At 55.0% G+C, this 66762-nt stretch overlaps 4 protein-coding genes, 1 long non-coding RNA gene and 1 other non-coding gene across 18 annotated transcripts in view; 2 read left to right on the top strand and 4 right to left on the bottom strand.

The window, feature by feature from the left end:
- Window positions 1-5025, bottom strand: part of CAMSAP3 (calmodulin regulated spectrin associated protein family member 3) — a 14281-nt gene extending 9256 nt beyond the window's left edge. For all 5 annotated transcript variants that reach the window (XM_047704057.1, XM_047704066.1, XM_047704063.1 and 2 more), the window contains exon 1: window positions 4779-5025. In XM_047704057.1, the coding sequence (XP_047560013.1) occupies window positions 4779-4926 (148 nt within the window). In that variant the 5' untranslated portion in view covers window positions 4927-5025. The remainder of the gene's footprint in view (window positions 1-4778) is intronic.
- Window positions 5026-32211: 27186 nt separating this feature from the next.
- Window positions 32212-51266, bottom strand: PNPLA6 (patatin like phospholipase domain containing 6). Of its 5 annotated transcripts, XM_047704030.1 has the most exons (35): window positions 50965-51026; window positions 50134-50301; window positions 49972-50040; window positions 49563-49650; window positions 49327-49409; window positions 49060-49157; window positions 47146-47286; window positions 46895-47054; window positions 46262-46342; window positions 45930-46058; window positions 45525-45605; window positions 45258-45420; window positions 44925-45008; window positions 44524-44633; window positions 44229-44396; window positions 44071-44148; window positions 42410-42615; window positions 42039-42170; window positions 41835-41958; window positions 41280-41393; window positions 40969-41044; window positions 39129-39269; window positions 38712-38775; window positions 38273-38441; window positions 37912-38094; window positions 37606-37724; window positions 37249-37405; window positions 36872-36988; window positions 36715-36784; window positions 36160-36276; window positions 34030-34331; window positions 33172-33288; window positions 32850-32946; window positions 32627-32736; window positions 32212-32511 (listed from the first exon to the last, which is right to left on the bottom strand). In XM_047704030.1, exons 3-35 carry the CDS (start codon window positions 49996-49998, stop codon window positions 32437-32439), a joined length of 3981 nt encoding a protein of 1326 aa, XP_047559986.1. In that variant the 5' UTR covers window positions 49999-50040; window positions 50134-50301; window positions 50965-51026; the 3' UTR covers window positions 32212-32436. The 5 variants fall into 5 exon arrangements, with proteins under 5 accessions (XP_047559986.1, XP_047559976.1, XP_047559967.1 ...); XM_047704020.1 differs by lacking the exon at window positions 50965-51026 and adding an exon at window positions 51157-51266 and having other exon boundaries at window positions 49972-50179; XM_047704011.1 differs by having other exon boundaries at window positions 49972-50301.
- Window positions 51267-51358: 92 nt separating this feature from the next.
- On the bottom strand, window positions 51359-60170 carry MCOLN1 (mucolipin TRP cation channel 1). Of its 3 annotated transcripts, XM_047704039.1 has the most exons (15): window positions 60013-60170; window positions 57335-57531; window positions 56505-56672; window positions 56257-56422; window positions 55760-55868; window positions 55411-55507; window positions 55096-55195; window positions 54761-54867; window positions 54479-54628; window positions 54267-54368; window positions 53816-53938; window positions 53337-53552; window positions 52106-52190; window positions 51696-51826; window positions 51359-51594 (listed from the first exon to the last, which is right to left on the bottom strand). In XM_047704039.1, the coding sequence occupies exons 1-15, from the start codon at window positions 60041-60043 to the stop codon at window positions 51490-51492; spliced, it is 1887 nt and encodes a 628-aa protein (XP_047559995.1). In that variant the 5' UTR covers window positions 60044-60170; the 3' UTR covers window positions 51359-51489. The 3 variants fall into 3 exon arrangements, with proteins under 3 accessions (XP_047559995.1, XP_047560000.1, XP_047560005.1); XM_047704044.1 differs by lacking the exon at window positions 52106-52190; XM_047704049.1 differs by lacking the exon at window positions 60013-60170 and having other exon boundaries at window positions 55760-55896; window positions 57335-57473.
- Window positions 59467-61047, top strand: LOC125085574 (uncharacterized). The gene is made up of 3 exons (XR_007122974.1): window positions 59467-59556; window positions 60437-60564; window positions 60708-61047. It is a non-coding gene; the product is annotated as an uncharacterized LOC125085574 (long non-coding RNA).
- A 160-nt stretch (window positions 61048-61207) lies between these two features.
- On the top strand, window positions 61208-61309 carry LOC125090229 (small nucleolar RNA U13). The gene has a single exon (XR_007124252.1). It is a non-coding gene; the product is annotated as a small nucleolar RNA U13 (small nucleolar RNA).
- A 796-nt stretch (window positions 61310-62105) lies between these two features.
- Window positions 62106-66161, bottom strand: ZNF358 (zinc finger protein 358). Of its 3 annotated transcripts, none has more exons than XM_047703962.1 (3): window positions 65957-66161; window positions 64186-64291; window positions 62106-63934 (listed from the first exon to the last, which is right to left on the bottom strand). In XM_047703962.1, exons 1-3 carry the CDS (start codon window positions 66152-66154, stop codon window positions 62184-62186), a joined length of 2055 nt encoding a protein of 684 aa, XP_047559918.1. In that variant the 5' UTR covers window positions 66155-66161; the 3' UTR covers window positions 62106-62183. The 3 variants fall into 3 exon arrangements, with proteins under 3 accessions (XP_047559918.1, XP_047559926.1, XP_047559934.1); XM_047703970.1 differs by lacking the exon at window positions 65957-66161 and adding an exon at window positions 64758-65827; XM_047703978.1 differs by lacking the exon at window positions 64186-64291 and having other exon boundaries at window positions 65957-66011.
- Window positions 66162-66762: the final 601 nt, after the last annotated feature.

Raw genomic sequence — 66762 nt, 5'->3', positions numbered from 1 at the left:
TGGGGGAGGGAGCCAGACTGCAGACGCTGGGGGGTGGGGGTGAGCGGTCTGTACCTGGCGACTGAAGACCAGAGGCAGGGGAGGGAGAGGGAGGTGCCCAGGCCCCATCAGGTGTAACCAGAAAGATGGGGGAAAGGGAGGTGGCCGAGGTGGGGGGACAGGAGGGCCAGCAGGTGAGGCAGCAGAGACTGAGTGTGAGGGACTGGGCCTGAGGACAGAGGTGAGATCATCTAGCAGAGGCGGCCACAACCCCCCTTCCTCCACAACACCGAATGACAGAGAATGACACCAGCAGGGGAGGAGGCTGGAGGAAGCCCATGGGGGTGGTGGGCACTGGGAGGGCTGGTCCCAAGCAGGACCCAAGGGTGGGGAGGAGAAAGACCAGAAGAGGCCACGAGGACAAGTCTCTGCGGAGGTCTAGGAGGAAGTGGCTGAGGCCAGCATGGGGAGCCGGTCCTCGTGGGGGGCCTCCCAGGGAGGCCCCAACTCTTAATTCCAGTCTGAACAGCTGTTTTGCCTGTTGGGGTTCTGTGTGTCTGAGAGGATGGGGAGCAGGATTCTACCGCTTAAGAACATTTGCACAGGACATCCCAGACCGTCCTCAGGTGCCTGTCTTCCCAGCCATGCTCCCCAGAGGCCCCCTGCCTTCCCCTACAAGAACCCACGCATCGGTCCCTTCAGTCCCTCCCCACCCCAGCTCCTGACCCACCCCCTAAAATCACACTTGACCTTCCCTCTTAATGCTCTACTCCTGTGCAGACTTGTGCCCGCTCTCTGCCCCTCTCAGCGCAGCTCCTTGAGAGAACAGAATTGTCCAGGCTCTGCTTCCTTCCACCGGACCCCCACCCCAACCTCTCTAACTCCTGCCCTCCCAGCCTCCCTGCCTCCCCAAGGCCAGCAGCCGCCCTCTGACGCACAGCTGTGGGCCGTATCCTGCCCGGGCCCTCTGCCCAGCACCTCCTTGTTCCGGAAACCTTCCTCCCCCAGCATCTCCCAGCTTCCCATCTTCTCTGTCCCACCACTCAAGCCAGGCCTCCTCCCCACATGCCCCGTCAATGCCAGGTTCCTGAAACTCGATCAGAACAGCCCTGTAAATGGATATGGACTCCACCCCCCCACCCCCACCCCAGTGGTGGCTTCCGCGGCCATCTGAGCACTGCCACCTGCTGCAGCCCAGGCCTTGTGTCCCACTGCCCTCTGGGCATCTCCCATGATGCTCAGTACCTGCTCCAAACCTGCTCCTTCTCTCTGAAATTGCACTGAGAAATCATCATCTCCCCCTCCCCCACCAACACCTAATGTCCTCGGGTTTCAACCTCCTGGCATCTCCCCAACCCAAACCCTGCTCCCTATCTCCCCAGGCCCTGCCCACTTCCTGCTCCCACTGGCAAAATTAAGCAAGTTTCTTTCTGGGGCACCTGGGTGGCTCAGTTGGTTGAGTGTCTGTCTTCGGCGGCTCGGGTCATGATCCTGGGGTCCTGGGATGGAGCCCCACGTCTCTCTCACTCTCCCTCTGCCTCTCTCCACCGCTCATCCTCTCTCTCTCTCTCGCTTTCTCTCAAATAAATAAATAAAATCTTTAAAAAGAAAAAAAACTTCCTTTCCTGCAGGACTTGTCAGGGCCTTCAAGATGAAAACCATGAGCTAGGGCTACCACTAGTTAATGCTGATCAAGCACTTCCTCTACACCTGTGTGTGTGTGCCAACACCCCAGCACTGCTGGCATTTGGGGCTGAATAATTCTTCCATGTTTGGCAGGGGATGGGGTAGGCTACCCGGTGCTTTGTAAGATAATCAGCACAGTCCCTGGCCTCTACTCACTAAATGCCAGGAGCACCGTCCTCCTAAGTAGTGACAACCAAAAATGTCTCCAGATGCCCTCAACGGTCTCCTAAGAGGCAAAACCACTGCTGGGTAGAGAGTGAGCCACCACGCATGATTCAAAATGTTCATTAGCCATTCACCATAGGGAGTGCTGTCCGAGAGAAATACAATTCGGAAGACAGAGAGTTTTCAACTGGGTACTAGCCCCATTAAGAAAGTAGAAATGAGAAACCTTAATAATATATTTAACCCCAGACATATCTGATACTAGCATTTCAACATGTAATTAATATAAAAACTATGTGATATTTCGCTTTTTTTTTTTTTTACTATGAGGTCTTCAGAAGCCACGGGGTGGTTCATTCACGCATCACAACTCAGAGCAGCCCCGTGTGGTGGTGGCCGCGTCCTGGGACGGCAAGGCTCTACGACAGGTTGCACTGACTGAGACCAATGCCACCATGCATGCGTTTGCTGGTGGAACCCTTAGGACAACTTATTCTTAGCCCCACTGTCCAGATGAGAAAACCAAGGCCCAGGGAGCTGAGATAACCCGGTCGAGGTCACACGGCTCATAAATGGTGCTCAGTGGCCACGAGCCCAGGTTCCCTATGGGTCACAGTGATGCTCTGACATAAGGGACTTTGTGTGGTGTTTTCCAAATTTGCGCAGAGATGGCACCCTTTCTTACCTTTGAGCCAGAGTCCCGTGCAGCCCAGCTGCCTGCGTTCCTGTCCAGCCTCCTCACACCTGCGCCTGCCGACCACCAGGACCACCTGCTCCCTGGGCAACTGCCTATCTGATCTCATTTTGTCACGTCCTCAAACATGTTCCATAGCTCCCCAGTGCCCTCAGATCCCCCCACAAAACACAGACACACCTCTTGAGAGGCCATCCTCAGTCCCACCAGCCTGTCTCATCTCCCACCTCCCCCAGCCACCACCCGCCACCAGGACCTGCACAGCCTCCTCTGAGAACGCCCTGTTGGTCCAAACCCCAGGCCTTTTCACATGAGGTCTCCTCCCCCTGGAAAACTTCTATGCATCCTTCAAGGATGGGAGAGGCTGGGGCACACCCGGGTCTCCCCCTGCCAGCCTCTTTCTTCCTCTAGACCCTCCCTCCTCTGGGGAGACTTCCCTTCTCCTTCTCTGCCCGGCAGAGTTCAGGGATCTCCTCCCTGAGCCCCTCGGCAGCCTCTACAACACAGACCTTATCACTCTAAGCAGTAATGATCTGGTCCCCTGTCCCATCCCCCTCTCTCCAACTCGGCCCCCACTCCCTCTGTCCAGAGCACCCAGCAGCAGCCAGGCACCCAATGGGCACTGGTAAAAAGTCCAGAGCTCATGAATTGAGAGGAGCTTTGTTCCCCACTTCCCTCTTGGGGCTTGGCCACCTTCCTCTGCCCCGTCCGTACAGAGAAGGAAGGCGGCACTGAGGACTGAACGTGACCCTCAGGGAGGACACCACACAGTGCGGGGTTGGGGTGGGGGGGAGCTGGGTTAGTGAGAACAGAACTGGGGGAGTCAGGGCATTGCTCAGGAAACTTCACTTTACTTTCTGCACAATGGGACGGTAATTTCTGCTCCATGATGATATTAATATTATTAATAAAAACACCACTACTGATCACAGCAGCAGGGACAGCGAGCAGCTGTTTAGGAGGTACAGTATGCCAGACACAGCACGAAGAAATCTGATATCTGCCGCCAGCAACCTTGCCCCCACCAACCCAGGCACTGCCCTGGCCCTTAATGGGTGCCCGCCCCTGACATCTGCAGAATGGATAAGTGAATAAATGCCCTCTTTTCCGGGGAACAGCAGCTCTGGAGAGCTGTAATAATTCGTCCATAACCTGGTGGAGGGGGGCTCAAACCCTGTCTGATCCCCGAAGCTGAGCCCTCTAGGGCCACATAACCTGGGATGGGAGAGGCTGGGACACACCTGGGTCTCTCCCTGCCAGGCTCCTTTCTTCCTCTAGCAGACCCTCGGGGAAAGGCAGGCCCCAGAGTGGGCCCTGCATGGGAGGGTGCTGGGAGAAAGACACAGGCTTGGGCGGACCCAGGAGACGGGCAGCTGTCCCTGAGCCCCACACCCAGAACAGGTTGATCTAGGAAGGCCACCGAAGGGGGGATGGGCTATGCCCGGCCGGTCCCAAGACCAGTGGGCAGGTCAGTGGGAAAGCAAGGCGTCCCCTCAGGACTCCCCGGAAGGCCCAGACTTTAATTAACCCCAGCTGCCCCGTAACAGGCCCTGGCTCCCAGCTCTGGCCTGAGTGGTGGGGCTGCCCTAAGGCCCTGACTTGGCCCACTCGGGCCCTCGCATCCTGGGGACCCACCCGCACCCTTCCCCTTGGGGTGGCCTGACTTCCGCACACACGAGGGCCTAGGGGAGGAGTGGAGGCTCTGTCCGGGTGGGAGAAGGCCCTACACCTGGGCTCCCACCCCCGCGGATCTCGGACAAGCCAATTCCCTTCTCCCGGGCTCGCCCGCCTCCTAGGCAAAATGGGGTAATAAGTCACAGCTGCCAGCCGCTGGCCGCGGCCATGGAGGCGAAAGTAGGGGCTCCCTCGCCGCCCGCAGCGCAGGGAGGGCTGACGCGGGCTGTGGGTCCCGGCTGCGGGGCCGTGGGGAGGCGGGGGTCCTCGCGGGGGCGTGATGTGAATGTGTAAGGGGGGGAGGGCGTGCAAGGCCCGCCCGGGAGACCCCGCCCCGCTCACCTGGGCTCCCGGACGCCCGGGTCCCGGCGCGGATCTGGGCCGCCGGCCCCACCCCCACCGCGCTCCCGCAGCCGGGCGGGCAAAGTCCACCGCCCGGGCCGAGCAGGAAGCCCGGAGGCCCGGCGCGGCGGGGCCCGAGCCCGGGGCCCCCCGGCGGCCAGCGCTATTGTTCCCACGGCCCCGGCCTCCGCGGCCCGGCGCCCCGCCCCCCCGCACCTGCCGCCCCCGGCCCCGGTACCTGCGCCCCCGAACGCGGCCCGCAGCACCCACGCCAGGCTGGCTGCCGCCTTGGCCCGCGAGAAATCGTACTGGTCCAGCGACTTGATCTCGGGCACCAGGAAGGTTCTCCGCAGCGGCCCGGGCCCGGGGGGCGCCGCCTCCACCATGGCGGCGCCGGGGCTGCGGGCGCCGGCTCCGCGCTCGCTCCAGCTGGGCTGCGCCGCGCTCGCACCCGGACCGGGCCCGCCGCCGCCGCTGCCGAGCCAGGTGCGGCCGCTCGCGCTCGCGACGCAGCGTCGGCCCCGCCCCGGGGCGGAGCCCAGGTGCGCCCCGCCCCCGGCCCGGACCCCTACCCGGTACCCACCCTCCCGCCGCCTCTCCTGGCTGACTGCCGCTGGGTGGGGCGAGCCCGGACTGCGGTGGAGGCGGGAGGCTGCGGAGGAGTGCGTGTGCGCGCGTGCGCTGGGGAGGATGAGGGACCCTCTGTTTGCGGATGTGTGTGCTGGCCCAAGTGTGTCCCCTTAGATGTGAGTGTGAGCATCCATGCGGGCTTGTCATTCCCGGCCAAGAGGCGGCGTGTGCATGGGTGCACCTGTGTCCGACTGCGTATTGGGAACGTGCAAGAGTGTGTGTGTGTGTGTTCTTATCAGTGTGTGCGTCCCTGAATGTAGTCGGGTGGGGAGTGTATTTGAGGGTGTCTGCGTGTGCGTATCTGGGTGGGAGCGTGACGGCACACGTGTGTGTCCGTGTTTTTCATGTGTGTGGTGTGTACAAGAATCTGGACTGTGTAGGTGTCTGTGTCCAGAGGATACAGGAGTGGTGAGTGTGCGTGTGTATTTGTGTTTTATCCGTGGATTTGCGAGTGTGCCTATTAGTGAGCATCTAGATGTTGTGTTTTGTATAAGGGTGTGATCAGTACCAATGAAGGAGCCTGTGAGAGAAATTGAAGGCGTGTGTATTTATGCACCAGTGTGAATACTTGTATCTATGAATGTGGTTGAATGGGTCTGAATGGATACACTTGCAAATGTCTGAGCCCCCTTTGTGGATCTTTGTTTAATAATTGCTTTTGTATTCCACTGTGGTTTTGTGTCAGAACATCTACCCTGCGCCTCTTAGCAGTTTGGAACTGTGAATACCCACGTGTTTGTGTTAAGTCTTTGCAGGCCTGTATGTCTAAGTGTGTGTAGCCCAGTGTGACTGTGTGTGTGTAGTAAGTGTACGAATGTGTTTGCGTTTGTATGTTATCTCTTCTTGACACTCTTCTTGAGTGTATGTGTGTGAAGCTCTTCACATCAGTGTGAATTTTGGGATATTTGCATGGATCTCTGTGTGAGCATGAGTGTGACAAGGTGCACACGTGGGTCTGTTTCCTGAATGTAGACTGAGTGTTGGAACTTACCTATTTATGTGTGAGTGCATTTGTGGGCGTGCCTGATTGTGAATCTGTGGCTATAGTGTATTGGGGGCAGGGTATAAGAGGTTGTGTTTCGAATGGCTCTGTGGGTGTGTACGGTTCTTTGTGTGCACCCAGATGCATTTGTGTGTTGTATCTAAGTGAGACTAGGTGGGTGAATTCCATGGAAGGCGATGTGAGTGTGAGTTTCTGCCTTTACAACTACAGAGGGAGTTTCATTCAAAACACACGCATGCACACGCACACACAGAACCATCGGTGTTTTCTCAACTATATAAAATTCTATGAGATGAGAAGGCACTACAGCAAGTCAGTTTCCTGAGACAGCCCGCCTCCCAGGGGGTGGTCCCTGAGCCCACACTTTGTTGAAATTCCTGGGTCCCTTAACATACATTGCACAGATGTGTTTGAGGGGTGGGTCTCATGGTCCGGAGCATGTGACTGGAGAGGGGGTGGGTGTGCCTGAGGGAGAGGCACTGGGGCGTCGGCCCTCCTGTCTGGATGTGCCCGCGCGCATGAGGTGGGTGTGGGCGCACAAAGAGGCCAGTGTGTATGCGTTCGAACACACAGGTTGACGTGTGCGATGCACGTGCCTCGGCTCCTGTCCCAAACCCCGTGAAAGACCTGAACATGTCCTCTCCCCACTGGGCCTTGGTTTCCCCCTTTGTGGCACTGTTGGGGCTCCCAGCACAGCACGGGGAGGTGCCCTGGCCGGGAAGGGCATGCTGTCATGGGCTGCCATGGGCTCTCATGAGAGTGGCATGTCCTGCTGGCTCACGCTCGTGTTTGCTTTTCTGATAAGGTTCTTGTGACCTCTGTGGACCCCAAGGACGAAAAACCAGCTGGCCCACACCCCTGGGGGATGCTGTAAATACACAAGAGAGGCTTTTGGCCCCAGAAGCAGACCCGCAGGCCTTCACCTGTCCTGAGCTGGAGGACCTGGGGGCTCCGCTGGTGTCCGTGCAGGAGCTGGGCACAGATGCCCTTGCCTCAGGCCCAACCCCCACACTGGGCCAACTGGAACTCCTGGCTGGGCCAGACCGCCCCACCCACACAGCCGGCTGGAACCAAGGTCCCACCTGCCCCTGAGGGCCTGTTCCTGGGGCCCAGGCAGCTCCAGACACACTGGCTCCCCTGTGTGCAGGAGGGGGCCCCCCTCCCTGCGGCTCCCCTCCCGCCCTCCCCAAGTCCTTGCCTGCCGCCTCCTCCCTCACCTGGGGCTGCCTTGGGTTCTCACACCTCCTAACTCATCAGACAGGCTCCAGTTATGAAGCTGGGGGTGGGGATGATTTAGAGGGTTCATAGGTCAGAATTTAGGACTAGGTTTTGGGGAAGCGTATGAAGCCCCCAAAAATCATCTGCAAAATTCCACGTGTGTGTGCCCTTTGGGGATCATACCCACAGGTAACAACTTCAGAGAATCCTTTATGCTCAGCACAGTTTCATTTAATTCTCACACTACCCCGAGCCTGAGGAGTAGCAAACCCACTTTACAGACAGAAACACTGAGGCTGAGAGCCCCGAAGTGACACAGCAAGGAGAATGGAAGGGGGCTTTGAGCCCAAGGCACCTGGATCTACCCGCTGATCCGCTACGCTACCCTTCCACTCCGAGGCTAGCCCACCTTCTGCCCTCAGATGGGGCTGGATGAGGCCAGCAGCTGTGGGGACTCAGAACAGAGGATGGTTGGGACTCCCTCTCTGCACCTCTCACCTACACCTAACTATAGCGATAGGGATTCAAGTGTGGCCACTGTTTTTGTTCTCCCCACCCACAGTGTCCCACGGTGGCCCCTCTGAAGTTTGACCTCTGTGGAAGGAGAGTATTATCAGAACCCACCCCCCACCACCACACACACACACCATCACCACATCCAGGGATCTCCAGAGATGGTTCTGAAATATTAAAAAAACAAAAAACAAAAAACCCCAAAGCCACAATATTGTGCATGCCAAAGTCTATCCCTGTCCTCGTGACACTTGCATTTCTTTTACCTTTTTTTTAAGATTTTATTTTATTTTAAAGATTTTATTTATTTATTTGACAGAGAGAGAGAGAGAGAGAGATCATAAGCAGGCAGAGAGGCAGGCAGAGAGAGGGGGAAGCAGGCTCCCCGCTGAGCAGAGAGCCCGATGCGGGGCTCCATCCCAGGACCCTGGGATCATGACCTGAGCCGAAGGCAGAGGCTTAACCCACTGAGCCACCCAGTGGCTCATACACATAAAATCCCAAGATTTTATTTTTAAGTAGTCCCTACACCCAACATGGGGCTCGAACTCAGAAGTTTGAGATTAAGAATCCCACGTGCCATCATCGGAGCCAGCCGGGTGCCACGAGGCTTAGGTTCAGAAGTAATCGATAATATGTCAGATGATTTCAGCAGGGGGCAAACTACTGGGACGGTAAAAAAAACAAAGCAAGAGTGCTAGAGAAAGCTTGAGGGGGCTGCTGCCTCAGCCTGGGAGGAGGCGGCTTCTCTGAGGAGGGGAGATAGGCAGAGACAGAAAGGATGAAAAGGAAGGGCTGATGGAAAAGCATTCCAAGCAGAGAGCACGGCAAGGGCCCTGGGGCAGGGGCAAGCCTGGTGTGCTCAGCAGAAGGTCGTTGATAGTGCAGAAGAAGCTGCTGGAGGTGCTTCTCAAATTCTCTCCTGTGAAGAACTACTCCCCCCCGCCCCGCCATCCATAAAATGCAATAAAAATTTCTAGGAAAGGGGCGCCTGGGTGGCTCAGTGGGTTAAGCCTTTGCCTTCGGCTCAGGTCATGATCTCGGGGTCCTGGGATCGAGCCCCACATCAGGTTTTCTGCTCAGCGGGGAGCCTGCTTCCCCCCACCCCCCGCCGCCTGCCTCTCTGCCTACTTGTGATCTGTCAAATAAATAAATAAAATCCTTCAAAAAAATTTCCAAGAAAGTACAGTTGAAAAAGACATGCATGTTGCCAGAAAGCAAGGAATGGCAGGCAATGAGGGGGTAAGTGTCAAAGGCCATGGGAGCCCACAGAAAGAGCCCCCAGGGGCCACAGCTGGAGCAAGTTAAGGAACAAAACTAACGTCAAGGGGCGCCTGGGTGGCTCAGTGGGTTGGGCCTCTGCCTTCGGCTCGGGTCGTGTTCCCGGGGTCCTGGGATCGAGTCCCGAGTTGGGCTCTCTGCTCAGCGGGGATCCTGCTTCCCCCTCTCTCTCAGCTCTGCCTTTCTGTCTGCTTGTGATCTCTCTCTCTGTCAAATAAATAAATAAAATCTTTAAAAAAAAAAACAAAAACTAATGTCGTGTTGTATTATAACCCCAAGAATAAAGTCAATACCCGTGAGTTCGTCCTGATACAAACAAGTGATCAAATGCATTCACAGTGGAAGGGCAAGAAATGAACTTGACATGCAGAAGAATTCCAAATCATTTATGGAAGATGCTGCATCTTCCGAAAAAGGTGAAGTGGCACAGGGTGGCTTCCTTCCAAGAAGCACAGTGTGGAAAGAGGGGGACAAAGAGGAGCTTCCCAGGGCAGAACCCTGACATACACATAAGGTCACCAGGCTGGGGGGGTCAAGGCCACCGTCTGCAGTCATGACTGGCTGGGCAGTATGTACCCTCACACTATATCGTGAGAAGACTGGCACTCTGTGATCTTCCTTCCCCAAACCCGAAACCCTACCCTAACCGTGAGGGAAAGATCAGGAAAATTCCAACAGAGAGGCACCCTCTGGGATCCCTGACCAGTTCTCCTCGAAACTGTCAAGGTCATCAAAGACAAGGAAAGCTCAAGAAACCACCCCAGCCAAGAAGTGCCTAAGGCGACGTGACAGCTTAAAGTCATGTGGAATCCTGGGCCACAAAAGGACATTAGGTTAAAGCTAAAGACATCCGAATAAAACATGTGCTTTAGTTAACACTAGTGTGTCAAAACTGTTTCATTAACTGTAACAGATGTCCCACACTAGTGTGAGATGTTACTAACGGGGAAACTCTGTGTGTGTGTGTGTTTGTGTGTTGGGGGAGGGGGTATACAGAAACTACACTAGTTGCTCAATTTTTCTGTAAATTCAACATTGTTCTAAAAAATGATTTAAAAAAGAATTTATTTTTTTATTTTTTTTTAAAGATTTTATTTATTTATTTGACAGAAATCACAAGTAAGCAGAGAGGCAGGCAGAGAGAGAGGAGGAAGCAGGCTCCCCGCTGAGCAGAAAGCCCGATGCGGGGCTCGAACCCAGGACCTGGGATCATGATCTGAGCCGAAGGCAGCCGCTCAACCCACTGAGCCACCCAGGCGCCCTAAAAGACATGTAGGGGCACCTGGGTGGCTCAGTGGGTTAAGACTCTGCCTTCGACTCCGGTCATGGTCTCAGGGTCCTGGGATCGAGCCCTGCATCAGGCTCTCTGCTCAGTGGGGAGCCTCCTCCACCCTCTCTCTCTGCCTGCCTCTCTGTCTACTTGTGATCTCTGTCTGTCAAACAAATAAAGTCTTTTCTAAAAAATTAAAAAATAAAAGACATGTAAAACATAAGCCCCAAAGTCGTAAAATTACTATGCCAAGTTACTATAAAGTGTCTCTACACTTCCTGTTTTCTATACTCTCTCATCTGGACAGGTGATCAGCGGGTCTGGGCAGCTGAGGTCTGTGGAGGGCTTTAAGCCGTTCCAGGTAAGGGCTCTTCCCCCTCAGCTCTGTTGACGTTTGGGGACAGATCATTCTTAGGGGAGGGGCCATCGTGTGCATTGTTGGGCGTTTAGCAGCAACCCTGACCTCTACACACTAGATGGCCTGTAACGGGCCCCTCCGATCGTGACAACCAACAACGACTCCGGACATTGTGCAATGGTCCCTAGCCGGCCAAATCGCCTTCCCATCGGAAACCATGCACAGAAGCAGGTAACAAAGTCCGGTATGGAAATGCTGGCCAGAGAGCTCCGAGCGTGTTTGTGGGTCTCAGGGCCACGTGGAGGAGCCCGGTATTTCCAAAACAACTCTACCTGTGTAGAGTGGCCAATCCCAGGGTGTGGCTTTGGGGCTGCAGAGAACGGAAAGATTCCGAATGTGTTTGGGAGAGAGAATTGACCGGACTTGCTGATCACGGAGGCAGGAGGCAGAGAGAGGAAGGGAGGAGTTTTGGAAGACGCGCAGGTTGCTGATACCTTTCGCAACTGGGTAGATGGTGGTGTCATGTGCTGAGATGGGAACGTGAGATGAGGGGCCAGGCTGGGCGAGGGAGGGGAGGGTGATGAGTTTCATCTTGGACGGGTTGAGTTTCAGGTCCCGTAGGGCCACGAAGGAGAGCAGAAGATCGCGATCTGGTACACATCGTGCGGAAGTGATGCTCCGTGGGTCCATTCAAATGTACAGCATTCCCAGAGGGGCCATGTCAGAACGGCCAGAGCCCCCTTCTCTCTCCACTTCTCCCTCCCCGCATCCCCTACAATCACATGCGCTCTTCCAACATTACCCCTCAGGGAATATTGCACTTTCCGTGGGCACACGCGGCATCACTCATCACGATGTGTACAAGATCGTGAACCTCCGCTCTCCTTCATGGTCCCTCTCCTCTCCCACACGAAAGGACAATGGGACTTGGGAGCCTCAAAGACTCCCTTCAGGACGTGAATGGATACATAAACTATGGTCAATTCGGACACTGGCGTATCATAAAGCTCGTGAAAAGAATGAACTTTCAAACCACAAAAAGACATGGAAGAATCTTAAATGCTTATTACTAAGAGAAGGAAGCTGATCCGAGAAGTCTACAGACCATATGATCCCAGCTCTAGGACCTTCTGGAAAAGGTGAAACCCTAGAGCAATTGCCAGGGGTTCATGGGGGCGGGCTTGATAAACAGGTAGAGCACAGAGGAGTTTCAGGGCAGTGAAAATACTCAGTATGAGACTATAATTATGATCACACATCACTACACACTTGTCAAAACCCACAAAAAGTATGACACCAAGAGTGAATCCTGATATAACCTGTAGGCTCTGAGGATGGTGATGTGTCAATGTGGGTTTGGATTGGGACAAATGTCTCCCTCTGGGGCGGTGCTGATAGTGGGGAAGGCTGTGATTTTGTGATGGCAGGGGGTATATGGGAATTCTGTATTTTCTGCTCAATTTTACTACAAACATTAAACTGTTTTTTAAAATAGTCTATAATAGGAGTGCCTGGGTGGCTCAGGGGTTTAAGCCTCTGCCTTCAGCTCAGGTCATGATCTCAGGGTCCTGGGATCGAGCTCTGCATCGGGCTCTCTGCTCAGCAGGGAACCTGCTTCCCCCTCTCTCTGCCTGCATCTCTGCCTGCTTGTGATCTCTCTCTCTCTCTCTCTCTCTGTCAAATAAATAAAATAGAATCTTAAAAAAAATAGTCTATTATAAACACACACATATTCACACACACAGTCTGTACTGAAACAGGCCAAGGGACAGAGATTATCTCAAGTATGCCTTCTGTCCTTTGCATTGTCCTTGATGGGAAAAAATTTTCTGTCCACTTCATCTCTTTTTTTCCCCCTCCCTCTGGTAAGACGAGGTCTTTGGGAAAACAGATGTGAGACAGTGACTTCACAGATATAAAACCTGAAGACAATGTGATTGTAGAGGTTGGAGGGAGGAGGGAGAAGTAGAGAGAAGAGGGGGCTCTGGCTGCTCTTCTGACATTGGTGAAGCCTGGAGGAGCTCAACACAGATGAATGCTCCGTATCATCCTCTAAGCTCATTGCTGTGCCCACTGGCCCTTGCCAACCCCACGGGGACAGCTAAATGACATGCTGGGAAAGGCTGATTTCATACAAACTTTGGGTCCTGTAATGCTGCGGTCTGTCAAGACCCCACGGCTCAGGATCCCCTCAGGAGTCATGCCCAGACCTGGAGTGCCCTTGGAGAAGTCCGAAACTGAAGCCCCACGGAAACCGAGATACAGGCTGGCAATGGAGCCTGGAGAGGAAAACCAAAGAGGGCAAGGTTTTCCAGAGGGTGGGAGTGCTCCCCAGGGTTTGGGGCTGGCCTGGAGGGTCTGTGAGATAAGGACTGAACACTCACAGTGGATACAGGAACATAGTGTTCAATAGTGACCTCGAGGAAAGCAGTTTCAAGGGTGCGTGTGGGAGGTACAGGGGAGGGAGTCGAAGTGAGATGAGAGGGAGTGGAAACTACCTCTCTTCCCTCTGAAATCTTCCCTCTGAAACCTCGCTGCATCTCCAGCCACCCTCCATGACTTTATCCTGCTGTCCTCTGAAACTGCTCCTCCCCTGGGCACCCGGGTGGCTCAGTTGGTTAAGCGTCTGCCTTCAGCTCAGGTCATGATCCCAGGGTCCTTGGATCGAGCCCCGTATCGGGCTCCCTGCTCAGCAGGGAGTCTCCTCCTCCCTCTCCCTCTCCTGCCCCTTCCCCTCCCAGCCTGTACTCGCTCTCACTCTCTCTCTCTCAAATGAATAAAGACAATCTTGAAAAAAAACAACCACAACAATAAAGAAGAAGCTGTTCTTCCCCCCAACCTCCCGGAGTCTTCCCTTTGTGCTCCTTTTCCATATCTTCTCTTTCCCTCAAACTCAATCCCTGCTCTGGGGGGATACTGCAGAGGAAAGGAACCATCAACTGTGGTTAGTGCAAACCTCCCCCAAACTAAAACAAGCCCTCTCTGCAGCATCTCTGTCTCCTCTTGTACAGCCTGTCTTTAATTCTTTCCATGAGAAGGGAGCTCCGCCAGCCCCAGATCGATTCTTTTTGCCAAATCATACATGCACACAGTACATACTGAGTTCGTGTTTGGAGGGTCTGTTTCCTAGACTCCCCGCCTCATTTCTCAATTTCCCTAGCAAATGATGTATCCTACACATGAAGGTGATTGTAAGGTGTGGGGTAGCTTGTAGATTACAGGTTTTCATTTCAAACACAGAAATTAATAGAGCATCTCCTATGTGCTAGGAGTTGGGGAATCAGTCCGGATAGACAGACACAGTCACTGTCCTCACGGAGCTTATATTCTAGTGGGAACATGGACACTGAACAGCTAAAGACACAATTATGTAATTACAGGTGTGGTGAGTGCTCTGGGAGAACGAGATGTAGGAGGACTGGTAGACAGGAAGACCATGCAATAAGGTGGTCTTCATGAATGTGCAATACACTTTTTTTTTTTTTAAGATTTTATTTATTTACTTGACGGAGAGATCACAAGTAGGCAGAGAGGCGGCGAGATAGGGCGGCGGGAAGCAGGATCCCCGCTGAGCAGAGACCCCCCCCACCCCGCCCCGACGTGGGGCTCAATCCCAGGACCCTGAGATCATGACCTGAGCCAAAGGCAGAGGCTTAAACCACTGAGCCACCTCGGCGCCCTTGCAATACTCTTCTTATACTTACATAAATAAAACTGGTCACACAAAATCACTAAGCAAGTAATAGGAACAAATCTGTTCCTTAGGGGCAGAAACTTCCCACAAGGAGGTAGTGTGTATGGCAGATTGTTGAAGTAATGGCTCCCAATTTGTTCACATCTGCCTGTCTCCACCCACCTGGGGGATCCCCTCCCACTCTGAGTCAATGTGACTTATTTTGGCCAATGGGACAATGGGAAATGTGACAGAGACAAAGGCTTGAACAAGAGAACTTGCACAGTGAAATAAAAGAGAGGAGATCACTATAGGTCTTTCAGACGTTGAAAGGATAATGAAGAGATGCCTGGGTGGCTCAGTCAGTTAAGCTTCTGCCTTCGGCTCAGGTCATGGTCTCAGGGTCCTGGGATGAAGCCCTGAGCCCCGCATTGGGCTCTCTGCTCAGCGGGGAGCCTGATTCCCCCCAACCATCTGCCTGCTTCTCTGCCTACTCATGATTTCTCTCTCTGTCAAATAAATAAATAGAATCTTTAAAAAAGAAAAAAAAAGGATAACTAGGGAATTTTATGAATAACTTGATATCTGTAAATCTGAGAACTTACACGGCATATACAAACTCCTTGAAATGCAAGACTACAAAAGCTTACTTAAGAAAAAAATAGACAACCTAGGGCACCTGGGTGGCTCAGTGGGTTAAAGCCTCTGCCTTCGGCTTAGGTCATGATCCCAGGGTCCTGGGATCGAACCCACATCAGACTCTCTGCTCAGTGGGGAGCCTCCTCCTCCCTCTCTCTCTGCCTGCCTCTCTGCCTACTTGTGATCTCTCTCTCTCTGTCAAATAAATAAATAAAATCTTAAAAAAAAAAAAGAAAAAGAAAAAATGGACAACCTAAATAGTCCTCTATTTAAAAATGGAATTTGAGGGGTGCCTGGGTGGCTCAGCTGGGAGCCTGCTTCCTCCTCTCTCTCTGCCTGCTTCTCTGCCTACTTGTGATCTCCATCTGTCAAATAAATAAATAAATAAAATCTTTCAAAAAAATAAAAATAAAACCGGAATTTGTGATTTAAGCCCTTCCCACAAAGAAAACTCCATGCCTGGATGGCTTCATTGGTGAATCCTACAAAATATAAGAAAGAAATAATACTAATTCTACACAAATTCTTCCAGAAAGTAGGAGGGCGCACTTCCCAGTTCATTCTATAAGGGTTATATTAATCTGATACCACCACCAGATAAGGACATTATAAGAAAAAAAAAAAAAAAACCTACAGACCACTATCTTTCAAGAATATGGACACAAGGGGCACCTGGGTGGCCCAGTGAATTAAAGCCTCTGCCTTCAGCTCAGGTCATGATCCCAGGGTCCTGAGATCGAGCCCCGCATCGGGCTCCCTGCTCAGTAGGAAACCTGCTTCCTCCTCTCTCTCTGCCTACCTCTCTGCCTACTTGTGATCTCTGTCAAATAAATGAATAAAATCTTAAAAAAAAAAAAAAAAGAATATGGACACAATTCACAGACCTGTACCCCTGGGGCTAATAATACAGTATATGTTAATAAAAAAATTTTTTTATTAAAAAAATAAAATCTTAAAAAAAAAAGAATATGGACACAAACAATCCTTAACCAAATATTAGCAAATAGAGTCCAGCAATTTATACAAACGGAAATACATCATGATCACATGGTGGTTTATCTGAGTAATGCAAGGTTGATTCAGCATTTGAAAATCAATTGTCCTGATTTGCCATACCCAGAGATTAGAAAAGAATAATCAGATGAGAATCATCATCTTAATAGATGTAGAAAATTCATTTGACAAAAATCAACACAGACTCACGATATTGGAAAAAACCTCTCAGCAAGCTAGGAATAAAAGATTTCCTCTATGAGACGCCTGGGTGGCTCAGTTGTTAAGCGTCTGCCTTTGGCTCAGGTCGTGATCCCAGGGTCCTGGGATGGAGCCCCACATCCCCCACATCGGGCTCCCTGCTCGGTGGGAAGTCTGCTTCTCCCTCTCCCACTCCCCCTGCTTGTGTTCCCTCTCCCGCTGTGTCTCTCTGTCAAATAAATAAATAAAGTCTTTAAAAAAATGTCCTCTATGTACTAAAAAGCATATATGAAAACTTATAGCTAAAACAATATACTTAATAGTGAATGCGAGATGTTTTACCCTGAGACTGGGAACAAGGCCAAGGTGTCTGCTCTCGCTGCCTCTATTCAGCATTGTGTCTGAAGTCATGGCCAGGGTCATAAGGCAAGACAAGAAATAAAAAAGCACAAATAGGAAAGAAAAGTTAAACATGATTGTCTGCATGAATGAAAAGAAAGAAAACAGTAAAATACAATCATCTACATAGAAAATCAAAAAGAATGGACATAAGGCTACTAGACCTATTGTGAGTTTAGCAAAGCTGTAGGATACAAGATCAAAATAAAAAAAGGAATTCTGTCTCTACATATTAACAACAGACAACTGGAAAATGGAAATATGAAAAATCAATATTATTTTCAATATCGTCAGAAACATGAAATACTTAGAGATAAATCTAACAAGATGTATACAAGACCTGTACATGGAAAACTAGAAAGCACTGTTCAGAAAAATCAAAGAAAGCCAGAACAAACACAGAAATACACTACGTTCATGGAGTAGAAGATTCAATATTGGTAATATGTCATTTCTCCCTAAAATGACCCATAGATTCAGTGCAATCCCACTGTAAATTTCAGTAGGTTTTTTTGGTAGAGGCTGGAGAGTGGATTCTAAAGTTACAGAAATGGGAAGGATCTGGAAGAGCTTAAGCAATTTGAAAAAGAATGAAGTTGGGGTGCCTGAGTGGGCCCCCCAGTAATAAAATAATAATAATAATAAAGAATGAAATTACAGGATGTAAGTTACTTGATCTCAAGACATAAAGTTACAGTAGACTAAACAATATTATGTTGGTATAAGGATAAACCTATATATTAATGGACTAGAAAGCCCATAAATACAGACCCACACACACATGATCAGTTGTCTTAATAAAGCTATCCAGGTAACCTGATGAGAAAAAGAGAGTCTTTCTGACAAGTGGGATGGAAAAATTATGTACCTGTATGCAAAAATAAATAAATAAACAAACCTTGATCCCTACCTCACATCACATATAAAAATAACTCAAAATAGATTACAGACCCAAACCTAGAATTAAAACTATAAAACTTCTAGATGAAAACATAAGAGAAAATCTCTGCACCCTCATTTTAGGCCAATATTTCTTGGTAGGATACAAAAAAAGCAAACAAAACAGATCATTCAAAAAATGACAAATTGAACTTAACCAAAAGATGGAACTTTTGGTCAGTCTTTCCATGATACCATTAGAAAAATGACAATACAAGCCACAGACTGGGAGAAAACATTCTCAAAGCACATATCTGATAAAAGACTTGTATCCAAGAATATATTAAAAACCCTCACAATGCAATATGACAAACAACGTGGTTCTTCCCCCCATGGGTAAAAGATTAAACGAGCACTTTACCAAAGAAGTTATACAAACAGCGAGTAAGTATGTTCAGTATCATTAGTGATCAGACAAGTTTCAATTAAAACTGCAAGGAGAGGCACTCCCACTACAATAACAAAAATAAATTAATTAATTAAAATTAAAAATAAATAAAAGATAAGATATGACAGTACCAAGGGTTGGCGAATATGTGAAGCAATTAGAACACTCGCCCACTGCTGAAATGGTGTGGCCACTTTGGAAAACAGTTTGGCAGCTTCTTATAAAGTTAATAAACACACACATCACATATGATACAACTATTTCACTCTCCCACAGAGATGTAAGGGAAGCAACTGTGTTTGTCCATTTCTCATCACCGTTGCTATAGACTGCAACATTGTGCTTGCACAGAGCTGGTGCAAATGTTTATTGAATGAATAAGGAAAGCCTATTTGACTCTTTGATCATTTGATGCATTTTCTGGTCTGCAGACCCTTTTTGCCTAACGCTGAGAAAGAATGCAAGGAGTTCAGTTCTGGAACTGCTGGTTTAAGTCCCTCCTGGGAGACAATCCCAAACTGGTCACAGAGAAATGGCGCCTCTCTCAGAATCCATGACAAGTGAAGGGACCCCGGGCAGTGAAGACTTCATTGGAGTTCAAACAGATTGCCCAGCTCACCTGCCACACTTCTCAGTACACATTAGAAAATGTAACATTCTGGGACGCCTGGGTGGCTCAGTTGGTTAAGCAGCTGCCTTTGGCTCGGGTCATGATCCCAGCGTCCTGGGATCGAGTCCCACATCGGGCTCCTTGCTCATCAGGGAGCCTGCTTCTCCCTCTGCCTCTGCCTGCCATTCTGTCTGCCTGTGCTTGCTCTCTCTCCCTCTCTCTCTCTGACAAATAAATAAATAAAATCTTTAAAAAAAAAAAAAGAAGAAAATGTAACATTCTCTAACACTCTTTGCATACGGCTCAGACAACTGGTTGACCATTTGGGAAAATAATCAGTTCAAACCCTATAACACATCACATAACAAACTAAATTTCAGATTGATGAAAGAATTAAGAGTAAAACGACAAAGCCATAAAATATATTGATAAAATCTTTTTAAAAATCAAAGGAAGAATATTTGACAATGCCTGAAAATTATATGAAATTCAAAATTTCAAAGGGTGCCTGGGTGGCTCAACTCGGGTCTTGATTGCAGGGTCTTGAGTTCAAGCCCCTCCTTTAAAAATTTTTTTCTTGGGGCACCTGGGTGGCTCAGTGGGTTAAAGCCTGTGCCTTTGGCTTGGGTCATGATCCCGGGGTCCTGGGATCAAGCCCCGCATTGGGCTCTCTGCTCAGCGGGGAGGCTGCTTCCTCCTCTCTCTCTGCCTGCCTCTCTGCCTACTTGTAATCTGTTTGTCAAATAAATAAATAAAAATCTTAAAAAAATTTTTTTTTCTTAAAGATTTTATTTATTTATTTGTCAGAGAGAGAGAGAGAGAGAGAGTGAGCTCAAGCAGGGAGAGGAGCAGGCAGAGGGAGAAGCAGTCTCCCCACTGACCAAGGTGTCCCTAAAAAAATTTTTCATGTGTCCATCAATAAACTTCCATTGGAGCATGGCTATGCCCGCTGATTTACATGATGTCTGATTGTTTTTGAGTTATGATAGCAGGTTTGGATAGTCACAACACAAACTCTGTGGCCTGCAAAGCCAAAAATATTTACTAACTGACTCTTCATAGAAAAAGTTAAGGGGGTGCCTGACTGGCTTAGTCAGTAGAGGGGGCAACTCTTGATCTCGGGGTTATAGGTTTGAGCCCCACATTGGGTGTAGAGATTACTTAAAAATACATCCTTTTTTTTTTTTTTTTTTTAAGATTTTGTTTATTTGACAGACAGAGATCACAAGTAGGCAGAGAGGCAGGCAGAGAGAGAAGGAGGGGAAGCAGGCTCCCTGCTGAGCAGAGAGCCGGATTCAGGGCTTGATCCAAAGACCCTGGGATCTTGACCTGAGCCGAAGGCAGAGGCTTAACCCGCTGAGCCATCCAGGCACCCCGCATATGAATTTTTTAAAAAGATTTTATTTACTTATTTGAGAGAGAGAGAATGAGAAAGAGAGAGAACATGATGGGGGAGGGTTAGAGGGAAAAGCAGACTCCCAGCTGAGCAGGGAGCCAGATGTAGGACTCCATCCTGGGACTCTGTCCTGGGACTCCAGGATCATGACCTGAGCCAAGGCAGTTGCTTAACCAACTGAGCCACCCAGGCATCCATGTTGCATATGAATGTTAAGGGTGATTTTCAAAGCATTTAACAACTGACAGTGTTGTTAATCTTAAAAATCTTTTTAAAAATCTTTAAAAAAATCTTAAAAAACAAAGTTAAGAACAAATTGATGTTTGGTCATGAAATCAGAGCTTCAAACAGATCTACTGAGAGTTTGAGAGAGAGCGTGTGCAGGAGTGCAGGGGAGGGACAGAGGAAGTGGGAGAAGCATGCTCCCCCCTTTGGCAGGGAGAAAAAGTGGGGTTTGGGGCTCGATCTCAGGACCCACCCCCCATCCCAGGATCCCGGCATCACAACCTGAGCCAGAGGCAGACACTTAACAGATGGAGCCAGCCAGGCGCCCCTCTGGGCTTCTTATTTAAAAAGTCAGACCTCCGACTGAATCACTTCATCACCCTGTGCCTCAGTTTACCTATAAAGTGAAGAGCAAAGTAGGATTATTGCACACAATAAATTAAAACATTAAATTGAAAAAAAAAACCCATTACACTGAAACTCTTAGAATGGAACCTGGCACATGGTATCACTGTATGGATGTGAGCCATTCCTGTTTCACTTGCATTCATAGATATTTTTAAATTGCCATCCTGCCTGGCGTTTTCAAGTGTTCTAGGAAGCAAGACTTTACATCCATTCCCAGGGGTGTGTACCACCTTTTCCAGGGCAACTTGCCAAGTATTTCTACATCTGAGATCTTTTTGTAAGAACACAAGCAGAGAAACAATAAATCTGTGTTTGTTCATTCATTTCTTCACTAGTGAATTGGGAGTAGCATCAGGAATTCATCACGGAGGCACGGAGATTAGCATACAAGGATATGCATCCCAGTTTCCTACAGAACAGTGGAAAGTCACAAACAACCCAGCAGGAAAGGACAAGTTAAATAATTATGCAGCTATGGGGGCAGGGGAAAGGGGGAGGTGTCATGCTTTAAAAGAATATTTAACAAGATATATTCTGGGGTTTTAAAAAATCATCGAGGGGCCCCTGGGTGGCTCAGTGGATTAAAGCCTCTGCCTTCATGGGCGCCTGGGTGGCTCGGTGGGTTGAGCCGCTGCGTAAGGCTCAGGTCATGATCCCAGGTCCTGGGTTCGGGCCCCGCGTCCGGCTTTCTGCTCGGCGGGGAGCCTGCTTCCTTCTCTGCTTACTTGTGATTTCTCTCTGTCAAATAAATAAATAAAATCTTTAAAAAAAAATAAAATAAAGCCTCTGCCTTCAGCTCAGGTCATGATCCCAGAGTCCTGGGATCGAGCCCCGCATCGGGCTCTCTGCTCCGAGGGGAGCCTGCTTTCTCCGCTCTCTCTCTGCCTGCCTCCCTGCCTACTTGTGATCTCTGTCTGTCAAATAAATAAAATCTTTAAAAAAATAAAAATAAAAAAATCATCGAAATAATACAATCTTGTTGTAAAAGGCTCAAATAACAGAAAAGTAAAAGAGACAGAAATTCTCCCCTTAAACTCTCACTCCACGTCTTCTTAAGAGGGACCCACTGCCCATTGTCTGGAAGAGACTTCCGAGGTGTCTGGTACATGTGTCCATTCATGTTCTCTAACATAAAGGCACTCATACTGTACGCAATGTTATGTGGGGTTTTTTTTTTTTTTTTCCCATGGAGCAAGGTATGGAGGGATTTTTCCATGGCAGTGAATATGGGTCTGTCTCATTCTTTTTAATGGCTACAAAGCGTTCCCATAGCATGCCATGCCCAATTTGTCTAACTATGCCCCTATTGTCAGTCATGGAGACTCTATGCCACGTTTCACTTTTACAAGCAATGGCATCATTGCAAGCCAGGCTGTGATGAGCACACGTCCTTAGGCACATGAATTTATGGGCTCTGTAATGTTGGCTAGAGAGTGGCCGGGTCAGAGGTTAGGTGCTTTAAATATTTTGTTCCACCATAGACAAATCCCTTCCAAAAAAGTTTCAACAGTTTTCACTTCCCCTGCTCGACAGTGTGATGACGCTCATTATTCATCCAATTCTCCATAAGATTCGAATAAGAATTAAAATTTGTCCCATTACGGGGCACCTGGGTGGCTCAGTGGGTTAAGCTTCTGCCTTCGGCTCAGGTCATGATCCCAGGGTCCTGGGATCGAGCCCCGCATCGGGTTCTCTGCTCAGCGGTGAGCCTGCTTCCTCCTCTCTCTCTGCCTACTTGTGATCTCTCTCTGTCAAATAAATAAATAAAATCTTTAAAAAAGAAAATTTGTCCCATTACTGGGGCACCTGGGTGGCTCAGTGGGTTAAAGCCTCTGCCTTCAGCTGAGGTCATGATCCCAGGGTCCTGGAATCTAGTCCCAAGTCAGGGGCTCCTTGCTCAGGGGGGAGCCTGCTTCTCCCTTTACCTGCCACTTCCCCGGCTTGGGCTCTCTCTCTCTGACAAGTAAACAACTAAAATCTTTTTAATAAAATCTTTTTAAAATCTTTTTAAAAAGATTTTATTTGTTTATTTGAGGGAGAGCATGAGTGGGGTGGGGAGGAGCAGAGGGAGGGGGAGAAGCAGGCTCCCCATTGGGTAGGGAATCCCAGGACCCTGGGACCATGCCCTGAACTGAAGGCAGACGCATAACTGATGGAGCCACCCAGGCGCCCCTGCGTTTAGCCTGTTCACATAGTTTGGGTGCCAACCTGGACTATTAAGGAGGCATACTGATGTAAGGAGTATGGACCTTGGGGCCAAGCTGCTCTGATTCAGGCTCTGCTGTGTGATCTTGAGCAAGTCACTTAACCTCTCTGTGTCTCTGGTTCTCATCTGTAAAATAGAGATAATAATGGTATCTATCTCTTAGGGTTGAGTATTAAATTAATTTGTATAGAGAAAGTACCCGGAACAGTGCCCAGGGTTCGGCAAGCACTCAATAAACAGCTGTACCTGCTCCTTGCCTGAGCTTTATGCTGCCAATGTTCCCTTCCCAGCCTTGCTTTGGTTGGTCTTTTGTCTTTGTTCATGATGACGTGTTTTCATGTGATCAAATCAGTCCGCCTCTTCGTTCAGAGCTCTGGGTTTCAATAAAAGCAAAACCGGGTCATTCAAACTGAGCATAGAGTAACAAGCTGGGAAACGAGAAGAAAATATTAGCAATGTTTGTGTCCAGGGAGTGGAACGCATGCGGATGACTTACTTTCCTTTTTTTATATTCTGTATTTTCTGAGTGTTCTAATGACCATGTATTAGGAATATATATATCCTAATGAACACATAGCACCTTTATTTTTATGCTTTACTTATTTTACACACACCAGCGACCGTTTTATAATGAGAAAAAGCACCCCCTCCCCACTGCACGTTGTTTAAACCATAAAGGACAAAAGAAAGCAAGGAATTAGCCAACTACCGCCCACACTTTAAGGCTCCCTGAGTCCACAGGAGAACGCTCCACCCTTGAAATCTTCACTACCGGGGCCAGACACCCAACTATCACGGCAGGATCGCCCCCTGGTGGCGGGCAAGTAAGAGGCAGAGGCTGCTCCAGGAGTGGGGGTGTGTGTGTGTGTGCGTGTGTCTCCATGTGTGTCTCCTCCTGTAAGGAACTCTGTTTCATTCAAAGCAACCCTTTGAGACAGGGACTAAAATTATGTAAAAGGTCCAGGTGAGAAAGGGAGCTCCCTGGCTGGCAAGGGGCAGAATCTCCCCCAATTCTGAGAAAATCCAGGTCCCTGTTTTGAACCACCCTAAATCTTGTTTCAAAGTTTCCTACTCGAGTCTGTGGATCTAATTGACATATCACGCAATTCACCCATGGAAAGCATACAATTCAGTGGCCTCTAGTGTGCTCACAGAGCTGTGCATCCATCTCCCCTGTCGACTTGAAAACATTTCCATCACGGGATGTGGAGAAAAGGGAAGTCTTATGCACTTTGGTAGGAATGTAAACTGGTGCAGCCACTATGGAAAACAGTACGGAGGGGCCTCAAAAAAAATTTTTTTTAAGATTATTTATTTATTTATTTGACAGAGAGAGAGATCACAAGCAGATGGAGAGGCAGGCAGAGAGAGAGAGAGGGAAGCAGGATCTCTGCCGAGCAGAGAACCCGATGCGGGACTCGATCCCAGGACCCCGAGATCATGACCTGAGCTGAAGGCAGCGGCCCAACCCACTGAGCCACCCAGGTGCCCTCAAAAAATTTTTTTAAATAAAACTACCATATGACTCAGAAGTTCCACTTTTTTTTTTTTTTAAAGATTTTACTTATTTATTTGACACAGAGAGAGAGAGGGTCTGCATGAGCGTACAAGCAGGGGGAATGGGCAGAGGGAGAGGGAGAAGCAGGCTCCCCACTGAGCAGGGAGCCCAATGCGGGGCTCCATCCCAGGACCCTGAGAACACGACCGGACCCAAAGGCAGACGCTTAACCAATTAAGCCACCCAGGTGCCCCAGCAGTTCCCCTTCTAGGTATACATGCAGAGAACAGGAAATCACCATCTCAAAGAGACATCTGCACCCCGATGTTCACTGCAGTATCATTCACAATATCCAAGCTATGGAAACAATCCAAGTGTCCACTGATGGGTTGAAAGGATAAAGAAAAGGTAGTGGGTATATTCAGTGGAATATTTTTTGGATTTTTTAAAAAAGATTTTATTTATTTTCAGAGAGAGAGCACAAAGAGGGGGAGCAGCAGGTAGAAGGATAGAGGGAAGCAGGCTCCCTTCTGAGCAGTGAGCCTGATGCAGGGCTCCATCCAGGACCCTGGGATCATGACCTGAGCCGAAGGCAGATGCTTAACTGACTGAGCCACCCATACATGCCTTATTTTACCTTTAAAAAGAAAGAAATCCTGAATTTCTGAGATAAATGGCACCTGAGTGGCTTGTGGGGTCAATTCCTACATCCGGCTCCTTGCTCAGCGGAGAGTCTGCTTCTTCCTCTGCCTCTGCCTGTCACTCCTCCTGTTTGTGCCCCCCCAACAAATAAGTAAATAAAACCTAAAAAATTTTAAAAATAAAGAAATCCTGTCATTTACAACAACATGAGTAAAACTGCAGGGCATTATTTTTTTTTTTTAAGATTTTATTTATTGGGACGCCTGGGTGGCTCAGTTAGTTGGGCGGCTGCCTTCGGCTCAGGTCATGATCCCAGCATTCTGGGATCGAGTCCCACATCGGGCTCCTTGCTCGGCAGGGAGCCTGATTCTCCTTCTGCCTCAGCCTGCCACTCTGTCTGCCTGTGCTCGCTCTCACTCATCTCTCTCTCTGACAAATAAATAAATAAACTCTTTAAAGATTTTATTTATTGGGGCGCCTGGGTGGCTCAGTGGGTTAAGCCTCTGCCTTCGGCTCAGGTCATGATCCCAGGGTCCTGGGATCGAGCCCCGCATCAGGCTCTCTGCTCAGCGGGGAGCCTGCTTCCCCCCCTCTCTCTGCCTGCCTCTCTGCCTGCTTGTGATCTCTGTCAAATAAATAAATAAAATCTTTTTTTTTAAAGATTTTATTTATTTATTTGACAGAGAGAGATCACAAGCGGGCAGAGAGGCAGGCAGAGAGAGGGGGGGAAGCAGGCTCCCCGCTGAGCAGAGAGCCTGATGCGGGGCTCGATCCCAGGACCCTGGGATCATGACCTGAGCCGAAGGCAGAGGCTTAACCCACTGAGCCACCCAGGCGCCCCTCTATTCTCTGTTTCTATGAAGTCAGCTCCCCCCTCCCCACGCCCAGATTCCACATGTAAGTGATGCCTTACAATGTTGGTCTTTCTCTGTCCGACTCATTTCGCTTAAAATAATGCCCTGCAGGGGTGCCTGTATACTTCACTTCCTTTGTGACCAAATCATATTCCATTGTGTGGCTATAAAAGTTTGTTCATTCATTCATCAGTTGATGGGTGTTTGATTGACTATTATGAGTAATGCTGCTAGGAACTTTTGAGTACAAGATTTCGCTGGACGTCTGTTTTCATCTAGGGGACAGATACCTAGGAGACCACTCTCTATAGGAGAGACCCTTTAGTCAGCTTTCCAGATGTCCTGGGTCTGATCTCTATGTGGTTGTTTTCAGAGACCTGGTCAGAAACATGCAAAGGGAAGACCCTGGGAAGCCTGGCTCCATCAGTCTCCTCTGATCCCACTCCTCTTGGTCAGCTCCTGTGAGCTGCAGGGCAGGCCCCCTGACTCAAAACCAAAGCCTTCACCAGAACCCCAAGATTTCTTAGCATTAGCTGGGTCTTAAGCTCTAGAGCCAGGGAGAAGCAGCCTGGACAGCTCAAGAAGTTCCAGTGGGAGCCGAACTAGTTCTGTTAAATGATGTTTTCACCAAAAATTTCCAATTCTCTCTCTTTTGGGCATGGGGTAGGGCTGCTCTTTCCTGCATGCTCATGGTTGAGTAGAGCCATGTGACTTGTTCTGGCCAATGAGCAGTGTCATTTCTGGGCCAGGGCATTTAATTGCTATGCAGCAACCCCCCCTCCCAGATTTCTTTTCTCTGCTACAGCAATCTGAAACATTCCAGATGTGGCTGTTTCATCACATGGGATGAGGAGTGAAGCACATGGGGAAGAATTCCTAGATGATTTGCAACATATACATCTTGAGAGCAAAAAGTTAATTTTGCATAGTTTTAAGCCCCTCAGACTTTGGAGTCATTTGTTACAGCAGCATAATCTGATTTATCCTGACTGATACACCAACCTAACCACATCTTGGTACCTGGGCCCAGTCAAGGGCTTTGTATTAGATTGGTAGGGTTTCCATAACAAAGGACCACAGACAAGGTGACTTAGAAATTTCTTATCTCATGGTTCTGGAGGCTTGAAGTCAGAGATCAGGGTGTTAACAGGGGTGAATCCTCTGAGCATTGAGGGAGAATCTGTCCCATCCATCTTTCCCAGCTTCTGGTGGCCTCAGGCATTCTTTGGTCTTGTAAATGATGTTCTCCCTGTGTCTTCACACTGTCTTCCCTCCGTGTACCTTAGTGTCCAAATTTCCCCCTTTTATAAGGATGCCCGTTAGATTAGTTCTGGCTTAATTCCCTCTTTAAAAACCTTATTGCCAAAAAGAGTCACATTCTGTGGTCCTGGGGTTTAGCATTCCAACATATACATTTGGGAGGGGGGAACCTCCAAACAGGCTCCACTCCATCTTCAAGGTGCCAGGGGTCTCATCCTGCCCAGGATCAGTAAGAGAAGGTACAAAAGGTTGATACCAGTATAAGTTGGTGAGACTTGGGGTACTGTAGAGGTAGGCTCTACTGATCGGGGGCTCCTTCTAGGCCATTGGAGGACTTCCTTCTTGAGGACTAAGTGCTGGCCCCAGGACTACAGCCTATAATGGAAATTTCAGCAAGTCCACTCCCTGAGGAAACAGCACTGGGAAACAGTAAGCTTATGAATATGAATCCTGGCTCCATCTCTTAACTTAACCCCTTCATGAGCCTCGGTTTTCTCTCTTATAAAATAGGACGATAATATGTAAAGCAACTGTGGCTAGAGATCGTGATTTAAAAGCAAGGAAACCTGGCGGGTGGGGTGGGGAAGCTACATGAGACAGTAGATTCGGACAGTCTGAAAAGATGGTATTTGAGAAAAGACTTATTCAGCTACACAAAGAGTAAAGAGCAAAGGACAAAGCGTTTCAAGGCAGGAATCTGGATAGTTTGAGAAAAAGAATCTGGTGTATTGGGGTGGAGGGAAAGGACACTAGGGCAGAGAGATCGACAAGGGGCCAACTGTGACTGAATTTTTGGTTTACTGTGCCCCTCAACAACCTAAAGGTCTCCTGGGGGCAGGCTAGGAGGGGAAGGCTTTTAGGGGGCTTGGCAGCACCCGGGACAGCTCCCTCGCTGTCCATGGTGCTGACACCTGAGACCAGCATCCTACTCTTGGTTTTGGATCAGGTCTTGACCTCAGGGTAGTGAGCTCAAGCCCTGAGTTGGAAATCTGTGCTCAGTGGGGGGTCTGGTTGAGATTCTCTCTCCCCCTCTCTCTGCTCTTCATATTCATTCTCTCTAAAATAAATAAATAAAGGGTGCCTGGGTGGCTCAGTTGGTTGATCATCTGCCTTCAGCTCAGGTCATGGTCCTGGGATGGAGCCCCATGTCGAGCTCCCTGCTCAACAGGGAGTCAGTTTCTCCCTCTCCCTCTGCCCCTCCCCATGCTCATGTTCTCTATCTCTGTCTCTCTCAGATAAATAAAATCTTTTTAAAAATAAAAAATATATATGTATGTGTGTGTATACATATATTTTTTTAAATTTTATTTATTTGACAGAGATCACAAATAGGCAGAGAGGCAGGCAGAGAGAGATGAGGAAGCAGGCCTCCTGGTGAGCAGAGAGCCCGATGTGGGGCTTGATCCCAGGACCCTAGGATCATGACCTGAGCTGAAGGCAGAGGCTTTAACCCACTGAGCCACCCAGGTGCCCCTATACATATATTTTTTAATAACTGATTATTGACGGTCTCTTATTGGCTCAGCCCATGTCCACCTCCTCCAAACATGCCCACATCCTAGTCCCCAGAACCTGTGAATATGTCCTCTTACATGGCCAAAGGGACTTTGCAGAAGTGATTACATTGAGGATCTTGAGATGATCTTGGATTACCCATGGGGTAATCCCATGGTACCCATGTCATTACAAGGGTCGCTGCAGGATGGAGGCAGAAGGGTCAGCATCAGGAAAAGGGACGATGATGGAAGCAGAGGTCAGAGCAATGCAGTGTGAGAAAGACCCAGCCGGCTACCGCTGGCTTCAAAGGTAGGGAATGGGGCCACAGTTGAGGACTTCAGGTGCCTCTAGAAGCTGGAAAGGCAAAATAACAGATTGTCCTCTGGAGCCTCCAGAAGGAATGCACCCCTACAGTCACCTGGAATTTAGCTCAGAGAGACCCATTTCGAACTTCTGGCCTCTGGAACTGTAAACTAATATATGTGTGTTGGGGGGCACCTGGGTGGCTCAGTCAGTCATTAAACGTCTGCCTTGGGCTCAGGTCATGATACCAGGGTCCTGGGATGGAGCCCTGCATCGGGCTCCATGCTCAGCGGGAAGACTGCTTCTCCCTCTCCCACTCCCCCTGCTTGTGTTCCTTCTCTTGCTCTCTGTGTCAAATAAATTTAAAAATCTTTAAAAAATAAAAATAAATAAATATACATTGTTTGAAGCACCAGGTTTGTGGTGATTCATTACAGAAGCAGTAGGAAATTCACACGGGGGCCAAAGCCCAGAAAAGATGGCTCTTTCCTTTACAGAATCCAGGAATTGGAACAACTGGGCATTTGAACCAGGTGGTCTGATGCCAGGCCTGTGCTCCACACTGCCTCACCAAGCTGGAATTATCTTCCCTGCTGTTACAGACTGGCCTGGGTCCCTGCCAATCCCATGAATTCATATGCTGGCATTCTAATCCCCGTGCAAAGGACTGAAGGCTTGTGTCCTCTGCTTTAGTTCTCATGTTGAAATTCTAACATGGTATTGGATAGGGCCTCTGGGAGATAATTAGGTCGCAGGGCTGGCATCCTCACTGGAGGGATCAGTGAGTGCCCTTATAAGAGAAACCCCAGAGACATCGCTCATCCTCCCTCTGCCAAGGGAGGGTACAAGAAGTCGGCACTCAAGCAACCTGGAAAAGGCCTTCCCCACAAGGCCGCCATGTTGGCACCTTGATCTCATGCTTCCAGCTTGCCTCAGTGTGAGAAATAAATTTCTGTTGTGTACAAGCCGCCCAGTCCATGGTATTTTATTAGAGTAGCCCGTACTAAGAACCCCAGTACCTCAGAATGTGACTATATTTGGAGACAGCATCTCCAGGGAGGTAATTAGGTTAAAATGAGGTCATTAGGGTGGGCCCTGATCCAGTATGACTGACGTCCTCAGAAGATGAGGAGATGAGAACATGGGCACAGAGGGAAGACCCGTGAAGCCACGGGGAGAGGATGGCCATCTGCAAGCCAAGGGGAGAGGCTTGAGAAGGAACTGACCCTGCAGACACCTTGATCTTTGTCTTCCAAGACTCTAGAACTGGGAAATCGAGGTCTGCTGTTGGAGCCCCGCAGCCAGGGCACGTGGTTGCAGCTGCCACAGCCAAGCAACAGGCCTGGGGCCTGGGGAGCTCCAGCTTCAGGTGCACCAAGGCTGCCTTGAAGAGTAGTGCTCTCCAAGCCCAGAGAATCCCAGTTAGGGTGCTCGGCCCACCTCGGCTGGTTCTGGGCTCCTGCAAGGCGGGGTGGGGGGCGGTGCGGGGTCTTTGGGTAAGCGTCTGGAGACACGACATACATGAGCCCTGGGGTCGTTCTTGCCCAGCGTGGCCTCTCTGGACAACGCCATCCACCCCCATGGCATCAATCTCCGCTGCTGTCCCGAGGTCTCCAGACTGGTTCCCGGTACAAATCTCTTTTAGGTCCCCACCCTAAACGTCCAGAGCCCCTGCCATCTCCCCTTGAACAGTCCCTGAAGTGCCTCAGACTGAACATGGTCAAAACAGAGCCGAGTACCTATGTCCTTCCCCACACCCCATCTCAGGGAAGATGGCCCTCCCCAGTGACCCGTGCCAACCAAGGTGCCTTCATCATCCTCCTTGGTGTCCCCCGCCCCGTGCCCCCCACTGCTGCCCCAACCTAGGCCTCATCGTCTCTCCTTGGTCCCCTGCACTCTCTGTCCCCTTCTGGAAACACAGATCTGACTAGTTTCCACTCAAAAACCTTCCAAAGCCACTGTGTTGCCGGTGGGCGGGGAAAGGGGTATAGCCACTGCGAGGAAGAGCGAGGATTCCTCAAAAAGTCCAGCTTAGAAAGACCTATGACCCAGCAATCTCCCCACTGGGTCCACACCCAGAGGAAGTGAAACCAGGGACTCAGACCTGGACACGCACACATCCGTGTTCGCCGCGGCCGCCATCCACAGTGCCCAAGAAGTGGAAGCAACCCCGGGGTCCACTGACGGGTAAGTGGGTAGACATGACGTGATCCATTCACACCGTGGAGTCTCACAGTCTTAAAAAGGAAGGACAGTCTGACGCCTGCTACAACACAAAAGAACCCTGAGGGCACCATACTCCGTGAACTCCGCCAGTCACCAAAGGTCAAATGCTGTAGCATCCCACTCCCAGGAGGTCCCTAGAGGAGTCAAATCCACAGAGACAGAGTGCAGGTGGTGGGAGCCAGGGGCTGGGGAGTCAGTGTTGAATTCAGGCATAGTTTCAGTTTCAGATGAGAAAGTTCTAGATGGTGGGGACACAGACGGTGGGGACAGTCACACAACAATGTGCATATTTAGGGCCAGTGAACTGTACATGTGCCAGCATGTGGTGAAGGCAGTGACCGGGACCCCCTGCAGCGCATAGTGCGGGGGGGGGGGCACTCGCCCGGAGCTGGGCCCGGGCCCGGGCCGTAGTGACATCAGGTGAGTCACGTGCTACCCACATCCCCATTCCCCAGGCGAAGCGAGGCAGGCTCAGAGAGTCTCAGTAACAAGCCTGAGGCCACCAGTAAGAAACAAGGCTGGGGTTTCATACCAGGCAGCCTTGCTCCACAGTCTAGATGCACCAAGACAATGAATGAGAACCCTTGGGGACGGGTCTTGGTGCATCATAGGGATTGGCATGTCCTCTGTGACCACAGCCGAACACACAGTAGGGCCAATGCCTGGGAGCCTCTCGAAGTCCTTAAGCCTGCGTGTGCTGCACACAGTCCCCCGGGAACCAGGCTCTGTGGTGCACACAGGAGGAAAGAATGGGAAACACAAAATGCCCGCACACAGTAGAGCCCGCTGAGCGCAGAGGCTGTGGGAGTCCGGTAAGGAAAATGAAGGGCGCCAGGGTGGGCACCCAAGAACACCCAGGATCCCCAGAGGTCCTGCGGTCTGAAGCCAGCACAGAGGGGGACTGCAGGGGAATTCCGAGCGCGCGCACAGTGGGGCAAGCTGGCTGGGCCTGAGGCTGAGCGTGGCATGTGGGTACAAAGACAAGCGCCAGGCTGTCCAGCCCAGCGCCAGCCGTCTGACCCAAAGATGACACGAGGCCACTTCCAAGAGGGAAAGGTTTATTGGGAGTGACTGGTCATGGTCCTCAGTGCGGTGTGGCCCCTCCCCTTGGGGGCAGGGCGGTCCAGTGTGTGGGCCCCGGGGGGGGGGTGGCTGGGGTTCAAGGGGAACCCAGGAGGGTGGCAGGCATAGCAGCAGACAGAGAAGTGAGCCACCCCCACTGGGCTCAGCCCTGGCCCCGCCCCAGGGGGACCCCTCTTGAGATCCTCAGGCCTCCGCAGCTGAGCCCGGAGGGTCCAGGGGCAGACAGCGCCGGTGACGGAGAAGGGACTTCTCCTCCTCCTGCAGGGACAGGAGCGCCACACGCACACATCACACGGCACGGGACACTGGTACACACGAATGCCTCCGCCATGTCACCCTCACCCCGTGGGGGGCCTGGGCCACCCAGTCTCACCATCTCGGAGGCAGTGCTGGGGCTTGCGCCCTCGGGAGAGCCGCCCTCGTCCCGTGAGCAGTCAGGGCCTGCGTCCTCCTCATACTCTGTCAGGCAGTCCGACTCCTCCCCTGGAAGCAGGGAGCAGGGCAAAGTGAATCACGCAGGCTGGCCTAACATCTCTATATCCCATGGATCCCAGCCCCAGCTCTGTGACCCCCGCAAGGTGCCCCTGGGCCCTCACCATCAGCACAGCCGTCAGAAACGTAGCTCGTGGGGGGCTCAATCCGGGACACGATCTCCGCCAAGTCAGTGAAGCCAGAGCTGGGGAAGGCCAGCACCTGGGGAGCGGCACAGGTGAGGGTCTTGGGAGCTCTCTGGGACTCTGGAGTGTCAGGGGCTGTGGTGTTTTGGGCCCTGAGATCTGAGGGGGACCTCTCTGGTCTAATGGGCTCAGCTAAATCCAAGGAGGTCTGGGGGCATCTGAGTTCTGGGGGTGCCTCAGCCAGGCTGGGGGAATCTCTGTTGTTAGAAGTGGCCGCTCTTGGGGTAGGTCACAGGCTTACATCTGCGCGGCGGCTCTCGTTAAGGTCAGCAGATCGCCGGTCCGTGAGCATCTTTTCAATTATGTCGCCCCGGCTCCAGCCCCCAAACACAGCCTTCCCGTACTGGTAGCCCACATCCTGCGGGAAGGGAGGAGACTGGAGCTGGGCCTGCCAACCCCCCACCCCAATGTTTCCTCTGCCTCCCCTTTGCTGCCTATCTCCGTTCTGCTGACCCTTCCTTGGCCCCTCGAGAGCCTGATGTTCAGGGGAGCTGGCATCTGAGACTCAACTTACTTTCGAGCCAGCCCCACGCAGCACACTCACCCCCGTACTCCTCACCCTGTGCCCCTGACATGCCTTCCCCCTCAGCCCCACACAGTGCACCAAATGGTGTGTCGGCTTCTTTCAAGATCTGCAAATACACAACACACCTGCAGACAGCCCCATCTCCCAAGCCTGTGACAGACATCACCAATCCATCCCTGCACACTTCCGCTCCCGGTCGATTTCCGGGGACGTGGGCTAGGACGCAATTTTCAGATCAGCAGCTAGTAGCACATAGCATGTCCGTCGCTCCACGCCCCTCCCATGTTTGTGGCACACATTACTAACTGATCGCCTGTTCCCATTCCCGCCAGCGCGAGAACGTCGTTAGAAACTTCTAATGCACTTTGGGCGGTGCAGCCGGCGCCCAGCAGGAATCTTAGTGCGTACACAGCACACACACATCCACGTTCCCTGGCCACACTCACTGCAGACATCACAAATCGATCAGCACTCTGTTCCTCACGGATCCCACTTGGGAATGGAGCCTACACTCCTTCCCCCGGGGTTGCTGTGGGCTTTAGGTAGTAAAGCTTTGCCACCCCACCCGCTCACATAGATCTGGTCGAATTTCCCGAAGTCCATGGTCTTGAAGCAGTCGATGGGCGGGCGCAGGTACTCGCAGTAGGAGCTGGACTTAACGACCTCCAGCTGCCGCACGCAGGACACATAGGCCAGGCGGGACTGGATCTCGGCCATGTCTGGAACCTTGATCTTGTCGGCCCAGGGGTTTAACCGCTTCCACAGCAGCCACCAGCCAGACAGGCTGTCCCCGTAGGTGCTGAGGTCCGTCTCATCCTGGCTTCCCACATCGATGGCGATGACTGTCTTGGCACCCATACTGCGGGCGATGTCCGCTGTGGGGCCGGGGGGTGTCAGCAGGCAGCTCCCCACCAAGGCCCAGGGCAGGGACATTCAACCCAGTCCCAAAAACACCATCATACAAATGGTCACACACACAAAAAACCATGCAAACAAACATGCCAGTATGTAAAGGGCACAGGCACCGATGCCCATGACCTTGAGGAGGTGGGGTCAGATGGTGGAACTGTTAAGGCTGGGGAACTAGGGCCAGACGGACGGAGTGGATGGAGACAAAGGGGCAAAGGTGCTGGGAATAAAAGATACCAAGTCAGACACATGGTGGAGTGGAGAAGAGTGATGTGGAGAGATAAAGAGTAAGATAAAGGTAAGAACACCAGGAAACAGAGACACAGGAAGACAGAGTCAGAGAGGCAGGCAGTCCAAGTGGCAAGAAAACACATGCAGAGAGGGGAAGAAGTCAAGCCACAAGGGACAGAGATGCAGGGAAGCGGAGACACCAACAGATTTATGGGGGAAAAAGAGATATCAAAGATATGGAAAGACAGAGAATCTGGGGGGAAATGTGAGGCTGAGACGTGGACAGAGAACAATGTCTAAGGACAAGGAGATTCAGGGAAACAGGACAGAGGCATGAAGGGTGGGTGATGGCCCCGCAAGGAGGGTGGTGTGTCTGTGGGTCAGTGTGTGTCCGTGTGTCCCATGGAGGGTCCCTGAGCAGGTCTGGGAGAGCTTGGGGAGATGGGGACAGGGCCCCAAAGCCAGGCCCAGCCCAGAAGGACACCCGAGTCTCCAGCAGACTTTGCATGAGTCCCTCATGAGCCTATTTGTGTGTCTAGGAACATGTCCCCATATCTAGGAACATGTCTAGGAACATGTCCCCATATCCACGTGCCTGCACGCAGCTGTCATGTGTGTGTGTCTCCCGTGTGTGAACATGCACACCTCTGGGTCTGTCTGTAGCTCTATACACACCCCTGGGCCTGAGCGCATTTCTTTCCACATGTGTCTAGATTGGCACTGCCCGCCTATGGATCTGCACACACCACTCATGTATGTGGCTGTTAGCGTGGGCATCCATACAGGGCACACATTTGGCCCTGTTGGCAAAAGTTGGCAAACTTTTTCTGTAAGCGGCCAGAGAGAAAATAACTTTCTCCCAACCACTCAGTGTTGCAGCTGAGGCACGAAGGCGGCCAAGAAACCAGGCCTGAACCACTGGATGTGGCTGTGTTCAATAAATCTTTCCTGACAAAACCCGGCAGGGGCTGGATTTGCGGCAGTTGGTCGATCTCCGGCCTCCAACACAGAGCGTGTACGTGTAGCTAGCACACGTGTCTACTCGGGTGTGCTCACTCCCGGGCACGTGACATTCTCTGGGGCACAGCTGGTCCCCCGCTCCTCAGCAGGCGAGAGGTCAGCAGAGCCGGAAGCTCACCGTGGGCACACACGTGCCCATCTGTGTGCCTACACTTGTGTGCACCTGAGACAGCGTGCAGTGTGCACGTGGATAGATGGCTGTGCAAGGACGTATGCCTGATTTCACGGGCACATGGGTCTGGCCACGTGCATGTGTGAGAACACGCCGCCTGCACTGTGAGCAGCCGTGAGAACGTGTGAGCACAGGTGTGGCTAACGTGAACCTGGATGGGTGTCCTGCTGTCCCTGCATGCACATGTGTCTACACGTGTTCATTCACGCTGAACACGGCATGTGGATGTGCTTTCCGGCTCCACGCGCTTCTGTCCCTGGGCACTCCCCTGGTCTGTGGCTGCACACGGGTATGCACACACCCTCCTGGGCGCCCGTCCATGTGCTCGCCTGTGCATGCTCGTGCGTGCGGGTGAGCGGGCAGCCACTTGCCTGGCAGGTTGTTGATGTAGCCGCCATCCATGAGGAGGTGCCCGTCCTTCGGGTCGCACAGCGGCGGCAGGTAGCCCGAGAGCGTCATGCTGGCGCGGACGTAGCGCCACAGGGAGCCTGCCCAGTGGGACACACAGACACAGACACGCACAGACACGCTCAGACATGCTCGGAGGCCCGGCCAGCCCGGTGGGCTCGCTGACCTGGCACGTTGTTGACATAGCACCCGTCCACCAGCAGGTGCCCGTCCTTGGGGTCGCAGAGCGGGGGCAGGTAGGGGCAGTAGGAGGCACTGGCCCGGACGTAACGCCACACGCAGCCTGCGGGGACGGCGTGAGGGGGTGAGGCGCCCAGCTCGTCCCCCAGCCCCCCCACCCCCAAGGAGAGACATACCTGGGGCCTCTGGGGCATTAGTGGGTGATGGTTAGTGCTCGGCAATCAGGCCAGGGCGGACGGTCACTCATGTTAACAATGTCCCAGATGCTCGGCTGCCCTCCCTGCACCCCCTCCCCACACCGCCACAGAGGTCATTGTGGGGCCAGCTGGGGCACCCACCGTCTTTATGGACACGCATGGCTGAGGCGGTGATGTCCGTGGTCACATTGAAGTAGGGCAGCCACAGGTCCTGTGGAGACAAGGACCATGCTGGGAGAGGAGCGGGGACTCCTGTGGGGAGCGGCAGGGGCGGGGCAGGCGAGGACGGAGGGCAGACCTCAATCTGCTTGTCCTGGAAGACCCGGTGGATGCTGCGGTTGAAGGCCGAGCCGGTGAACATGGAGGTGACAGGGTACGTGAGGTCCAGCACGGGCTCCAACACCGAGGTCATGCTCTAGGGGCAAGGAGGCCGGCTGGGATCGAACGGAAGCCACTTGGGGTCACTAACAAGGTGATCACTAAGGGTCCTGATCGCTCCAGCAGGGAGCTGGGGACTAGGGTGACCAACCAGGAGGTCAGGTCAGCAAGGTTGTGGAGGGAATGCCATGGGCCAGGAGGGGTTCACAGATGAAGTCAGGAAAGGGGCAGAAGCAGCCCAGGAGCCCCTCAGGGAGCAGGTTTCAGGGCACTCCTGCGGTAGGTGGCCCCCCACACCTTGGCCCACTCCCGGGCCCGCTGCTTCGTGCGACTGGCACTCCGCTCCTCTGCGTACAGGGCCCCGATGAAGGAGCCGATGGATGTGCCGCCTACTAGGTCCACAGGTACCCCTGCTTCCTCCAATGCCTTCAGCACGCCGATATGTGAGCAGCCCCTGCCAGGGAGAGAAAACCCAGAGACCCACTGGAGATGCCCCACGACCCTCAGAGCTCCCCTTCTCCCACCTCCCGCACCGGCAAGGAACAAGTGCCAGCCCCACCCCTACAGGGCGGCTCCGGGAGATAAGCTCCACCCCTCAGGCACCCTGACCCCGCCCCTCAGGGTGAGCCCCGGGGAGCAGGTCCCACCCCTCACCTGGCACCGCCCCCGCCCAGCACCAGGGCAATGGTGTTGCCGGTGAGCACCCGCGCTAGGCGGGAGAAGTCGCTGTGCCTGTCGGCGCGCTTGGAGAAAACCTTCTCATAGAGCTCGTGCTGGAATACGGGGAAGGGGGGGCGGCATAGAGAGGCGACGCATGAGGATGGGGGCTCAAGAGACAGTGTCCGGACCTCCAAACCACCGCTCCTGCCCCCACAGGTCTCTGAGCCCCCCCCCCCCCTCCCTCCCGCCAATGGCCCTAGAGGCCAGCTGGGAGGGCCCCTCTGCCGGCGCAGCGCTCACCAGCTTGGCGGGGCTGCGGCGGGAGAAGAGGCGGCGCGGACAGCGCAGATGCAAGTGCCCCGAGCACCAGCTGCGCATGTTCAGCCACTCCACCGTGCGCGTGGGGCCCGCGCCCTCCTCCCGGTGCAGCAAGACCAGCTGCTTGAGGGCGCGCACCGCTGTGTTCTCCAGCATCTGCTCCAGCTGGAAGGGCAACGGAGGACGGAAGTCACTAACCCTCGGTCATTTCCTTCCCCCAAGCCCGGGTGAGCTTGGGTCCCTGGTTGCCGTGCCCCACAGTTGCACAGGGCCTGGTGCAGGCGCAGGAGGGCAGGGGTACGCTCTCTGGGGGTGGAGGTGTCCCTGTGCATGGACTCCGGACCTGGCCGAGAGTGGGCTCCTGGTCGCCCAGGCCCACAATGAGGATGCAGTCGGCCTGTCGCAGGCAACGGACGGTCCAGGGTGTCAGCGAGGCGTCGGTCTGGTAGAGAACGATGCGGTGTGCATCCTCCTGCTGGGCCAGCCACCCTGATAGCCGGAACTCCTGGATGCTGCAACAGGGGCGGTGGAGAGTCATCCCGGGCGCTTGTCCGGGGTCCCACACCTCCCAGACACCACGCAGCTCCGTCACCGGGAGGACGTACACTTAGGCACCCAAGCCCCACCATGTCCATGCCCTCGGGGTGATCTGACCCACGGTCTCCCACAGACTGGAGGGATGGGACCCATGGTCCTTGGTTCACAGCCCAGACCTCAAGCAGACCTGAAGAAATTGTAGACTTCAGGTCTATCCCCCACCTCCTCAAACTCTGGACACATACCTATCCAGAGCAGAAGCCCCTAGGCGGGCCCGGATGATGTCACTGTTGAGGAGGAGTGTGGGACCTGGGGATGGGTGAGGACGGAGAGTCAGACACCCAGGTCCAGAGAACTGGGGGCCTGTCCCACAATACGGCCTCAGCCCCCACACAGACCCATGGCCTGTCCTCACATCCCCCACTGCCCTGCCCCCAATGGCCTGTCCTCAACCCCCCTCCCCCACAGCCCCACCCCCCCAGACCAATGGCCTGTCCTCAACCCCCCTCCCCCACAGCCCCACCCCCCAGACCAATGGCCTGTCCTCAACCCCCCTCCCCCACAGCCCCACCCCCCCAGACCAATGGCCTGTCCTCAATCCCTCTCCCCCACAGCCCCACCCTCCCAGACCAATGGCCTGTCCTCACCCCACCCCCACTGACCGATGGCTTGCAGAGCATGCTGCAGCTCCAGAGTGAAGGCCACCATGGGCACCTCAGCACACACCGGCAGGACGGCCACCGTTGCCAGGTTGCTGGCTGGGTTGGTAAGCTCCGAGGGAGGGGGCACGCCTAGTCCTGAGCCTGCCGAGACCCCAAGGAAGGAGATTCGAGGTACAGTCCTGTGCCTGGAGAGGCAGACCTGCCCCCTCCTCGGAAGTCCCTGCCCTGCTAACCTAGTGAAGCCACAGCAGAGGCTGTGGCCTCAGGCCTGGACCCACAGCCTCATCCGGTCCCCTGTCTTGATAAGACCTAGCCATGTGACCCTCACTTCGGCCTCATCTCGACAGGACGCGCTACATAACCCTACAAGCCCTCCACTGTGCGTGCGTGGACCCATCTGTGCCCCTACCCCATTCTGGCCTTGCTGCTTCCGTCCACCCAAGGGACTTGAACACAAAATGAGGCAGAAACAAACATCTTTTTGACCCATCTGTTGCTTCCCAGCTTCTCCATTAACATCCTAGACCAAGCCCTCACCTCCCTCTTGCATGGATCTCTCACTGCCTCCTCCCCTCCAGCTCGTTCCCCTAACAACCTGAATTAGCCTAAATGCCTTTCTGGGGCTCCCAGTCCCTACGTGACCTGCCCCTTCCCCCCATATCTCCCCCTTCTTCACTTTTCTCTTTGAAGTGCTTCAAACCCACAAAACCCTGTGTGCAGGGCCTTCCTAGTTCTCATCAATGCCACACCCTATCTCATTTGTCTAGTCCCAGCTCACTGCCCCCAGAACAACCTCCCTCCCTCCCTCCATCACATTCCATCAAGACCTTCTTCTGTTTTCTTCACTGTACATGTCAGCTTGTGATGTCACACTTCTTCTTTGTATTTTTCAAATGTGTTGCTTGCCCAGCTGTAAACCTTCTAAGAGCCTCATCTGCCTGGTCACTCCCCCCCCCCCCCCCCCCCGCCACCCGTGCCCAGCACAAGGCCTAGTATACATTAGGTGCTCCCTGGAAAATTTTTCTGTATCTCATCAACAGAGAGTTTCTGCCAGCAAGGCTGCCCCACAATCGTGAAAAGGATGGACCAAGGGCCTGATGGGAAATGAACAGGCATTTGCATGCATGGACCAAGACTGGGGAGAAAAAATCTATCTGGGAAGATCCTGACCATGGGGGTGGTTCTTAGCCAAGGCTCACCACTGCCACCACCATCCAGGTGTCAAGACAGAAGGGGCAGAAGACCTTGGGGGATAGGAGGAGCAGGTGTAGAGGCTGGGCTGATCCAGGGTCGGCTGGTCCTTACAGACTCTCAGGCCCGTATGCACCTGGAATCCGACTTCATTCCGATGTACCCTAACTCGGCAAACTACACCTTTCAGCTCGCCAGTAACTTCAGCAGCCAGTTCCCAGCCTGGCCCCTAGCCCCCAGCTCCCACCCCCCACGGACTTCATGTCCCAGCATACTCTTCCAGGACTCCCTCTCCAGGCGTGCTCAGGACGTGGACTCCATCCCGCCTGCAAGCTCTCACACCCAGAACCAAGTTTGCCCCTAAAGACTCCGTCATTCGACATTGACAGACACTGTAGGTTTCATCAAGAGCATGGCCTGGGTCTAGGACTCTGTTTCCCGGCATGCCCAGGACCCCGAACTCCAGCCCCTAGCCCTCCAAACAGGCACCGGATATCAGATCCCACACCTACTTTAAGCCCCACCCAGAGCGCAGTTCCTACGCCGGACTCCATTTCCCAGCATGCCCAGGGCTTAGGGCTCCGCCTCCCGGTGTGTTCCAGGAGTCGGATTACATTCCCGCAGCATGCCCGGGGCGGCGGGCTCTCACCTGGGAAGGGTCCCTGCAGCTGCTGCAAATTCCCTAAAATCTTCTGGCTTAGCAGGTGGATGAGACGAGTTACGACCTGGGGCATGGGAGGCCGGCGTTCCAGTGAGACGCGAGGGGCAACTGTCCGAGTCCTACCTGGGCGCCTGGGTCCCCGTTACTTGGGCCCCACTCCCAAGAGCCCAGCTCTAACTCGAGGGTCTCTGCCTCCTCCCTGGGACTCCCACCCCCCCCGCCCCGCCCCTCTATTAGGCCCTGCCTCCTCGAGCCCCGCCCCTCACCAGGACGCCAGCCCACACAGCTTGAAGCCGCACCTGCGGGTATCGCCGTTTGATGTGGCCCAGCGTGCCCTCCGGGAGTTTGGCCAGCTCCGTGTCGCGCACCGCGTGCACTGTCGTGGCACGAGGCTGCCGTGTCAGCGCCTCCACCTGGGGGGCCCCCGTTTATGACCAGGGCTGCTTGACCCAGGAGGCCCCGATGGGAAAGGGGGACCCAGACCAGAGGCGCTACCGCCCTACCCGCAACAGACCCCGGAGATGGGTGGAAATCGAACCCCACTACTCATTAGGGCTTCGGGGAGAGAGAGAGGGTTAGGGATCCATGCCCGGGTGTGTGAGTGTGTACGCACTTACGCAGGGGGTTGTCTCCTCTTCTAATAGAGATCTAGGGACGGAGTCCAATTAAGACAAGAATTTCCCCCCTCCTCCTGCCCACGGAACGGAGCTGGACAAGCGGACTGGGCTAGGCCAGCGGTCAGGAGTCCATCAGCAATCCATCAGATTACCCCGGATGCTGTGTTTTGTTGGGAGTAGTGGGAGGGAACCTGCAGTGGGAGTGATCAGAGGGCCGTGGGGGGGCGCGGCACTCACCACACCGATGAGGTCCCCTCGGCCATACTCGCCCACCAGCTCCTTCTTGCCGCTTCCCCGCTGGATGACACTGCGCAGCCGTCCATTGAGCACAATGTAGGTGCAGTCTGAGCGGTCGCCCTGCCTGGGGTGGGGGGCAGGTAAGACAGGGTTGGCGCGGGGTCTTAGGCAAGGCCTGAGCTGCAAGAAGGCCAAGGTCTGCACCTGTACAAAGCACGGCCGGCCTCCACCGCTGTCCAGTCGATGGCAAAGTCCATCTGGCGCACAAAGGGTGACATCCTCGCGGCCACGGTGTGCGCGGCACTCAGCACCACACTGGGTTGTGCTCGCATAATCCTGGAGAGGAAAGTTAGGGGGGCATGGGCTTGTGGGGGTGCCCTGGCACATTCCTTAGGAAGTGGAAAGGGTGGGTGACGGCATGGCAGTGGGATCAGAAGAGCTCAAAGCTGCCCTGGAAAGGCACTGGGCATCCAGAGGGATGACCTCTGCACAGCAGAATTGAGCTAAGTGGGGGCCCCCCAGGTGCCACTGCCACCCACCATGGGCCGGGTGGAGGGGGGGGTGGCCAGCCATACTCATAGAAGTCGGACTTAGAGATCCTCAGGAAGGTGCAGTCACGCTGGGCTCTCAGTGTGAAGATGAGGGGCTCGCCGGTGAGCACTGCCAGCTGGCCCACCAGCTCCCCAGGTTGTGCCACGAACAGGCACACGTCCTCTGCCTTGTCAATCATGCGCTGGTAGACATGCAGGCAGCCCCACAGCACAAAGTGCAGGCTCACATCCTGTGGGGCAGAGGAGAGCTGGGCACATGGGCAACAGTCCCAGCTCCGACCCAGCCCAATGCACCCAGAAGAGAGGCCAAGGAAGGAAAAGTTGAAGGGGAGGAGTAAAGGCTTTGGCTCGTTCAGCTGCACAGCATAAGTATCTGACTCCCATCTGGCACCCAGGGCAGACATTACTAATGGATCACCAAAATCTGAGCTCAGATTAAGGCCCCTAAGTTATTCTTTAAATAAAGGTTTTCTTTTAAGTAACCTCTGTGCCCAACGTGGGGCTCAAACTCACAACCCCGGAATCAAGAATCACCTGCTCTACGGACAGAGCCACCAGGTGCTCCAAGGCCCATAAATTCTTTTCAATAAGGCCAGCAAGAGGCTACAAGGACTGGCTATGCCGGGGTGTGGCTGGTCTGGTCTGGTCTGTTAGCAAGCCAGGCCGGGGCTAGGTTGAGCCCAACAGAGTCTCCCAGGTAGGCAGGGCCCAGGGGCCCACAACAAAAGCCACAGTGTGACCACGATTCCTCTGCCCCCCACCAGTACCGGTGACCTGGCAAAAACCTCCCCCAGCTTCCTCTATCGAAGGAGCCCACCCAGCGATGAGCACTCCAGGTGACAGCTTGAGCAACAGATTAAGTACTACAATATCCCAGCCAACTGGGCCATGCCCCTACTCCAACCGCCCCCCCCCGCCCAAGCCCAGGCCCTCCCTCCCACTCCCCTGGGTAGAGGGGCTGTGGTCTCCCCATGAACTGCTCCAAACCCTCCCACAAGCTTGGCATCTCTGAAAACCTTAAGCGGTTCAGAGCCGCCCTTCCTTCCTCGTGACAATTCTAGCAGACAGTTACCCTTATTACCCCATTCCGTGCATGAGGAAGCTGAGAACTTTCTCAATGATTTGGCCAAGGTCAGAGAGGAAGTCAGGGCGGAGTGTGATCACAACTCTACCCCCGCAGCCCCCTAGTCCAGAGCCCTTTTCCTCCGCTGTGCTTCTGGACTGAAATCATGACCAGGTCTCAGTTTCCCCAAGTGGACACTAGAGGGATTCGTGGGATACAATTTCCTATGCTCCCGGACATCCAGCTCCAGGGGCTGGTTCACGGCCTCTGGGTCCAGATTCTGATCACTACCGCCCTTAGCGCACACCCATCCCAGCGGGGATGCAGGAAGAGAAGCAGGTGGTACGTCAGAGCACACTACAGACTTGCAGAAAACAGAAGTCAGAGAGAAGGACAGGACAGGCAAGAGAGACCTAGGGGCTGCAGTCCTCAGATAAAAGTTTCAAGGATTAGAAAGGAAAAGTCAGTGGATCCAGACGGCAGAGGAATCAGAGTCCTAGCATCTAGGGGCAGGGACAGAAATCACACGCTGAGGGACGTACATATGGGGTCAAAGAGAAGGATCAGAGGTCAGAAAAAGGTCTTGGGTCTGAGCTGCATTAGAGCCCAGGGTCAGCCTCACCTGGTCTCCCTGGCGGGCGATGATGGTACCAGCTTTGGCGTGATGTAGCAAGACGCGGCTGTTCAGGAGGGAGGGGTCCTGGAGAGAATGGGGGGTTGAGACGAGCCCATCTGGGCCTCCCCGCACTCCACGTCCCCTAGGACCCCATGGCCACCCACCTCAATCCGCATCAGTTTCGCCAGCTCCCGCTTTGCTGCCTCAAAGATGCTGCTTGTCTGGCGTCCCTGGTAGGGCCCAAATGGGCAGCCACCGGCGGCCAGCTCGTCCTCGCCGTAGCTGTGCTCACAGGCCCCTGCTGGCTGCTCCCGGAGCTCCTGAGTGGGGGTCTGCACGGGGGAAGGCCTGTGACCTCTGTGCTCCCACCCGAACCTCTTTCGGAGATGCCACCGTGGGCCAGGCCAGGGTGCTGGGAGGGCACTGGGGAGGGGAGGGGGAGAGAGGAGTAGGCCTTACCCGAGCGGGAGCTGCCTGGGGCCCCCCTGAAGCCCCCTCCTGCAGGGACGCAGAGATCCGGCCACGCTCATATGCCATGTCAAAGTCCGAGCGGGGACCGCCCTGCAAGCCTGCGGTGGGCAGGAAGTATTTTACAAAAAGGATCATGCTGACAGCGACCCCAGTTGACTTACGTGCCAAATCCCCTATCTGTGCAGACACGACTGCTCCATTACTGCATTTGCCCTCAGAATCCTTCTTAACCACAGCTGGGAAGACACTGTCTCAACAATCACCCGCAAAAACATCATGAAAATACGGTGTGTTCCCACTTCGCAGATGGGGAAAATCAAGGCTGGAATGCCTACAGGCAACCCAGAAGCCTGACGGCCTCTCCCCCCTTCCCCACCTGGTGCCCGAACCTGAAATGTCCACTGGCATGGAGATGCAGCGACTCAGCAGGGGGGCCGAGGGAGCCTCCAGGGATGTAGGCTTCACTGGGTCCCCTGGGAGAGACACGTGGTCAGGCTCCTGCCCCTCGGAGCCACCAGGCCTACAGCTAGGATCACAGGCTAGGGCACTGATCGGGATTGAGAGAAGGGTCATTTCAGTCTCTGAGGACTAGGGGACTAGGAAAGCGATTCTGATGCCCCGCCCTGGGGCCGAGGCCAGGGGTCTCCGGGGATCAGACGGGTGTCAGACCTAGGTGCCTAGCTGTGGGGCTCCTGGGAAACGGCTGGGGTCACGTCTGATACCTGCAGGTCCAGGCAGTGGGGCCCCAGTGGGGTCAGGCGGCCGGCCAGGACTCTCTCTAGGCTCCTCGGCAGCTGAGGTACTGACCACCCGCTTGGAGCCGCGCACGGGGCTGGTGCGGGCTGGGAGGCCAGGGCTGGGGAACAGGCGTAGGGGCTGGATCTCCTGATGACAGAGAGCACCCTCGCGGCAGGTCCTGGGAGGCGTGTGTCCCCCTCCCCCCCACCTTCCCCGGGCCGCGTACTCCCTGGGCTCCCTGCGCAACTCACGTGGCTGAACAGCTCGTTGGTCAGACCTAGGTAGTTGTGAAGCGCCAGAAAGGTGACCCGCTGCAGCCTCACCATGATGATCTGTGGCCACGGGGAAGGGACGGGAGACACCAGGTAACGCGACTCAGATAACAGGGAATGGGAGAAAATGGGGACTAAGCATTAACAGGGTGGAACGGTCAGGAAGGTCAAGGTCGGGAGGAGTAAGGGGCTGGCCAGCGGCAGAGGGTGAGCCAGGGAGAAACCCACAATCGGGTGGCAGAAGCCTGGGGAGAAGGGGGCGGAGGCAGCTAAAGGGAGGGAACAGGGGCCCCCAAAGACCTGGCTGCTCAGGGCTGATAAGCGCAGCCTGCAGGAGCCAGGGACGGGTCGGGGCAGGCAGAGGGAGGCGGAAGGCCCACTGACCTGTACCACCCGCACCAAACTCTCGGGGTACTTGGTGAACACGGCAGAGAAGGCCTCCACGGGCAGCCGCAGCACTGTGGAGTCTCGGGCTGCCCGGGCAGACACAGTCCGCTGGGGGTGCTGGTGGCCCTGTGGGTGTGCGCGGAACAAGGAGAAGGGAGATCAGGGGCTGTGCTCTCTGAGTCCTTCCCAAGGCCAGTGCCTTGTGAGACCACTGGGAGCATCGGAGGGGACTCTGGGACACTGAGGCCTCCCACGTGACCCTCTCCGAACCAACCCACTGACTGGGTCCTCATACCCAGTCTCCTTGTCCCCCAAGACTAATCACTCACAGTGATGACATCCAGGATGCTCAGAAGGCTGTTGACGCTGTCCCCAGGGACCACTTCCTTCACCACACACTCCTTCCCGTCCTGAGACACGGGGGGGGGGGGGGGGGGGGGGGGGGCGGGGCGCTGACTGGGGCTGTCCCCACCTTGCCAACTGGCACTCCACCCCTGAGCTCTCAACTCACCACCCAGTGATCACTGACACCCCAATCCCCGAACCCACCAAATCTCTGACCAGCTTCTATTTTCTGGCCGTCGTTAACTGTAACCGCTGACCGTGTAGACCACCCTGACACCCTTGTGCGTTCGTTCCCAATTTTTTTTTTTTTTAAAGATTTTATTTATTTGTCAGAGAGAGCGGGAAAGAGAGCGAGCATAGGCAGACAGAACGGCAGGTAGAGGGAGAAGCAGGCTCCCCGCCAAGCAAGGAGCCCGATGTGGGACTCGATCCCAGGATGCTGGGATCATGACCTGAGCCGAAGGCAGCTGCTCAACCAACTGAGCCACCCAGGCGTCCCCATTCCCAATTTCTGCCTGCACGTCTCCAAAGACCTCGAAGCCCGCTGCCCGACAGCAACGCCTATCCCAGTCCCCACTGCCCATCTCCCTGTGGTGCCCCACAGGTGGTCCACTCACCGGCCCCGGGAGACAGAGCTCCAGCAGCCCGTCCTGCACCACGTAGATACTGGCATCCGGCTGGCCCGGCCGGAAGACGTAATCCCCCTGGCTGAGCCGCTGGAAGACCATGTGTCGGCAGAGCTCCAGGAAGAGCGGCTTCTCGAAGTGGCCCAGCACCCTGTTGGATGGGACAGGGAGGGGGAGGAATGCAGGTTCAGTGAGCCCCCAGCTCAGCAGCCACCCCCCTCCGCCTGCACCCCGACACTGACCGGACATTCTTGAGCATGTAGAGCACCTCAGAGGGCAGGTGGGAGTTAGCCAGGTCACCCTCCGTCAAGTCAGCCTCGAGCACCGCCGGCGGGGGCTCCTTTCGTTGCAGTGTTGGTGCCTCTTTCTGGATACGAAGGATCCTGGCGGGAAGAGAGGGGTCGCAGGGGGCAGGTAGGGAACAGGCTCAGGCAGACCTGAGTCTCCCACTCTCTTTCCTCTAAATCACAAAAAACAGGACTCAGCCAACTCTGGCCTGCTACCTACTTTCATTAAACAAAGCTTTGTTGGCACACAATCATTTACATGTTACTTCTGGCTGCTTTTACTCAGCAAAACGTTCAAAAATTGTGACATAATCATATGACCTGCCAAACCTAAGATGTTTACTAACCTGACCCCGTACAAAAAAAACTTACCATCTTCTAATGTAAAACCCTGAGATCACCTGTTTGTTATCATAAGCTCCTGAGATAAACCCTGTGTTTAGCAGAGCCCTGATGTAAAATATGGGCTGTTCCCAGAAATTGCACCTCCATTCATCATGGGAACCCGGAGACCTTCTTCCTAGCACAGACCAGACCCGGAAATAGCCTCCCTAATGTCAGCAGAGCTCTGGGGTAGCTCCCATCATACCAGGAGACCCCGTCAGCTGCTCTCACGTTTGTAAGGCTCCCAGAGCTGGCCTTTCCTTCTAGATCTCAGAGAACCCTGAGATGACCCCATCGATGGTCACAAAGACTCCTGAAATAGCTTTGTATGTGGACAGCATGAATACAGCTCTTCTGCTACTCACAGACCCAAAAGAGCCCTTTCCTGCAAGTTACAGGCACCACTGAGCTAGCCACCCCCCCAGTCATAAGCCCCCTAAGACACAGCCCCTAGAATGAGCAGATTCCTAAATTAAATTCCACAATATAGAGAAATCTAGATATAGCTCCTCTTCTGATCAGAGAGATCTTGGCTAGCCCTTGCCCAGTTCACAGAGAGCTGAGATAGCCCCCTGAAAGTCATGACAACACCAGTGTAGCTCCTCCAGAGCAGGGACACATTAAGACAACCCCTATGACATACAGAGACACAAGATCTAAATCCTCAACTGATCACCGAGGGTCTAGAGCCAGCCCTTCTACTGGAATCACAAAAAGCCACGTGAGGACACATCGGCTGCTCATGGACAGCCCTGGGATGACACCCTCAGTGGGATATCCCTTAGCGTGAAGACACCCTGGAGACAGACCTTCAAGGATATGCCATGATGTGAGGAGACCGACCTCAGAGCCAGCTTCCAACTTAGAAAGCTCCCTGGGAGAGCCTTTCTCAGAGACTCTGAGATAGCCCTTTGCTGATGGCATGGAGCCCTGGGATGTCCTTCCTATGCTTCTTAGAGCAAGAAGATCCTTGAAATAACTCCTGGGAAACAGAAACGCCTAAGATAGCCTCCTTAGTGTAGAAAGAACTCCAGGGTAGGTAACATAGAGAAATGCTTTCTAACGTAGAGAGACTGCTGAGAGAAACCCTAGAAAACAAAAGCTAGAGAGAGCCCTTCCAGTAGGTCACAGACACACCTGAGTTAACCCCAGTGAATCACCTCCTGTGTGGGGAGACCCAGGAACTATCCTACATGGAGAACCCAGGCGCAGATCCCCTAAACCTATTACAAAGCGTCCAAGATACTGACTGGAGACAACTAGCTCACAGACACCGTGCTGCAGGGGGAACGTCGCTGAGATACATTGTCTCAGGGCACAGAGACACCAAAGCCAGCCTGTCCGGTGTGGGCTCTGAGAAAGCCCCTCTGATGTGGGAAGACTCCCAGCTCAAAGAACCCTTAGATACACCTTTTGGTGCCGGCTGATTACTCAAAAGGTCCCTGAGAGAGCCCCCGGTGCCCAGTACACCCAGTACAGCCTTACTTTTTGGCGATGTTGAGCATCTTAAGTTTCTTTTTCATGCGTGGCCGGGAGGTGGTGGAGACAGAAGCATCCACCAGAGAGGAAGTAGATTGTGATACCTAGGAAGGATAAGGATGGGGGACGGGTGAACTGCCAGTTCAGACCGAGGGAAGAAGGGCCCAGATCCAGAGGACGCTAGTCACGGAGGACTGGCTTCCTAAGACGTGTAAAAAGAAAAAGGGCAGAACCTCTGTGTTCAGCGGGGACCCCCGGGGGTCCTAGACTCACCTTCCGCATAATCTTCCGACCATAGAAGAGCACTTTGTCCCTCTTCCGAAATCGATACCGGGGGCCGTCCGGTGCTGGCGTTTCTGGGGATAAGTAGAGAAGCACCCTGAGCTCTGCGCCTACTCCACGCGGCCAGAGATGAAGACACTGTCCCGTAAGTCCCATCTCTACTGCCTCAGGAATCCGGGCATTTCAGTTCCCGTAGCACCCCCCGGAAGGGCCCTCCGGGTTCTCACTCGGCACTCGCAGCCTCCGCACCAGCAGGAGGATGAGCACGGCCGTGACCAGCACCGCGACTCCGGCCCCAATCATCACGCCCAGCACCTGCGGGACGAAGGGCACTGGCTGCACATCGCATACGCGGCCTGCCGAGCCCTCCCCGGAGGCCGGGACGCCCCCGTCTCCACCCCGTTCGGTCAAGTCCTCCGCCCCCGAGGAGGTCACAGTCGGTCCCTGCCTCGGCGTCCCCATCTGCAGAATGGGCAGCCGCTGCTACCTCCCCGGGGGCGCAACTCTTTCCGGCGGCTCCGCGGGCCGCGGTGCGTGCCGGGAAACGTAGGTCTGATATTACCGCGAGACTGCAACATGAGCGCTAAGCATTTCGGGAATTGCAGTCCCCGCAGCGCCACACAACCCAACGTTTACCATTCCTGTTTGCAACGGAGCCTCCATCACTTGTTTCAGACTGGGCGACAGGTCTGGTAGCCCGGAGTCCTGGGGAATAAGAAGCAGGAGGAACTGGTGCAAGTCGTCACTCTTGGCCCGCTTCTCCCCTTACCGCTACCACGAGGCTTGCCCTCTTCATACTCGCCGCCCGGATGGCTTTGCTGGCCAGGGGACGGCTGGTGGGGCGCTGTAGAGCAGAGGGGGTGATACAGGTTGACTTCGACGCCGGGCTGGGGCGTAAGGAGAGTCCCTGGCTCCCTTCACCCACACGCGGGCCGACTAGACGCCCTATACGGGTACAGCCCCACCCTGGGGCCAAAGGGCAGCCGGCTGGATACCCACAATCAGCAACCTGTGCACGGGTCCCCGAAGGACCCGCCTTCCTCCCGCAAGTGGCCCCCTCCTTGTCTGCCCTCCGGGATTGATCAATCCCGACCCAGCAGACTCTAGGCCACAATCCCCTGCAAAAAACAGGGTACCCCAGGCCAGTGGACCTAAGGGCCGGGGTGCACGGGAGTGCTGCTGGCAACTCCCACATAAGGGGTCCTAGGGCGATGCGGGGGTCTCGGAAGAATACGGGGACCCCCCGAGTGGGGCGAGCTCCCAAGAGGTTACCAGGCGGTGCTAGATTCACCGTTACGCATTAGTGCAGTTATGGGGTCTCTGACGGTGTGAAACATCTCTAGGACTCTGGGAACGATTCTACGGCCATTACTGGGAGACGTAACCAGGGACGCGGGAATTACTGGGAGTCACTGTAAAGTTACTGAGGGAGTCTCAGGAATAGAGAACTACTGCTGGGAAAACTGGGAGCTGGGTGGGCACGTCCCTGAGGTCGTTTGAGCAAGAGAGTCGACCTAGGAATGAATGCCGGAATATTACTGGGACTTCTCTGGAAAACTGAGAATATTTCTGGCACCGCTAGAGTACTAACGGAAATTTGGGGGCGTCACTGGGCCCTGGAAATATTACCTGGAAAACTCATGGGGAGGACTAGTTGTCTTCCACCCTAGCGCGCACCTGGCTCCCAGCAAGGAAACACCTGCCGGGAACTGGGGGGATGGGAGCATCAGAGAGTCCGGCGCTATTGGCCAGCGGAGGAGAAAAGGTGCTAACGACCCCCTAAAGGACGCCTCTGAGGGAGCGACAAAAACCCGGACTCACCCACCCGGCCGCAGCCGCGGTCCACTCTGCGCCAACACCGGTAGCTTTCCGCCCAGCCCGCAGGCGCGGTCCCTTTAAATTATTCCCCGCAGGGCGCGCCGCGGCCCCGCCCCCCACCATGTTTGTAAGGTCTCGCGCAGCCCGCCACGCTGTTTGACGACGCCTTAAAGGGGCCGAAACCGACCAGCGCGGGAAACGCCCCTCCCGCTATAAATGAAGACACATTTATTTTCCCGTTTATTTAACACCCACCCCGCCCGTCCCCACCCGCGTCCGACCCGACTGGCCCAGGTCCTCAGGGCGCGGGAGGGAACCGGTCCTTAAAAGCAAACCCTACAAATAAATAAGCGTGAGTCTCCGCAGTCGGAGGGCTAGTGTCCAATAGCAGTGGCGGCTCCGACTCAGTTCACCAGCAGCGAATGCTCCTCCGAGGCGTCCCTGGGGGAGAGGCCGTGTCAGCCTGCCAGCCGGGGCGGAAGGGACCAGTTAGTTCCCTCTGGCAGGCTCCCTGTCCCCGGACCCCAATCCCCAGCTCGCACCTGCCGCAGCAGCAGAGGAGACTGCAGGCGGAGCCGCTCCCGCGGCGGAACTTGCCGGAGGTGGGGCTGTCCTGGCACTGCGCGATGTAGGCCTGGAGCTCGCTCTCCTCTGCGCCAGCACCGCCAGGGTGCTGGGGAACAAATGCGGGGTGGCCCCTTTGAGGTCTGCTCTCTCTCCCGCCCCACCTCCTCGCCAGCCAGCTAGCCACCGGGATCTCCTCCCTGTGACTCGCCACCAACCAAGTTCCCCCACCCCCACCACGCTTAAGCACGCGAGGTCACCTCCACCTGTCATTCCTCCGGGTTTGCTTCCCGGGGAGACATTCCCTGGCCCCCAAAATGTGCACATCCCGCATCTTGGTCAGTTGGTCAGCAGCCCTCTGCTACTGCTTCAGCACCCAGAGCGGTACCTGACATAAGCTGGGGGCCTGGAAGGGAACATCTACTGAGTGGGCACACATGGCAGGAACAAGGTCTGGGCCTGTATATCCAAGGCTGATACATACGTGTGATGTTTAGGTGCTAGAGCAAGACCCAAGACTCCTTGGGCCCGAGTGACAGAAGTGTATCTGTGGGATGACTGTATCCAGGCTTGGGGGGTGCCTGTCTGCTTCCCCAGCAGAACCCTGGCTTTCAGCAGAGCCTTCACCCCTCCCAACCTGTAGAGAAGCCATCATCTCATCCCCAAGTCCTTTCTGGCTACTGGGCCTTTGGCTGTTCCTTCTCCCTCGTGCTCTCTCCTGGACTCTCAATCCAGAAGTTTCTGATACAGGAGAGTTTGCTATCTGTGCCATCTGATCTGGTAGTCACTAACTGTATTAACCTTTGCACACTCGACAGGTGAATGGTGTGAGGAGAAACTGAATATGGAATTGTGTTTCACTTCAAGTCAATATTTTAACAGTCACATGTGGCTAGGACCAGTACTGGCACATTCTAGACTTTCCTGGACTCACCCCAATACCAGTCTAAAGCAGGGGATCCCTCTGTAACCTTCATCCCTCTCACGAACTGGTCATCACACTTCTGTTCACAGATCACCCATCTTGCCTACTGCTCTGGCATCGTCCGTATATACCGCATTTCCCAGATACCCAGTACAGGGCCCTCAAACACACATTTGCTAAAGAATCGTGTGTACCTGCCACCCTCACGTTCTACTACAACCCCTCTCTCCTCTCATCCCTGCCCCGTGCGGGGTCACCACCATTCCCTGGACCCAAAGAGCTCCCACCCAGGCCACCGTATAGGACATGTATAGGATTGGGGATTCCGGAATCACACAGTCCTGGGTTGAGCCTGGCTCTACCACTTAGCAGCTAACCTCAGGCAACCAGGTACACCCTGGCTTCCCCGTCAGTAAAAGACAAGGGAACCTGACCTGGCCACAGCCCCACCTTGGTAAAACTGAGAATGTGGCAGCTGTGGTCAGCATGCCCCACTCCCCGCTTCCGCTTTTCAGTCTCCCATCTTCTCTCCCTGGGTCTTTCCCTCCTCACCCTGCCTCATGCCCCCTGAGATCCTGCCGGGGCCAACTCCAAGGGACCCGGAGCCCAAGGTTCAGGGCTGTATATCCGTGAGGCTTGGCCCCCCACGGAGACAGCTCGGGGTGGGGGGGGAGGCATGCAGGCCGGCGCTGACCTTGATGGTGTCGTAGGCGCCAGTGATGAGCGCGATGAAGAGGCTAAGCACCATGTAGATGAAGAGGCTGATGAAGGAGTAGAGGTAGAGCTGGGAGAACAGCCAGACGAGGCTGCTGCGGCCCTGCTGAGCCTGCATCGCGGCGAACGTCACAAACATGTCGTCCCCGTTGATGAGCGAGAACAGGCACTCCGACACCATGGACAGCGAGCGAAACTGCCAGCAGGGCAGTGGGGTTGTGGGGTCAGAAGGACCGTGGGTGCAACTGGGGGCTGGGGATGGGGTGGGGACATGGGGCGGGGGGTCAGAGGGAACAATGGGCAGAACTGCCGGAGACCTCCTGGTAAGGTACCAGGGGTCCAGGTGGACCGTTCAGTGTTAGACCAGGGCTCAGAGGGTTCAGCGGTGGGCTTGGAGAGAGGGGAGATGGGAACGCGTTGACTGTGGGTCATGAGCACCACGCCCTGGACAGCCCCTACCTTCACATGGTAGGGCCCCAACACGATCCAGCCACAGAAGCAATAGCCCAAGTAGATGACAGCCACACAGCAGCAGAAACGCATGACACTGGGCAGGGCCACCCGCAGTGTGGCAATGAGAATCTGTGGTAGGCAGATGGGGAGGGCAGTCCATGTGGGTGTGGCCACAACATCTACTGGCCTTGTGAATGGGGCAGGGGGAGCAGGGAGGGCCTGACCATTCCCCACCCCCTCTCCGCTGGACTCAGCTGGGGGCAGTGCCCATGGTTCTGCTTTGGCTGTAGGGACAGGTACGTCTGGGTGGGCCAGTGTGGGCAAGAGGCTCATGACAGGCCATCTGTAGAAGCTGGTGATGGCCACAGGTGTATGAATCTACCTAGGGGAGGACAGTGAGACTTGGGGAGCACGTGGCCACCGCCCAGAGGATCCAGCCTGCACATACGAAGCTTACGTTGTACTTATGGAAGAAGGTCAGATAGCGGATGACGCCGACCCAGACGAGCAGCGTGGAGGTGCCCAGGAGAATGCTGCAGACGTCATAGCTCGCCAGGTTCTAGGGGCAGAAGCAGTGTCACCCCCACCTGGCTTGGCCCTTCCTGCGGGCTATGGCCCCAGACAGGTATGGGAGGGGTGGAGAAGGCGGTATAAGGGACCAGGACCCACCTTGGCTTCTATGCCGATCTTCATGATGGTGCCCGAGATGGTGAGCACATCGCTGGTGACCAGCAGGATGTACCAGCCGTTGACAAATTCCAGCCGATCCCAGAGGCTGATGACCCGTCCCCGCCGCCGCCACATGAACCCAACAAACTCCTGCAAGGAGGCAGGTGGGGTGAGGGCCGGCCGGGCCCAGCGAGGGACCCTCTCTCCCCTGGCCCTTATGGGCCCCCGAGCTGGGCGAGGCTAGCTCAGGCACACATGTGTGACCCTGGAGGCAGCACTCACGTTCTGCAGCAGAAAGCCACGGAGCAGTGAGCGGGCGCACAGCAGGAAGGAGAAGGAGCAGGTGAGAATCACGACCACGTCAAACAGGAGCCGGAAGCTGTTGTCTCCTGTGGGGGGAGGACTTGGGTAGGACCAGGGCGTGGCCTGAGGCCTTGGGAGACTGGGGATGGGGCCAGGCCAGGCCTAGGGGTCTGTGACTGGTTGTGGCTACTCCACGAGCTAACTGGGTTACCTGGGGGAGTCAGGAACTGGGTCCATGCTGGTCTGGGGCTTGGGGGAATCCCCAGGGCAGCTCAGGGCCCCTGCTAACATGGGTCTGGGGGTTGGGGGCTCACCATGCCTGAAGACGCTGGGATGCTTACACTCCTGGATGTGGGCCTTTGTCTCCAGGCTGATGGGGATACGCCCACTGTGCGCCTTATTGTCAAAAGTGATCTGCAGGGGTGTGGCGGGGCAGGAGGAGCCAGAGTAAACCTTGGCGGACCTAGGCTCCCAGGCCCGCATGATGGATGGTCCATCCGACCCCAAATCCCTTATTACCCCCCCAAATCGCCCCTGGCCAAGGGTCCCCAGCCCCGGAGCTCAGGGGTCCTGTGGGCAACCCCTCTCACTGGCGGGCCTGCCACCCTTGTCCTGGACACTGGGCTTACCAGGACGCTGAAGGTGTAGCAGTCGGGAATTTCATTGTTGATCAGGCTCTGGAGGTTGATGGTTTTCAGCTGGAAGTGGATGGTGACGTTGATCAGCCTGGGAGGGAGGCTTCGGTGAGGAAGGGGGCTCTGCCGGTCCCTCCTGACACCCCTGCCCTCCGCCCCCACCCCACCAGCAGCGCTGCTGCCCCATGCTGACTCTGCAGCTCAAAGAGGAAATGCTCACACGGAGGCATCAGCATGGTTTTCCTCTGACCCCGCCCGCGGTGGGGTGGCCAAGGATGCCTGGCATCCTGCCCGCCCCCAACCCTTGGCCCAGCCCTGGAGGCCCCCCTTCATCAGGCAGTACTTGTGAAATTTGAGCGTGAGGTTCTTGTAACTGGTGCTGCCGTCCGAGAGGGAGAGATCATCACTGGGGGGCACAAGGGGTCTCTCGGGGGGGTCCACCCGGATGCAGTCTGAGGACAGGGAGTCAGGGAAGGGACACTGGGGGCGGGAGAGGCACAGGCAGGTCTCCCCACAGTCCCCCGCAGCCCCCCTTCCCTCCTTCACTTCCCGCTGTGAACTTAACATTTGTCCTTTGTTCCCCACGGTCTCCCCTGGAGCGGGCCCAGTTTGTCTCACTCCCTACACAGGCCCTAGGGCCTGACACCCAGTGGGCCCCCAAATGCTCAGTGAACAAACGATGTTAGAACACAGCACTTGCACTTTTCTGCACACCAAGCATTCTACCAAAGATGCTGCAAACATCAAATTATTAATGATCAGGACAACCTCATCTTCCAGTGGGATTTTAATTCCAGCAGCTGGTACTCCCAACAGCGGTGCCCTGGCCTGCCTACTCACCAGTGACAACCATGGGATCGATGTCAAAGGTGTCGTTGGCTGGGTCCACGTGGCCTCGGTGGTAGTACTGCTGGCAGAGGGCCAGGGCCGAGCCGTTGGCCCAGGGGCCACCCCCGCCTCGCACATAGGCATACCGGCCAAGCGACACATCAGGGAGCAGGAGGTACTGTGGGCAGAGAAAGGGCGGGTCTGTCAGCCCTGCCCACTCTCCCCTGCCAGCCCGCCCACCTGCCCCCCGTTGCCCGCACCTGGTCCACAGCGTGGAAGATGGCCTGGTAGAGCTGCTCCCGCGTGTAGGCCGCGAAAGTGTCGTCCGCCCCATCCGAGTAACCCAGCAGGAAGAGGTGGCGGAAGGCAATGGTGTTCTCCTCCCGGAACGTCACTGCCAGCTGGTTGCTGAGCCCGAACAGGATGAGCTGGTGGGGGGAGTGGGAACTGACAAGGCTGGCTACGAGGAATGCCCACCGTGAGCAGCAGAGAGCGGGTGCTCAGGTATCTCATGACGACAGAGGCCTATGGCTCCCTGGATGTTTACCAGGGGCCCGGTTCTGTGCTGAACCCAAACGTACAGGGTGAGTACCAGTGTTGTGCTCTCTTACGGAGAGGAAATCATAAGTATCTTAACATACCCTGAATCATAGCACCGGACCAGAGGCTCCTTAGGGCAGGGGCTGGGTCTGATTCATCGTGGGGTCTCCAAAGCCCACCACAGGACCTGGGATGGGGAGCAGCAACTACCTGCTCAGCCACTGAGTCAGGTCTGAGAGTCAACATGGCATGAGACTGTCTGGGTTCCAGTGCAAGCTCCCCATGCTTGGTGGCTGTGTGACTTTGGACATGTCCCTTAACCTCTCTGAGCTTCCACTGGCTCACATATAAAATGATAGCAACAGCAGTTGCCAGGACCCCAGAGAGCATCTGTGAGGTTACAAAGAGCTGTCCCCAGCACAATCTTAGAGGGCTTCCTACTGATCACCCCATTACTGAGGAGTCAGGGCCAGGCTTGGATGCCAGGACTCTCCCTCAGGAGCAGCACCGGCCGCAGGTGGTGTTCTGCTGGGGCCCCTGCCGGGCTCACCTGCACGGTGACCACCAATATCTTCACGACTTGCAGCATGAGCTTGAAGGGCTTGCGGCCTTTGGCCCGAAATTTGTCACAGGGACTCATGAAGAAGTACTTGAGCCGGCGGCGGAGGTCCTCCTCTTCCGGAGGGGTGGGGGAAGCCCCAGCCCGGGTGCCATACCCAGGACTGGGGCTCAGGAGCCGCTCGGTCTCTGTGGGAATGGGGGATGGTGGTGGGGACCAGGCCCAGGCAGGCTCACCTGCCAACAGGGCAAAGAGGTCCCACCGTGCCAGCCAAAGACCTTGGAGAGATCTCAGAAAACCCAGATCTGCAACATTTTGTGGATAGATGTAAGCAGTCCTGCTCAGAGATTATAAATTCGGATTTGGGGCTCAAGAGGGCCTGAGCTGATTCCTGACCCTGCTTATCACTGGTTAGGGCAGGGACCTCTGCCTCTGAGCCTCGGCCTTCTCATCTGCAGAATGGGGCTATAACACCTCTCACCAGGAAGCTGAGCACTGAACACTGACAAGACATTTATCACAGGGGCTGGCTTGTGGTAAGAATGTCGGAACATTCCATCATTGTTCCAGTTGTGGATTTGTGGGAAGAAAAGGAATTGCTTCCACTGGCTCTTCCCAACTCCAGCCTCCAGGCATGAGCATGGAGATCAGCCACATTCCAGTTTTTTCTGGTCAAATACCCAAAGAAGGACTTTTCTACTCATCATGACCTGGCCCAGCCAGCTGACACTCTCACAAACCACAGGCCCAGAGAAGGGGAGAATGACAACAGTAATAATAACAGAACACATTTGCTAAAAACTCACTGCACACCAATGGGTGTTATTACCACACTGCCTGTCTGCTAGCTCACCAGCTAATATAGCATCTTCATGAAGGGCACCAGCTTCTGGAACTCTCACAGCTCTCGAACCAAATCCCAGACCTGCCACTTCCCAATTGGCAGATCCTGGTTATCTTTCAAAGCCTCCATCTTCTCATTTGAAAAGTGGAAACAGGGGCGCCTGGGTGGCTCAGTGGGTTAAGCCTCTGCCTTCAGCTCTGGTCGTAATCCCGGAGTCCTAGGATTGAGCCCGAATAGGGCTCTCTGCTCAGCAGGGAGCCTGCTTCCCCCTCTCTCTGCCTGCCTCTCTGCCTACTTGTGACGTCTCTCTCTGTCAAATAAATAAATAAAGTCTTAAAAAAAAAAAAAAAAGAAAAAAGAAAGAAAGAAAGAAAAAGAAAAGTGGGAACAAAAAAAGTCTGCCAGGGGCAGGTGCCTGACTGGTTCAGTGGGACAGGCATGCGACTCTCAATCTCGAGCCCCACGGTGGGTGTAGAGATCACTTAAAGATAAAATCTTAAGGGGTGCCTGGGTGGCTCAGACATTAAAAGTCTGCCTTTGGCTCATGTCATGATCCCAGGGTCCTAGGATCAAGCCCCACATTGGGCTCCCTGCTCAGCAGGAGGCCTGCTTCTCCCTCTCCCACTCCCCCTGCTTGGGTTCCCTCTCTGGCTGTGTCTCTGTCAAATAAATAAATAAAATCTATAAAATAAAATAAAATCTTAAAAGTCTACCAAGATTGAAACTCTGAAAGGTGTTCTCTGAATGTAGTGAGATAAAGCAGACAGAAGCCTTGGTTCACCCCCCAAGTCCTGGTAATTCTTCAGCAAATAGAGTCTATTCTAAGCACTGCTTATTCTCTTCATTTCTGAACAACCCAAGAGAAAAGTCCAAGGTTTCATTAACCACTGGGGTCACAGCTGGTCACAGCAGCCCAGGAGGGACCCTGACACACCCCCACCACCCTGACCCGGGCAACCCTGCTTCTTTCCAGGACCGGGCGGGCCGCCTGCCTGACACAGCTGCCAGGACAAATGGGAGCACTGTCAGAACCTGTCCTGCAGGGAAGGCCAGCTCCTAGCCAGTCCCTTTGGAGCTTGGATGCTGTTGTGCTTGTTTACAAGATAGTTGGATGGGAAGCCAGAGAGCAAGCAGGTCTGTCTCACTAACCGGGATCTCAGTTAACCCAGCCCAGATCCTACCAGCAGGGACAGCTTTCAGGTATCTCCAGCTAGCTCACGAAGGGAAGACTAACACGAAGAGTCTACCCCCAGCCTCCCCCATGAGAAGCAGAGGCCGAAGAGACCGGAAGCTGGGTATCCACCGCCTGAGTTCAAGAAAGCCGAGCTCCCACTCCATGAGATCGAGTTCGGCGCCTGGGTTCAAGGAGGTAATCCCCCCAGACCCCCATCTGAGTTTATAGAAGCTGAGCACGGCCTCAAGAATCGGGGAAGGGAATCCTGGGAGTTTCACGTGAAGGTTGGAGAAGCTGGTGCCCGCTGTGTTCAGCAAAGCCAGCAATCGGAACTACGCTCAAAACGCAAACCCCGGGAACCTCCCGGGCCGGAGCTGGAGAAGCTGGCGGCCCATCCGCTGCCCGAGTTTAGGAACTCTGAGCAGAACCTGGGTCCGGAGAGAGCACACAAGAGTCCCGCCACTCCAGGGACGGAGGAGCGGGCGCCCACCGGCCGCCCAGGGTCTAGGAGCCATATGTCCTAATCTCCACCGAAGGGGAACACTGAAGTTTAGGCAAAGGAAACCGGGAGCTCCGCCGCCCCAGGTCGGGAGAGCTCGCCACCCGCCCGCGTTCGGGGTCCCGGGGGGGGGGGGCCGCGCGCGCCCTCACCTGAGCCCCGACGGCCCACTGGGGCTGCCATGCCGGGGCGGGGCGCGGCGGGGCAGCCGGGGTCCGAGCGCCCGCCGCCCCTGCTGCTGCGGCCTCGCTCCCTCGCGGTGCCGCTTCAAACCCTCTCGGGTCAGCTGACGCTCGCCGCGATCACGTGACCAGGCGCTCTTTCTTCCCCGCCCCCAGTGCACGTGACCGGATCCTATCCCTCCCCCTGCGCCACGACAGCCCCTGCTGCCGCAGCCGTACGCATGCGTGCGTGCCTCAACTGGCTTCTTGCGGGCGAAGGGTGGCCTTGAGGTCCTAACGCCGAAGGGCGCTCAATGTGCTGGGGGATGGGCTGGCTGTGAGAGTGCCCTAGGACCGCGTCCTGTGCCAGATTTTTGAGTTCCATATTCAGTGCTTCACCCCTTACCCTCCGCAGAGTCGGGTGATGACCATATGTCCTGTCTCATGGCTGCCTCTCCATCCTCCCAGAAACCCGGTGGTTTCTCTCTTTCCGCTACTGCTCCTCTCATCTGAACCGTCAGCAAATCCTATTTCATTTCCTAAGTATGTCCCAAATAGGACCACTTATACCCACTCCTATAGGTCTCAGCCCAGAGTCCCCCAGCATTCCTGGCCTGCACCAGTGCAGCAATCTCCTCCCTGACCTGAGGCACCCACTCCTGACTCTCTCCCCTTACACTCTCCAGGCAGTAGCCAGAAGCATTTTCCATGAATAATCAGTCCTCTGCCACAACCTGCTGATGTCTTCCCATTGTTCTGGGATGACAAGGGAATTCTGACCTCAGTCTACCAGGTCCCTCTGTTCCAGCCCCCATCTCCCCGAGCTTCTCACTCAATGGCCCCAGGGCCTTTGCGCTCTTGCTTTGAAGGATACTGGTTAAGAACGCAAACTCTGGCAAACAGACAGTTTAGGTGAAATCTAGGCCTGGCCAACTGCCACTTCTACATCTTCCAAAGAAGTTCTTAAACTCCACGTGCCTGTTTACTCATTTGCAAAAGGGGGATACTTGGTCATAGTTACCTGCCTCTTGGAGCTGTTGAATTAAATGAGAAAACTCAAAAGCATGAAATGCAAGAGTGCTGCACAAGGCTGGACAAACAGTACTGATGATTAAAGTAGTGGTTATTGGGATTATGGATTCCTTCCTCGGGAAAGCAGCCCCCCTCCCCCAAATCAGAGGTCTTGATCCTTTTGTAGACCATGAGCATGGTGACTGAGCACTCACGCTGTTGCGTGAGATGTGTCTCCCCGAAACCTTGCTACCTCCTCACTGTTACCTGTCTGATGTGTTGGGCGGAAATGTCTTGTTATGCTTTTCTTAGAATGAACTCTACCGGGGTGCCTGGGTGACTCAGTCGGTTAAGCGTGTGCCTTGGGCTCAGGTCATGATCCCAGGGTCCTGGGATAGAGTCCTGCATGAGGCTCCCTGCTCTGCAGGAAGCCTGCTTCTCCCTCCCCTGCTTTTGCCTCTCTCTCTCTCTTACATGAAAAATTTTTTTAAATCTTAAAAAGGAAAAAAAAAAAAAAAGAATGAACTACACCCCGTAACTACTTAAATGTTCCTGAATTTGGCATCTGTGAGTTCTGTGAAGGCCATGCTTGTCTTGTTCCCGGCTGAGACCCCACCAATCAGCAGATTTATGTTCAACACATAGGCAACCTCTTCCATCCAGTGCTGTGCCCATAACCTGGGCTCTGAAGGATAAGGGTAGGTTATGTGAACAGATCGTGTAGGGTGCCTTCAGGGTCTCATATCAGCCTCCATTATCAGCCCACTAGACTGTGAAAATGCCAGAAATTCCACCACTCATAGAAAAGCCAAAGGAAAAGGATCCTTCTCAAACCACCTTCAGCAGAAGTCTGTCCATGACTAGGGTGGCCAGGTCTGGGGAAGCAGAGGGGCAAGCAGGGAGGGACCAGTGTGAGACCTTGTGGGGGAACTGGGAAGCCTGGAGGATTAGCGGGGAGCAGGGACATCGGAGTTCCAGCTATGGCTGGCATAGGCCACACCCTCCCATCTTCTGAGGAAGGGGCCATGCATTAGGGAGGAAAAAGAGAAAGAGGCAAGCCACACAACACAGAGCCGGGAGGCAGTGGGAGGATTTTACTAAATTGCATGACACACAACTTCCCCAGGCCCCCGTGAGTGTCGGCGTCCACTTCAGCCATCCGGCCCCAGCAGAGCCCCTTGCTCCTGCACCCACTCGGGACTCTCGCCAGTAGGGAGGGCCGGACTGACAGTGTCATGGATGGGAGAGCAGGGGTCAGGGTGAAATTCAGGGTTGGGCTCGGGGCTGGGGGCGGGATCCTGGTCAGAGCTGGGACCAGATCCGTGCTCAGGGCTGGCCACGAGGTCAGGATTGGCGTTGGGACCAGGCTTAGGGTCAGAAGATTTGACAGAATCAGGGGTGGGGGTAGATTCGGAGCAGGAGAGAGCTCTGGGGCCAGGATCAGGAAGGGAGCCCAGCACAGAGCTAGGTTCAGAGCCCAGGCCAGAGCTGGGGCCAGGGCTGAGGCCCAGGCCAGAGCCAAGAACAGAGACAGCATCAGGACCCAGGAGGGAGACCTGCCCTGGCCTCAACATGGAGGCAGGACTGAGGCCAAGGCCCGCGGCTGCGGCGGCTGCAGCAGCTGCAGCGGCTGCAGCGGCGGCGCCCTCGTGCACCCGCTTGTGCTTGGTGAGGCTGGATGCTTGGCCAAAGGCCTTGCCGCAGAGCTGGCAGCGGTAAGGGCGCTCCCCGGAGTGCACGTGCAGGTGCTGCAGCAGCGCGGAGCTCTGGCCGAAGGCCTTGGAGCAGTGGGGACAGGCGTAGGGCCGCTCGCCCGTGTGGATGCGCAGGTGGTGCTGCAGGTTGGAGCTCTGGCCGAAGGCCTTCCCGCAGTGGGGACAGCGGTAAGGACGCTCGGCCGTGTGCGTGCGCTGATGCTGCAGCAGCGCCGAGCTCTGGCCGAAGGCCTTGCCACACTGCGGGCACGGGTAGGGCCGCTCGCCGGTGTGCGTGCGCAGGTGCTTCAGCAGCGCTGAGCCCTGCCCGAAGCCCTTGGCGCACACGGGGCACTTGTGCGGCCGCGGCCCGCCGTGCGTGCGCAGGTGCTGCGCCAGCAGCGAGCCGTGCCCGAACGCCTTGCCGCACACCGGGCAGTGGTGCGGCTTCTCGCCACTGTGGCTGCTGCGGTGCTTCAGCAGTGTCGAGCGCCAGCCGAAGGCCTTGCCGCAGGCGGCGCACTGGTAGGGCCGCGCGCCTGTGTGGATGCCGCGGTGCTGGGCCAGCGTGGCGCCATGGCTGAACGACTTGCCGCAGTCGGGGCAGCGGTAGGGCTTCTCGCCGCTGTGGGTACGGCGGTGCTGGCTCAGCCCCGAGCTGCGGCGGAAGGCTCGCCCGCAGTCGGGGCAGGAGAAGGGCCGGGGAGGGCTGGCAGGTGCAGGGAGCACCGCGGGGCTGGGGGCCAGGACCTCGGGAGTGGCAGTGAGGCTGGATGCGAGGGGGTCCACGTCTGGGGATTCAGTGGGGCTGAGGGTGTCGTTGTTAGGGTCAAGAACCAGGGGGACAGGGCCGATGACATCTGGATCAAGGTCAAAACTTGAAGCCATGGGGTGGAGATCTTGGGGATCCGAGTCCCGGGCGGCTGAGATGGAGCTCGGAGCTTCGGCATCGGGGTCCAGGTCCTCAGAGACGGGCCCCAGATCTTCGTAGCTGGGGTCCGCATCTTCGGAGACAGTGTTGAGGTCTTCTGGGTCAGGCTCTGGGTCTTCGCAGACTGCATCCAGCTCTTTGGGGTTGGGGTCCAGGTCCTCTGAGTCGGAGTCAAGCTCTTCATAAGCGGGCCTTGGGCCTCTGTGGCCCGGGTTCCTGACCAGGACTGAGCGCCGCATCCCTGGTGTGGAAGTGCTGGCTGCTTCCGGGGCAGGATCTGCAGGGTGAGGACAGAGGGGGGTGGAGGTAGGTTCTGGAGGCCAGGGGATCGCTTTTGGAGTCTGGGCAGGGAGGTGAGAGGGGCTATGGCCCCAGACCCACTCCTCAATACACACACGGATCCTTCTCTTGTCTCAGATTACAGGGAGACCTGTGATGCGCTCCAGTCAGGGCAGGGAGAAGAGGGACCCTGCCGGGACATGGAGAGGGGGGTAGGGTAGGGGCAACCTTCACGTCTCAGCACCACACCTGGATGGAAGTCATGGGCCCCAGCACTAGAGGTGTCCAGTGCCCAGCTCCAGGGCTCTGCCCCTCTCTCCATGTTGGGCTCCTCCTCCCGTGGGAAGCTTGGGTCCTGTGGAGGAGAGAGAGCCCAGGGTTCCCAACCGCTTGACTGGGGAAGAGGGCAAGGGGTTGGGTTCCTGTGCTTGCTCCTAAGTACATAGCTCGAATTCCAGTCCCAGAGTTGGGGGTGACATATTTGGGGGTCCCCTAGTAGTAAGGGCAACCTCTGGCTTGCCTCATGGAGAGGACGCATCCTGAGCCCTGAAGCTTATATCTGGGGTATGAGCGGGGGGCAAATGACAGCTGGTACTCCCCTTGCATCAGTGGGGGAGGGCAGGGGCACCTCTGGCATGCCTGCTGGGGAAGAGGGACTCGAATGCCACACCTCACAGTTCAGGGGTGGGAGTGACTGTCAAAACACTTGTGTACCCAAATGCCACTTCCTAAAGCTAGAGGAGGGGGTTAAGGCGGAACCCATTGGGGCACAGGGAGACCCATGGACCCCATAGCCAGGGTAGTAGGGACAGGTGTTATACCTGTTTCACCAGTTGGATAGCAGATCCTGAATTCTAACCCCTAGCTGGGGGGTGGGGAGGCAAAAATAAGACTTAGGGCCCCTCTTGGGTTACTCGGGGGGATCCTGGGTCATCTCCTAGGAAAGGGAGATTCCTGAATAACTAACTGATCCCAAGGCTGAGGTATGGGGATGGGTGTCCGGACACTTTTTTGGTTCCCTCCTGGAGAAAAGATCCTGAATTCCAGCCCCATACTTGGAGATTGGAAGCAGGATAGAGGAACAGTAACTGGGAGCCCTTCTGGGAAGCAGAGGGAGCTCTGGACTACCGATGGGGAGGTGATGTCTTGAGCTACCCACCCCATGGCTGCGGGCTAGGGAGCAAACAAACACATCTGTTCCTGGAGGGAGGGATGGGGGGCCTCTAGCTCTCCTGGGGAGAGTGACACGGAGAACCCCGCAGCTGGAAGTGGCTAAGCAAATGGAGAGGGTGTTCTTCGATCACCTCCTTAACCCAGATGCCACATTTGGAGGGTGGGGGAAAACAATGCCTGGGTTTCTGGGGGACAGGGGGGACCTTTAGATCGCCTCCAGAGGAAGGGGCCTTGCAAATTCCCATCTTTTCGCTGGAATGGGGAGGAGAACTGAGTTCCTGGGGGGGTGTGGGGGGGAGCCAGGTGGGTCTCTGGATCACCTCCTGGGAAGGGGCTTCCAGAACTCTGGACCCCAAAACTGGAGGGGGAGGAGAACAATAAGAGGCTCCCTGGGGGATCAGAGGGAACCCCAATCGCCCTCCTGAGGAATGGCCTCCTGAACTCCCAACCTTAGGAGGCTGGAGGGTGGAGAGAACAATACTTAGGGGTCCTCCAGGGTTCTTCGGATGGAGAGGGTCTGGATCGCCTCCAGGGAGGGGGCGTCCTGAGCTCCCGACCCCACAGCTGAGGGGTGCCCCCCCAATACCTACCGATTTCAGGCGCCCAGCTCAGGCTGGGCCCTCCCCCGGGGCCACGGCAGCGGAAAGGGCGCGCTAGGCCCGCGGGCCGCAAGGGGCCCCCCTCCCCACACGCCCGCGACCCCGCTCTCCCGGGCCAGGCAGGCGGCGCGCGGGCCGGGAAGGTGGGGAGGCGGACAGAGGTCGCCCCGGGCCGCGCCCCGCGCCCGCCCCCGCCCCGGCCCCGGCCCCGGCCCCCGCCCGCCTGGCCCGCTCGCGGGGACACTCACCCGGCGCCCCTCGCCCCTGCCCGGCCCGCCGCGCCCCCGGGGCCCGCAGGAAGCCCCCCGCCCGCCAGCCCCGCCGGCGGCCCCCTCGGCCCAGCGGCCCCGCCAGGCGCTCCCGGGGAGCGAGAGGGGCCGGCCGAGGGCCGCAGCGGGAGCTGCTGGGACTTGTAGTTCGCCCGCGCCCGCCGCGGCCGTCGCCATCGCTGCCCCCGCCCCCCGGGCCAGCCTTTGTCCTGGCCCGGCCGCCCTGGCCGTGCCTTTGTCTGCGCCGCGCCCTCCCGCGCTGCCCTCCGCCCGGCTCGGCCCGGCCCGGCCGGCCTCGGCCTCCCTCGTCCCCGTCGGGCCCCCGCCCGCCTCGGCCCCTGCCGTGGTCTCTCCCTGGCCCTGTCTCTCTCTGCATCTCTGCTCCCCTCTCGGCGCCTAGCTCTGTTCCTCTCTGTCTCTCTGTCCCTCTATTTCTGTGGCTCTCCCTGTGTCAATGTCTCTGCCTCTGTTCCTGTCACTTTTCCTGCCTCTGCCTCTCTGTCTCTCTATTTCTGGCCTCCTCTGTCTCTGTCTCTGCCTCGTGTCCATGTCTCTGACTCTACCTTTGTTCAGAAAGCACCAAACCTCTATTCTCTGGCAGACTGGCGGGGCACATAAATGAAGCCAAGGCTCTGAGAAGGCCTGCAATTGACAAAGTTGTTCATCTTTGCTCAGTCCAGCTACTCCCTGTAAGACTCACCAAGGAAAAGGCTTGGGAGCCCTGTCCCTGGGTGTTTTCCTCCTCCTACCTGGCTGATAGGTCACTCACTGCTGTCACTGGTGGA

This window comes from Lutra lutra, chromosome 1, assembly GCF_902655055.1.
Source record: "Lutra lutra chromosome 1, mLutLut1.2, whole genome shotgun sequence".
In the NCBI taxonomy this organism is placed as follows: domain Eukaryota; kingdom Metazoa; phylum Chordata; class Mammalia; order Carnivora; family Mustelidae; genus Lutra; species Lutra lutra.
Note: the sequence above shows the minus strand (reverse complement) of the source record. Positions and strands in the feature narration are given on the sequence as shown.

Excerpts from the sequence above, each read along its gene's own strand:
- PNPLA6 (XM_047704001.1), bottom strand. The coding sequence starts at position 49,797 with ATGGGGACGCCGAGGCAGGGACCGACTGTGACCTCCTCGGGGGCGGAG. Across the intron at positions 47,055-47,145 it reads TACATGCTCAAGAATGTCCG|GGTGCTGGGCCACTTCGAGA; the intron begins GTCAGTGTCGGG and ends CCCATCCAACAG. Across the intron at positions 38,776-39,128 it reads GCATGCTCTGCAAGCCATCG|GTCCCACACTCCTCCTCAAC; the intron begins GTCAGTGGGGGT and ends ACCCATCCCCAG.
- MCOLN1 (XM_047704039.1), bottom strand. The coding sequence starts at position 60,043 with ATGGCAGCCCCAGTGGGCCGTCGGGGCTCAG. Across the intron at positions 54,629-54,760 it reads GTGGCTTTCTGCTGCAGAAC|GAGTTTGTTGGGTTCATGTG; the intron begins GTGAGTGCTGCC and ends GCCTCCTTGCAG. Across the intron at positions 53,939-54,266 it reads CCTTCTTCCATAAGTACAAC|ATTCTCATTGCCACACTGCG; the intron begins GTAAGCTTCGTA and ends TGCCTACCACAG.
- ZNF358 (XM_047703962.1), bottom strand. The coding sequence starts at position 66,154 with ATGGCGACGGCCGCGGCGGGCGCGGGCGAACTACAAGTCCCAGCAGCT. Across the intron at positions 64,292-65,956 it reads GCAGGGGCGAGGGGCGCCGG|GACCCAAGCTTCCCACGGGA; the intron begins GTGAGTGTCCCC and ends TCTCCTCCACAG. Across the intron at positions 63,935-64,185 it reads GGCCCATGACTTCCATCCAG|ATCCTGCCCCGGAAGCAGCC; the intron begins GTGTGGTGCTGA and ends CTCACCCTGCAG.